We start from the raw sequence: 72089 nt of genomic DNA on the forward strand, positions 1-72089 counted from the left end.
GAGAAATAGTGGTTGGCTACGTGGACTCGATTATGCAGGGAGCATTGATACCAGGAAGTCACTGACAGGTTTCATTTTCACAATATTTGGTACTGCAGTCAGCTGGAAGTCCAATCTCCAATATGTTGTGGCTCTTTCAACTACAGAGGCTGAATATATTGCTGTGACAGAAGCAATTAAGGAGGCTATGTGGCTACAGGGAATGGTTGAAGACCTTGGCATATAATAGAAGGTTGTAACAGTGTTTTGTGATAACCAAAGCACAATTCACTTGACCAGAAACCAGGTCTTTCATGAAAGGTCTAAGCATATTGTTGAAAACATTTTGATATTTCGATATAACAAATTAAGTTAAATGAATTTTAAGATTTTCCAAATGATTTTCTAAGTATATTTGATAGAATTATTCGAATATCAAAACATTACTCTAAATCTTTCAAAGATCATTTTTAATCCTTACTCAAAGTGTAAAATTAAGTTTTAATCTTAAAACAATTTCAAAATAATTTTACAAAGTATTTTCGAACCATTTCAAAACCAAAAATTCCAGATTGCTCAGAGGGAACCGATTCCCTCCCTAAGGGGGTACCGATTCCCCCTGAATGGTTTGGCTCCGAGAATTTCAGTATGCTCAGAGGGAATCGATTCCCTCCCAAGGGGTACCGATTCCCCCTTGTATAACGGTCGAAATATTTGAATTTTACACTTAGGGAACCGATTCCCCATAGGGGGTACCGATTCCCCCACGCTCCAAACTGTTTTATTAATTGTTTTCACACTAAAACAACTATATTATTTTCTCTAATTATCCCCAACGTTCAGAAGTGATTCAATGTGTATTTAAGCAAGCTTAGAAGTCATTGATCAACAACAAGAAACATCAAGCAATTAGAATCAAGAGAGAATCAAAGAGAAAGCATCAAACCTCAAGTTTGAGCATTTCAAGCTTATTTTTCATTCAATATTCATTTTGCTTTCAAGAACACTTATTGTGCTCAATTGTATTTATTCTTGAGTGTTCTTTCTTCATTCTAAAATTGTGCAAACATATTTTCCTTGTGAGGTTTTTCTTGTAAGTTTGCAAATTTGTATTTCTCTTTGAGAAAAGAGTGTTCTCAAGAATTGGGGTATATTCTTGAGGGAGTTGTAAGGTTATCTCTTTGGCCTCAAAAGAAAGAACAAATTAGTGAATTTGTTGGAAAATCCTTAGTGTGAATAGCTAAGGTAGTGGATGTAGACTTTGGTTGATAAAGTCGAACCACTCTAAATCGCTGTGCAATTTCTTTCAATTTTCTGCAAAAGCTTCCACCAAAATCTTTATTGCCAATTCACCCCCCTCTTGGCCGATTCAGTCAATCGATTAACTCAACAATTGGCATAAGAGCCTAACTCATTTGAAGGTTTAATCGCCTCTTGAGTCAATTCGGGAAGAGTTATATCGATAATCAAAGTCATCAATGGCCTCCGCTTCAAACTTCGACTCCGGTCTCGACTCGATGCCCGTCAACAAGCCTGCTTTCTTCAATGGAGCTAACTATGCCTATTTGAAGAATAGAATGATGTACTTCATTCAAGCAAGTGACATGGGAGCATGGAATGCTGTAGAAGAAGGATACATCAAACCTCTCACTCATCCAAGGTTGTGGAGTGAAGGAGAGACAAGAATGTTCCAGCTCAACTCCAAAGCCATCCATATCATTTTTTGTGCTCTTGGACCAGATGAATACGGAAGAGTTTCATCGTGTACAACCGTCAAAGAAATATGAGACAAACTTCAAGTCACTCATGAAGGTACCGAAGAGGTAAAGAAATCTAAAATTAGTATTCTAACGCATAGCTATGAAAATTTCAGGATGAAACCAAATGAAGATATCAAAGCTATGACGGATAGATTTTCAATGATTGTCAATGGTCTCAAATCATATGGAGAGATCATTTCAAATGAAAAGCTTGTGAGGAAGTTAGTCTACTCCCTCCCAAAATCGTGGCAATCAAAGAAGACGGCAATCATCGAGTCTAAGGACTTAACGTCCTTAACTCTTTAAGAGCTAATTGGGTCACTCTTCACTCATGAAATGATGCTCGAAGATGAGGTGGACCTCGACAAGATTGACGAGACACCAAAAGAGAAGGAGAAGAAGAAAAACATTGGAGTTGCTCTCAAATCCACAAAAGATGAGAGTGATTCGAATAACGATGACGAGGAAATGGCATTGTTTGCCAAACGGTTCAGAAAAATGATGAGACCTTATCAAGGAAGAAAATTCAAACGAAATGAAGGCCTAAAAAATGAACCGAAAGAGAAGGACCCAATCATTTGCTACGAATGCAAAAAACCAGGGCATGTCAAATATAATTGCCCACAATTGAAGAAAAAGGGTCAATCAAAGAATAAGCACAAGGCTCATGTGGCTACATGGAGCGATGAAGAAAGTTCTGATGAAGAGGAACAAGAAGTAGCTAACTTGTGCTTGACGGCATTTGGGGAAGATTCTAAGGTAACCTCTAACTCATCTGATTTTGATGATTTATCCTATGATGAGTTATTAGAGGAATATAATGGGTTGGCTTCGGATTATGAGAAATTATTTTTAAAATATAAAAATGATGTTTCAAAATTGAAAAATGAAAATAAACTCATATCCAAAACCAACAACGATCTTGAAAGTAAAATCAAAGATTTGCAAATAAAACTAGAAGAGTTTGAAAAGAAAAATTTAGATTTGCAAAATTTACTTTCAAAGATCAATGATGATCATCAAAAGAAAATTGATGATCTTAGAACTTCTTTTGATAAAGTTGGAACAAAACATTTTGAAAAAGGTAGAAATTCAAAATCCAACTTTGTTAGAAAAAGTTTAGAAACTACAATCATAGAGGTCCCCAAAGAACCTAATGGAAAAATCATTAGAAGTATGTGGGTTCCTAAGAACTCATTACTACTAAAGATAAAAATATCCTACACAAAATGGATACCTAAGGGGACTAGGATTTTGGAAACTAATGAATATGGACCCAGAAGAATTTGGGTACCAAAATCAAAAATTAATCTATGTTTGTAGGGAAAGGAGCATTGCTACAAGGCACGGGAAACAAATTCAAATTCATGGTACCTTGATAGTGGATGCTCAAGACACATGACCAGAGACAAAAGCCGGTTCATTGAGCTTAACGCCAAAAATGGAGGAGAAGTGACTTTTTTAGACAATTCAAAAGGTCACATTGAAGGTATTGGTACAATAGTAATACCTCTTCCATACAAATTAAAAATGTTTTATGTGAATGGATTAAAGCATAATCTATTGAGTATTAGTCAATTATGCGATAAAGGATTCAATGTCTTATTTGAAATTAATGGTTGTAAAGTCATTGACATTGTATCTAATCGGATTATGCTTGTTGGTCATAGAATAGGAAACATATACATGGTGCATTTAGATTCTTTTGATATGACTAATTTATGCCTAGTTGCTAAGGATGAACATGATAGTTGGTTATGGCATAGGAGACTAGGACATGCTAGTATGAGGTTTTGCAACGGTTTAATTCAAGGAGACCTAGTAAGAGGGTTGCCTAAGCTTAAATTTGATAATAATAAAATGTGATGCTTGTGCTAAGGAAAACAAAAGCGAGTTTCTTTTAAATCCATTAATGATGTATCAACTAGTAGAGTTTTACAATTGATCCATTTAGATCTTTTTGGGCCAACTAGAACTACTAGCTTGGGTGGAAAACATATGCATTTGTCTTGGTAGATGACTATTCTAGATATACTTGGGTTCTATTTTTAAATACTAAAGATGAAGCATTAGAAAAATTCATCACGTTTTCAAAAGTAATCCAAATGAAAAAGGTTACTCTATAACTAGTGTTAGGAGTGATCATGGAACTGAATTTGAAAATCTTGGATTTACTGAATTTTGTAACTCTAATGGTATTAGCCATAATTTTTCAGCACCTAGAACCCCTCGACAAAATGGAGTTGTTGAGAGGAAAAAATCGAACTTTAGAAGAAATGGCTAGAACCATGCTTTGTGAAAATAATTTGCCAAAATATTTTGGGCGGAAGCCACAAATACCTTGTTATGTTGTAAATCGAGTAATGATTAGGCCAATTTTAAAGAAAACTCCATATGAAATTTTCAAAAATAAAAAGCCTAACATTAGTTATTTTCATCCTTTTGGATGTAAATGTTTTGTTTAAACAACGTAAAGAAAACCTTGGCAAATTTGATGCTAAAAGTGATGAGGAATTTTTCTGGGTTATTCTTTAAATTCTAAAGCCTATCGTGTATTTAATAAAGAACTTTAGTTGTAGAAGAGTCTATACATGTTGTTTTCGATGATAATCCCCTTCCGAGGAAGGATTCTTGTGTGAATGATGATGTAGGTGTTAAATACAAATGACGTTAGACATGACGTTGGAGAACCTCATCAAAGGAAGAAACGAAAAATGAGGAAACTGATCCTCTTGCGAATCCAACCATTGAAGAAAGGGAAGTATCTTATCCAGAGAGTACAACTATGTCAAGGATGGTGAAATTATCGTGATCCATCCAAAGGGTAACAACTCGATCTTCTCTTAGAAATATTTGTAATTATGTTGCATTTATCTCATGCATAGAGCCTAAGAATATAAAAAGCATTAATGATTGGATTATGGCTATGCAAGAAGAGTTAAATCAATTTGAGAGAAGTAAAGTATGGACATTAATTGAAAGCCTAGTAATAAATCTGTAGGTACTAGATGGGTATTTAGGAATAAGCTTGATGAGAGTGGTAATATAGTGAGAAACAAGGCTAGACTTGTTGCTCAAGGGTATACTCAAGAAGGGCATAGACTGATGAAACATACGCTCCGTAGCTAGGATGGAAGCAATTAGAATGTTATTAGCATTTGCATGTTTCAATGAATTTAATTATATCAAATGGATGTTAAAAGTGCATTTTTAAATGGTTTATAAAAGAAGAGTGTATGTGGAACAACTTCCAGTTTTGAAAATTCAATTTTCCGGATCATGTTTTAAAATTGACAAAAGCTCTTTATGGTTTAAAGCAAGCTCCTAAGCTTGGTATGAAAGATTGTCAAATTTTTTAATTGAAAAAGGTTTTTCAAAAGGGAAGGTTGACACTAGATTGTTTTTGAAGCATAAAGGTAAAGATTTATTAGTAGTTCAAATTTGTTATGATATATTTGGTTCTACTAATGATGTTCTTTGCCAAGAATTTTCTAAGCTAATGCAAAGTGAGTTTGAGATGAGCATGATGGGGAGCTCTCTTTTTCTTGGGACTCCAATCAAGCAAAGAAAAGATGGCCTCTTCATCAATCAAGCTAAGTACGTCAAAGATATGCTCAAGAAGTTTGGACTGGAAAATGGGAAACCTCATGACACTCCAATGAGCTCTTCAACAAAGCTTGACTTAGATGAAGGAGGTAAATGTGTAGATGTCAAATTATATAGGTCAATGATTGGATCTCTACTTTATCTAACTGCAAGTAGACCGAATATTGTTAGTGTTGCTTATGTGCTAGATTTCAATCATGTCCTAAGGAATCACATTTACTAGCTGTTAAGAGAATCTTTAGATACCTTAAAGACACTCCTAGTCTATGACTTTGGTATTCTAGAGACTCTAGCTTTAGCTTGCATGCTTTTTCTGATGCGGATTATGGAGGATGCAAATTAGATAGGAAAAGCACCTCCGGTTCTTGCCAATTCCTTGGAAATATGCTAATTTCTTGGTTTTCAAAGAAACAAAATTGTGTTGCATTATCTACACTGAAGCCGAATACATTTCAGCTGGTAGTTGTTGTGCACAAGTTTTATGGATGAAACAACAACTTTTTGATTATGGAATTGAAGTAGGTACCATTCCTATCAAGTGTGACAATACTAGTGCTATTTGTCTCACTAAAAATCCCATCCAACACTCTAGAACTAAGCACATTGAAATACATCACTTCATTAGAGACCATGTCACTAAGGAAGATGTAGTTCAGAATTCGTTGATACTTGCACCAATTAGCGATATCTTTACAAAACCTTTAGACAAGGAACGATTTTGGACACATAGGAGAGAATTAGGTTTGACCAATCTATCTTCACTGAGTGTTTAAAATAATTTTAGCACTTTTAATAATAAATGAAAATGCTTATAATAGCAATTTTTGATTGCATTCATTTCTATTATTAGGGGAGTTTATGATTCGTGATGAAAAATTAATTTTATGTTCAAATATCGTTTAAAGATAATTGAATTGTTTGAACATGATAATTTTCAATATATGAGTTGCCAATACCACTAGAGGAAATTAATTTAGCATTTGGTGTGTTTAAAATCGAATTTTAGCATTTTGGTACAGAGGGAATCGATCCCCCCTTGAGGGAACCGATTCCCCCTTTGAAGGGAACCGATTCCCCCCACAGGGGAATCGATACCCCTGGGGTTCTGGTTAAACACGGGCAGAACCCTTATTTTGTTCAAACCCTTCTTCCTTCCGCCGTTTCTCTCCTTCTAAGCACTCAATCTCCATTTTTGCCTCAAATCAACGTTTTAATCGAATTCACTTCAATATCATCCTAAACCTGTTGGAATAATCAAAACGTGCAAACTTCATCTAATCTCACTCAAATCCGAAATCATTCAAGGTATTTTTCCAAACTTTTTTTTTTTTCAATTTATGAACATAGAACTAGTTTTAATTAGTTCTAGGTTGAATTTTTGATCGGCATTGATTATTTAGTGATTAGAAACTAGATATTACAACTATTCATCAAAAACACAAGATTTTTCCAAATTTTAAATTTTCGAAATAAAAAAATAATTAATTTTCAAATTATTGTGTTTTGATTAAATTATGTTGTTATGAAAACTATACAATATTGTTTTCTCAAAACCATATTTTCAAAAGTTTTTCAAAAACTTTGCCCATTAGGATTGATTTAGAGAACCTTGAAATATTGAGGACTCAATTGAGTTTTGGGATTGATTGAATTGCATACATGTGTTTTCTAAATTACAGGTTATCAATTCTATTCCGATTTCCTAAACCATGTCCAATCCTAAACGTGCTAGGTTTTCATCTAGTCATTCACACCATCAACCAAATCCACCTCCAAATCCTCCTCCTATTCCAATTTCTAATCCTAATCCCATTGATCCTAACTTGACTATCCAAAATTCGTGTTTCAATCATCTTGGTCCTATAAATCATCGTTTTTGGTATTATCAATATTTTGACTCTTACAAAATCTGGGAAGAACATATTCCTTCTCGTCAAGCTATGTTAGCTATCAATTTTAAATATCTTCCTCTTTTACAATAGTGGAAATTTGATAAACTCTTTGACCTTGAACCCATCGTTTACCATCAACTTGTTCGTATTTTCTATTCTAATGACGTTTGTGTTAAAAACCAAACTGAAACCGAAACCATAGGAATTCGTTCCTACCTTCTAGGATAATTCTTATATATTGACTCGGCTTACATAGCTAATACATTCGGATTAGATAATGATGGTATTTCAAATGAAAAACAGGTTTTAGGATCTCGTTATAAAAGAAGGGATAGTGCAAGTGTCTTAGAACTTCATGAACGTTTTCTTCATCTAATGATTTCTTGGTGGTTTCGACCATCCGGAGGTTGTTATTCTACTCTTAGAGCCTTAGATCTTTGGTGGTTACATTGTTTCGAAAACAATATTAAAATTAACCTACCTCAGATTATTTTTGTTGAAATTGTTGAAACCGTAAATCTTGTTCTAACAAGAACTCTGTTCATCTCTTGTTTACGGTTGCATTTGAGTAATCTGTTTTCCAAAGCTGGGCTTAGAGTCGGTCTAGATGCGTTTTTTCCCCTTAAGAAACAAATTAACCTTCTTTCCTTAACGAGAGTGGGATGGATTAAGGATAAGGAAATCGGTGAATGGGTTCGATCTTCTGCAAATACTCCATGAGCTAGTTCCTCACAAGCTCCACCCGAAGCTGACGAAGATCTCGAGCTTGAGTAATTAATGCGAGACATCGATGAAGCCGAAGATGAGCCTGAGCAGCCCGAGGAGCAGCCCGAAGAGCAAGCACAACAAACGCATCAAATGCCTCCATATTTCAAATCCTTTATGGAGACATTCGATTTCCGATACGCTACCATGGATTCACATTTTTCTTCTATATAGTCCCACTTATCCACAATGGGAGCTCAACAATTAGAAATTCTTCGGGAGATGCGTGCAAACAATGAAGCAACCAACACGCGTATTAATGACCTCACTCACGAAATGGCCGCTATGCGAGCTCGTTTTCCTCCTCCTGATCCGGATATGTGATTCTATGTTTTACTTTGAACTCCAAACTTATTATTTTAACATTTTGAATATTTTAGAATGTTTGAATTTGTGGATTGATTGACTTTGAATTTGTTTTTATGAATGGTTAGAAATTATCTATTTGGATTGCATCATTTACTTCATGATTAGATAAATGACCAATTTTGCCATTTCACATTATTAATGAATATTGATTATGAAACTAATAGCTAACGTTTCTCTTGCTTGTGATCTTAGCAGCTTATATTATATATAATCAATTGGCTAAATGATTTCAAAACCTTGTTTAAATTCTTTAAAATGTCTTTTTGATTTAACAAAAAGGGAGAAGTGTTAGTGTTAAGTAAGAGGGAGTAATTTCAAAACTTGATTTCAAAATCTTAAAATTACTAAAAATGTTTTGTTATATCAAAGGGGGAGATTGTTGAAAACATTTTGATATTTCAATATAACAAATTAAGTTAAATGAATTTTAAGATTTTTCAAATGATTTTCTAAGTATATTTGATAGAATTATTCGAATATCAAAACATTACTCTAAATCTTTCAAAGATCATTTTTAATCCTTACTCAAAGTGTAAAATTAAGTTTAATCTAAAACAATTTCAAAATAATTTTACAAAGTATTTTCGAACCATTTCAAAACCAAAAATTCCAGATTACTCAGAGAGAACCGATTCCCTCCCTAAGGGGGTACCGATTCCCCCTGAATGGTTTGGCTCCGAGAATTCCAGTATGCTCGGAGTGAACCGATTCCCCCCCAGGGGGTACCGATTCCCCCCTTGTATAACGTCGAAATATTTGAATTTTACACTTAGGGAACCGATTCCCCATAGGGGGTACGATTCCCCGCACGCTCTAAACTGTTTTATAATGTTTTCACACTAAAACGGCTATATTTTTCTCTAATTATCCCCAACGTTCAGAAGTGATTGATTCCCCCCTTGTATAACGTCGAAATATTTGAATTTTACACTTAGGGAACCGATTCCCCATAGGGGGTACCGATTCCCCGCACGCTCTAAACTGTTTTATTAATTGTTTTCACACTAAAACGGCTATATTATTTTCTCTAATTATCCCCAACGTTCAGAAGTGATTCAAGGTGTATTTAAGCAAGCTTAGAAGCCATTGATCAACAACATGAAACATCAAGCAATTAGAATCAAGAGAGAATCAAAGAGAAAGCATCAAACCTCAAGTTTGAGCATTTCAAGCCTATTTTTCATTCAATATTCATTTTTCTTTCAAGAACACTTATTGTGCTCAATTGTATTGATTCTTGAGTGTTCTTTCTTTGTTCTAGAATTGTGCAAACATATTTGCCTTGTGAGGTTTTTCTTGTAAGTTTGCAAATTCGTATTTCTCTTTGAGAAAAGAGTGTTCTCAAGAATTGGGGTATATTCTTGAGGGAGTTGTAAGGTTATCTCTTTGGCCTCAAAAGAAAGAACAAATTAGTGAATTTGTTGGAAAATCCTTAGTGTGGATAGCTAAGGTAGTGGACGTAGACTTTGGTTGATAAAGTTGAACCACTCTAAATCGCTGTGCAATTTCTTTCAATTTTTTGCAAAGCTTCCACCAAAATTTTTATTGCCAATTCACCCCCTCTTGGCCGATTCAGTCAATCAATTAACTCAACACATATAGACGTGAAACTCCATTTTGTGAGGGATGTTGTTACCAAGGGTTCAATAATAGTCAAGAATATACCCACTGAAGAAAATCCAGCTGACATGCTCACAAAGGCACTACCAGCAACCAAGTTCAGACACTGTCTGGACTTAGTGAACTCAACTGAGAAGTAAAAGACCTTAGGGGCTGATAATATGAAGGAATTTTTTTGGATTTTTTATAATTGAGAGTCAAGGTGGAGAATTGTTGTAATGACTCTCAATTTACTAGACTAAGGCAATGGTATAGAGGTGGTTGTGTCTGTTAGGAACAAAACTAACTCAGTTGTAACTGTCTTGACTTTGACAATTGATGATGAGAACCAATCAACTTGGAAGGGTCTTTGGTTATAAATAAGATGAAAGTGAGTTGAGAGGGTTCAAGAGGAGTGATAAGATTGTACAGAGAGATTTAGAGAGAGTTCTTGCTTCTGGTTTTCTAAATCTTATAAACCTTGTTTTGATTGCTTTAGTGAAGTTTGATTCCTTCCTGTGGATGTAGGTCTCACTGATCGAACCACGTAAATATTTGGTGTTCTTGATTACTGCTTTGATTTTTGATCTTGATCAGTGTGTAGAATCTGGTTGTGTGAGTTATTCTGTGCATATTGGCATTTTTTATAACAAAAAGTATACTTGATTTTTATAATTTATTTAATCTTTAAGTAAAAAAATAAAAATGTAAGAATATATTAAAATTTAAAATGTTAAAACGTTAAAAAATATTTTTTTTAAAAATAAACGTTTTATTAAAAATTAAAAAAAATAAGTTTAAAAGTTTAAAAATATAAAATATAAAATATAAAATATTATAAAAAATAAAATTTAAAAATATTTATAAAGTATTGAAAAATTAAACTCTTTTAGTATCTCATCAATCTAAGTCAAATGTTTTCAAAAAAAATTATAGAATTTTTATTTTAATACTTTTTAATATTTTGAAATTTTAATAATTTTTTAATATGTTAGTCAAAGATTAAATAAGCCTTAATTCAGCCAAAAAGATTAATTAATACCCTTTGTCACGCCATCATTCACACATGAATTGTCATGTTAATATTTTGGGCCACCATGATAATGCAATAACGGTTAACGGCCATTTTTGTCGATCAAAGGACAATATTGATGCAAATTGAAAAATTAAAGGAATAATTTTATAACTTTTTTTTACTTCAAGATTAAATAATTCTTCAAACTTTACCAACAAAAATAATTAATCTTCTTTAGCACGCCATCATTTACGCATGGATTAATATATCAATATTATGAGCCGCATATTAACACTATAATGGTTAGCGATCATTTTTATCGATCAAATGACAATATTAATATAAAAAATAAATACAATATTATTGATTTGGGACGATTATGAAAATAAGTTATCTCTTACGCGTGAATATAAGATTATTGGAAACATTATCACTTGAAAATAAACTCATATAAATTGATTACTATCTCGTAGAGAATAGTTTTTCTAGAAATGATTTTACATTATTCTATGAAACCGAAAAATACAAATTATTCTTGAAAATTAATATAAAAGATTTCAGATTCGTATACTAAAATAAAGAAAACTCAAATGTTATCATTATACTTAGAGGAAAGAAACTGATAAAAAATAGGAAAGGGAAAATGGGAAGTATAAATAGCAGCATTTAAAGAGCGATAATTTAATTTAAGGTTAAAAAATAATAACTTTGAATGTAATTAAAAAAGTGATAAAAATTATAATATTTTATATTTAACGTAATTTAAAATGTTTTTTTAATATCTTCAATTGAACCGTAAATATTATAATTTTTATAATATTTTTAGTTTATAATCGATAATATTACAAGAAAAAAGCATTAGAGAGCTGATAATTACTAGTGTGTATTGTTGAGAAGCGACCCTTATTATTTATAGGTAAAAAGTAAAGGGTAACTAAGTAAAATGGAATGTGACAGTTTTCCAAAATTATAAAATGGACAACAATGGACAGTAAGGGTGAGTTTAAGGTGCACCACCTTAATTTTGTTCTAATTTACGACCAATAGAAAATATTATTAAGTGAGGTAAGTTTTGAGTTGGTATAGTTAAAAATATTATCAAGTTTGTATTTTTTTTACTTTTTCAATTAATAATTGAGAATTCTTTTGTTATCGGTTTGCCAACCTAATCAATTATTCATGCCAACTTAAAATTGATAAAATTTTCGATTGTAACCTACAACTTGAAATGTTACTAAATATATAAAATTTAACATTTCAGGTTGGTGATGGTAACATTCCAGGTTTCAACCTACATTCATACATTAGCTAATTTTCTTTTAAGTTGAATACTAAAGCGAATGCTCAATTCCAAACATGAGAATTGTAAGGCACTTAAATCGCTTCGGATTTTTCTCTCTGTTTTCTGAGCTTACTTTTCAAATCAAAACGATTTTCAAAACCAAAAGTTGATGTTGGTCTGGATGTTGTTATGGTTAACGTTGGAAGAAGGATTGGCTTATTGAAGCACATTCGACTTTCCGAGAACACACTTAAAAAATTGTTTGCTAAGAGGAAACTGAGATCGGAATCAGTTATTGTTGAAACAACATAATCCGAGTCGGCAATGAGGAATTGTTCTTGTAGTAACTGATGTGAATCTTGGAGTAAAGATTTGTTTCGATGATCCAAGGAATTTGAGATAAAGCTGAAGTCTTAGGCTGCTTTTACCATAAGTTTTCTTTATCCCAATTTATTTATTTTATTTTTTTATTTAATCTTTATCTTTTATTTATTTAAATAATTTAAAACCCCTTTAATATTTATTACGATTAATATTTATTATTTTATTATGATTCCTTTTTTAAATTATAATTATTTATTTTATTATATCTTTCCATCTTCATCTGGATGTCTATTTTCTTTTAAATCAAGAAAGAGTTTTACTAAATCAAAACACCACAGTCTCTGTGGATCGACCCTGCTTCTCTATACTACCTTTTCCTTTCTATTTATTAAGAAGCCGAAATTATTTTGATAACAAAACGACGGTTATCAGACTGTTATCCTTTAGAGAAATTAAAATTGTTTATTTTCCTTAAATTTCGACTTTCGAGAAGTCTCCAAAAGAAATATCGCCTTTAACTTTCTCATAAAGTTCCACAAAGGCCTCTTTGTATCCACACATGTGATTGCATGTTCCATTGTCATGGTACCAAGTGCTTCATCATTGTTCATTTCATTCTTAAATTCTAGCAATAAGGTTGACTCTTCAACATCATGTTGATCTTCAATGAGATTGACCCCATTTCATTCTTAAATTCTAGCAATAAGGTTGACTCTTCAACATCATGTTGATCTTCAATGAGATTGACCCTCTCTTAATTTCTAATTTCGTTCTGGCATTCCCAAACAAAATGACCAAATTTCTGATAATTATATCATTCAACATTAGACTTATCATACCTTCTTTCATTCAATCTTTGATAATTAAATCTTCTTATTACCCTTAATTTTCCCCGGTTTCAATGAGATTGACCCTCTTAACTTCTTCCACATCCTCGTTGGCCATAACCTCGACCTCATCCACGTCCTCGACCATTTTGGTTATTTCTTATTGTTTGTTTTTCAAATACATCTTGGCTTTGAGGGATTGTTCAATGGGTTCATCTTGTTTCATATTGAATATGTCTTCTTGAGCTTGCAACTCACCCGTAACTTATTTATTAGTAATAGAGTCTAAATCTTCTAACTCAATGTCACAAACCATATAATCAAACTTTAGAGTCAAAGAACAAAGGATCTTTTCAATCACACAAACATCATCTAAATTTTCTTCGTATCTCTTCAGTTGGTTGACAATAGCCACCACCCTTGAGTAATAATCTGAAATTGACTCGAATTCCTTTATCCACAAGGTTTCAAACTTATCTCACAATACTTAGATTCAAACCTTCTTCACTTTGTCAACTCCTTTGAGAGAATTTTGCAAAATCTTTCTTTCTTCATTTGCGGTGTTGGCATTTACCACTTTTAAAAACATCGAATCATCCAGACATTGGTGAATGAGGGTGAGAGCTTGTTGATCCTTCTTCCATGTCTTTTTCAAAGCTTCTTTTTCTTGTTGTGATAATGATGCCTTGTCTTAAGGAGATTCATAGCCATTGTGCGTAATCTCCCAAGCATCTTATGTCTCGAGTAAGCTTTCATACGGAGACACCAAGTTTCATAATTGTCTTTCTCTGAATACCACTTTGTTATAAATATGGTAGTTTAATAACACAATCTTGTATAGAGGAAAAAGAAAATATTAATGCACTTAGAATACAATTGCCCTGCTTCATCACTAGCAATCCTTTATATATAGATTGTAAGTGACTATTAGAATAGTCAAAACTATTGGTGACACATTTTTCATCATACATGGTCATTTCTATTCATCATGAACATATTCATTCATGATGAATGGTCACATACATTCATTATAATGGATTGATGAAAATATACATTTATTTAAATTATAATATTCAACAAGGAGATGACAGATGAGTGACTATTCGACGACGATAACAGTTGTAGATAATAGAAGTTTGAAATTGAAGATTTTTAGATTTTAAGAAATTTGGAGTTTTATTTTATATATATATATATATATAATTTTAAGTTTTTTAAAATTAAATTTTCGAAAATTTATAAAATTGCTTCATGTGTCAACAATGATGAACGGATTTTTTAATGGTTGTTAATGGTCAGTCACGAGCAGAGCGAGTACCTATCGACTTGACACCCTAAAATTTTCTAAAAAAAATCTATATAAATTTAATTTATATAATATAAAGAAAAAATGACACCCTTTAAAAAGTGGGTCTCACATTTTTAAAAATATTAATCAAAAAATTAAAGATTAGAAAAATAGGTCCTACACACAAAAGTTAACCGTCATTTTCTCAACAACAAAAAAATTACTTTTAAAAATTGAAGTCTACCCCTCCTCTACCTCACTTTGACCCAACCTTTTCATTTTATATAACATGTAATAATAAAAAAAAATTAAAACTCCATTCTCAAGTTTTCAGTCCCATGAAACTCACCCCTTTCTTCCACATTTTCTCTCTCTCTAAGAACCCTAACCCACAATCTTCATCCTTTGATAGCATAATAATATATTTAGATTTGTAATATTTTAACAATTTTCAAGGAGAAAGACGAATCAAATCATATTCTAGCATCAAAGTAAAACTAATTAAATTTATTTTTTGTTTTCTTTGAGCTTTCAATGTTTCAATAGTTTTAAAATTATTAATTGATATTGATAATGATTTTATGTTTTTAATGTTTGGAATTATTAAAGATATTAGGTTGATTTTAAATTTTGAGATAATTGTTGTTATTGTCTATGATAGGTTAATAAGTTCATTGTTTTCATTTGAAGAGTTGCATTAACACTATGTAATTTTTATTTATTACGACAATGCATATCCACTATTTTTAATGTTTGTTTCATTCTATACTTTTATGAATAATGTAAATTGAAATTTTGTTTATTACAACTTGCAAGAAAGTATATGGGTAATGTAAATTTATTTTATAATTGTTTAACATGAATGGAGAAATATTTTAAAAGGAAATTAACTTCTGATGTAAAAGAATAACAACAAGAAAAAATAGTGAATGCCCAAAGTGAGATACAAACCAATTCGGAAAAATGTGAAGAAAATCATGTTGTGTTTAATCTAGAAAATCTTCCAACGGATTCAATGTTGAAGATTAAGATTGCAGATTATCATCCAAATGATAGGGACAATCTAAGAATAGCATATTTGCAAAAAAGGACCTTTTCAACTTCGCAGTCACAACTTCTCAAAAAGAATCGTTGCAGGAGTGAAACGAAGATTTCCAACTTCTTGGTTCAAGACTATGGAAATTAGCTAGAGTATAGTATTGAAAAAGATGTATTTTGCTTATGTTGTTATCTTTTTACTAACCTAAACAAGCGAGATGGTTGTGCATTTGAAATTGGTGGATTCAACAATTGGAACAAAAAAATATAGATTGGATTTTCATGTTGGAGGCGTAAATAGTTCTCATAATATAGCCATGAGAAATTGTGACGACTTAATGAATCAAAGACAACACATTGATACGACTTTGTTAAGGCAATCAAATGAAGCTCGTAGTTGAATCAAAGACAACACATTGATACGACTTTGTTAAGGCAATCAAATGAAGCTCGTAGTTGTTATCGAATGAGATTTAATGATTATGTTGATTGTGCTCGATTTCCTTTAAGACAAGGTCTAGCATTATGAAGACATGATGAGTCTAGCAATTCAATCAATCAAGTTAACTTTCTTGAACTTCTTAAGTTTATTGGTGATCATAATGAAGTGATAAACAAAGTTATTCTAAAAATGCTCCACAAAGCCATTGCTTAACTTCTCTAGATATTCAAAAAGATATTGCACATGCCGCTGCAATTGAAACAACAAATGCCATAGTTGAAAATCTTCAAGATGAGTTATTTTATTTATTGGTAGATGATTCACGTGATGTATCAAATAAATAAAAAATTGGGATTATTCTATAATATGTGAATGAAATGGGATGTGTTTTAGAAAGATTTTTGGGAATTGTCCATGTCGGAGATACTACTACTTTATCGCTTAAAGTAGAAATTGATGCATTACTGGCTAAATTTGGATTAAGCGCATCAAGAATTCGAGGGCAAGGATATGATGGTGCTAGTAACATGAAAGGGGAGTTAAATGGTTTGAAAAGTATGATTTTAAGAGAAAATCAATCAGTTTTTTACTTTCATTACTTCTCACAATTAGCATTGGTTGCAGTAGCGAAACATCAAATTCAGATAGCATCTCTTTTCAGCTCGATAGCTTCCTTAATAAATGTTGTTGTGCGCTCTTACAAACGACATGATATGCTTCACGAATTACAGTTTTTTGAATTTCAAAAAGTTTTGCTCAATTCTGAAATTTGTTCTCGATGAGGATTAAATCAAGAAAGAACTTTTGTTCAACTAGGATGTACTTATTGGGGATCACATTATGGTATGCTTCTAAGTATAATCAGCATGTTCAATTCAATAGTTGATATTCTTGAAATTATTATAGATGATGGATTACGATCAGAACAAAAAACAGAAGATAATACTTTGTTAGATTTGATACAATCATTTGAATTTATTTTTCCTTGCATTTAACGAGACAGGTGTTGGAAATCATAAATGAATTGTCAAAAGCACTTGAAAGAAAATATCAAGATATTATTAATTTCATGTCATTTGTAAGGATTCCAAAAGAACAATTATACAAGGTTCGAGAAGATGGATGGGCTTCATTGCTTTTTGAGGTATCATCATTTTGTCAAAAACATGAGATTGATGTCTCTAATATGGATGATGAATTTATTATCAAAGGGAGATCGCAGAGAAAAGCTCACAAAGTAACAAATATATACCACTATCGCATGGAGTAATTTTATACCGTTATAGACATGCAACTTGAAGAGCTTAACAATCATTTTAGTGAAGCAAATACAGAGTCGTTGGTATGTTTATCTTGCATATACCCAAATGATGGTTTTGCATCTTTTAACAAAAAGAAGTTGATTCATATTGGTTAAATTTATTCCTCTAATTTTTCTACCATTGAAGTTCTTACTCTTGATAACCAATTGGAGCCATACATCATTGACATGTGTTCAAACAAAGAGTTCTCAAATCTAAAAGACATTCAAGACTTTGCTATGAAAATGGTTGATACAAAAAAATATTGTTTATCCTTTGGTATATTTTTTGGTGAAGTTTGCATTGATTTTGCTTGTTGCTACGACAAGTGTGGAAAGAACATTTTTTGCAATGAAGATTGTAAAAATCGCTTGTGAAATCGAATTGGAGATCAATGGATGAATGATTGTTTGGTTACATATGTTAAGAAAGATTTCTAATAGTATCGACAAGGGAAAAATAATTTAACGATTTCAAAACATGAGAAGCATCGTGGAAAATTGTAAGAAAAAGGTATGATCAATTGTTGAATTTTATTTGATTTTTTTTCTTTTAGGGGAATGTCTAAGGGACGATAGCTTAATTTAAGACTAAGGAAATGTGCAACCGAAAATGTAAAAAAAAAAAAAAAAAAAAAAAAAAAACTTAACATTTTGGTTAACCGCAACCTAAAATGTTATTTTTTAATATTTTTGGTTGGCAACCGGAAATGTTACATTCTTCATAATATTTTCGATTCAACTGTAAATGTTAAAAATTAACATTTCAGGTTGGGCTCAAGAAAAAATGTCAAGATTTTTTGAACATTTTCGGTTGGCAACCGGAAATGTTATCTTCTTCGTAACATTTTCGGCTCAACCGAAAATGTTAAAAAATTAACATTTTAGGTTGGGCTCAACAAAAAATTAAGATTTTTTTTAACATTGTCGGTTGCGCCTTTCCTTAGACTTAAATTAGGTCGTCGTACGACATAACTACCATTTCTTTTAATTACTGTTTTAATAGCTTTGTAATAGTCTTATGTTAGTTTAGTTATATTTTACATTAAATTTATTGAGTCTTAGTGTTATGCATTAACTTATATAATTTTATTTAGATACCGTAACTTAAAATTATGATACCGCAATTTAAAATTCCTAATTCCGCCCCTGATGATCATACATCTTAAATAATAACAGATGATGATCATACATCTTAAAGAAAAACAGAGAAAACATTAAGCACGTTAATAAAAAAAACTTTAAACAATTAAAGTGAATAAAAAATATAATTTCTACACTTACTTTTTAAGTAATCATTATATTTACCATAAATTCATTTGACTTTAACACGGCTATATAATTGACTCACTTTTTTGACTCGTATATAAACTTCTTTAATATTGATTATCGAATATTAGTAAATGGGTTAATATGTTAGATACATACTGTTAATTGAATATAAGCTTTTCTAGTAAATGATTAATTGGAAATTATATTTTTTAACCCCTCCAAAATTTAGTGTTTATATCTCACCCCACCAAAATTATTGGCTTTCTCTGTGCTAATTGTATAGAAAATTACATATTGTTACTTATTGTATTAAATATAAATATTTACACATTAATAGAGTAAATCTTATTTTATGTTTACGGAGTATTAGTTCGATTATTATTGTTGTTGTAACATATAAGACATTATGAGTTTAAGTATATTTAAGTACGATTAGATTCAATGTAAGGGTTGGAGGGGTTACACACACTGTAGGTATTACAATTTGTACCTTTAAAATAGTTAATATTTTTTTCAAGTTTATATTTGATACACTATTAATATATAAATTTATATGTTGTTAATTAATCAAAAGATTTCACCTAATAAAAAATATAAATAATTATATTTAATTTTTAATGATTATACCATATTTTATCACATCCATATTGTAAGTGAAAGAAAATATTTTATATGAAAAATATATTTTTAAAACATTATTGAACGTAAAATGATAAATAATTTATATTTAAAACTATTATTGTTGTGTTTAATCCTTAAAAATGATTTTTAATTTATTTTATTGTCATGTACATATGCATAATTTTATTTTAAGAGAAGATGTCGACACCCGTTTTTATCCCGGCGAATTATTATTATTATTATTATTATTAATTATAATTTTTTATTTCTTTCAGGCTTTACAAACCCAACCGACCCAATATACCCAGACCCAAATGACCGCCGTCGTCGTCTCTTTTATCGTCGCTCCGACCACATGACAACCACCGTTTCAACTACCAATGTTATCATCTCTCTGTCGAGATTCACTAAATCAACAGCAAGGACAGAGAAACAAAGATAAATAACAAAACAACAAAAAAAAGGAAATGATTTCTCACCTGACAACCCTCACCCATGATTCGGCCGAACCAGTGAGATGGCCTCTGCAAAAATCTCCCCTAGCATGCAAACATGAGATAAAGAGGAGAGAAAAATCAGATCTGAAGGGGAGGCAGCAACTAAAAAAACAAAGTGGGCTTTTAGATTCAAAAAGAAGAAGAAGAAGAAGAAGAAGACAGGGTATACGGGTTTTAGGGAAGAAAATAAAAGAAGGAAAAAAAGGTTTTTTGATTTCATAAAAAAGGACGACAAAATAGAGAGAAAAAAAGAATTCGTTTTTTGTAAAAAAAGAAGAAGAAGAAAATCAAAAAGGAGTTCGAGTTCGAAAAAAAAGAGTGCAAGGGAGAGAGTTTACCTTGGTCTTCATTTCACCGGCAATGTAGGGCTCTGTCAAGCAACAAAGGTAGTTTTTTTTTATACTTTTGGGTTTGGTTTGGGGAGATTTAGGATGGGGGTTTGGATAAACAAGGTAAAAGGGGCCATCGGCCCCTCGTCGGGGTCGTTTAGGAGGGTGGCCGGAGAAGTGTTTCTCTCTATCTCTCTTTTGAGAATTTTGAAAGGAGAGTGTGTTTGAGAAGAAAGGGATGCGGCCAAGTAAATGAAATGGGGCTACGGTTAGCTGAAAATTGTAATGGGATATTTATATGATTCCCAAAACGGCGTCGTTTTAGGAAACTAAGGCAACCAGTCTTAGGCTCTGTGGGTTATTTTTGTAAGGGGTACTTCTTACTTTAATAAATTTCAATAGTCATCAATAGAGACCTTTATTTATTTTAATTTGGGTTTTAAGTTTCATGCGTGTGATATTTCAGTCTCCATGTTAATTTTATGGATTAGTTTTATATTTAGTCCCTGTTATTTTATGTTCTTTGTCTTTTGGCCCTTTATGCTTAGTTATTCATGTTTATGCTTGGTGATTCTATTTTGAACAATTAAGCATATATATATATATATATATATATATATATATATATTACTTAATATGTAGGGGTGTTCAAAATTCGGTTTTAACCGATCGAACCGAATTAGTTCGGTTAATTCGGTCGGCCACCGAATTAATTCGGTCGGGGAACGGTTAAGGATTTTTTTGGAATTCGGTTAACGGTTAATTCGGTTCGAAATCGGTTAATTAACCGAATTAACCTTTAAATATAATTATATTAAGAGGCACAATCTATTTAAAACCCATTTAAAACCCAAATCAATATTAATTAATTAAAATAATATCAAAACTAAATGCAAAATATTTGAATCAAATTAATTAGATATTATTTAAATTAATTGTAAATTGTTATTTTTAATTAAAAAAATATTAAATTCTAAAATTCTAAAAAAATTCGGTTAATTCAAAAATTAACTAAATTAACTGAAATTTATTCGGTTCGGTTAATATTTTCGAAAAAAAATTCGGTTCGGTTAACGGTTAAAGAGAAAAAAGTTCGGTTAATTCGAAAATGGTATTTCGGTCGGTTCGGCCACCGAATTAACCGAATGAACACCCCTATTAATATGTCAATATGTCACATGTTTTAAGCACTTTTTTTATATGTATATTACATGTAATGTTTGTGTGCTTCATTCCATGCATATACGTATATTTTAGGTATGTATTTTTTAGATTTTAATTTATGTTTGAATCTTAATTTTAGTCATTTGTTCATTTATTTTCAAGTTTATTCAAAGTTATTTACAAGATAATTTTTTAAAACTTTTATTTCCTCATTTTGCAAATTTGACCGCATTATGAATTTTTTTTTATTAATTTCCTTTAAAGTATACGCGATTGATGCATTTTGTTTTGGTATGAAATCAATTCATTCATGTAATTTTCTTCCTGTGTTTTCTTTCACTTTTATATATGTATACTTAATTAATTACTTATTGTTTATTATGTTAGATATTACCTTTAAGTTTGATGTTCTTTACTCTTCTTATATATTAAATTATAATTTTACTGGTCTAACTTAACTTTGAATTTAGGTTACTCGAGTTAGTTTAATTTGTAAATTTAATATCTCTTTAGAATTATTAGAATTAGTCCATGAACTTTTAAATTAGAGAATATTCATTTGGCCTTCACCTAAATTCTCTAGGGTTCATTTCATAATTCGGAGGTCTCTTACGGAAGCTGCTCTCAACCTAGTGTTGAGGGTAACCTACTATCTTACCTCCCCCTTACCCATATATATGGGAAAAAGGGACAGCCATTTTTTGTTATATATTTATGTTCGGTTCTACGCATTTTTTTATGTTTATTTGGTTTTTTTAGTTTATTTATTTATGCATTTTAATTTTATTTGGTTTTGCACTTTAGTTTTATGTACTGACGTTCAATTTACTTTCTCGTATTTAAATTTTTGTTAGATTGATTATTGCTATCTATAAATACTTGTTTTCTTATTTTATTTAATTTTTGGGGGTTTCTTGTTATTTATTTCTTTAGGTTTTTTATATTTAGTATGTTACTTTGATTTTGGGGGTTTACTTATTTATATTTCACTAAGGTATAAAGAATTAATTTTTACATATTTTTTATCTATGCATATGTTTACTATTAATTATTATATTAATGTATATACGATTGTGTATATAAATTTAGGGTTTAATTTGAATTAATTTGTAGAAGACCCTCATAAATATTTCTTGACTCGAATCAAAATAATTTAATTGTCGACACTCATTTTTTCATCTCGTCTTTTAATATTTTATTATTATTATTATTATTAATTATTATTGTATTTTACATTTGCAAGCCCAATTTACAAACTCAGATTACAACAAATCCCGGAGCCTAGAAAATCAACTCGAATACCCGAAGACCTGAACCAGTCCCGAATTTGAACTCTAAATTAACACCAAGCCGCCAACAGTCCTTCCAGTTTCCAGTCGATGCCACGACCGAGCCGAGACCTCAGCCGAATCCAGCTGCCGTCGCCAACCTATTATGAGCTGCCACCATTGAAATCATCTGCACAAATCATCCACAGTGGCCAAATCAACACCAAAGTAAAGAAAGCAATTTAATCCCGAAAATTTCGGGATTTCACTTTACCTGCTCCAATCAAAATCTCACCAAATCAGAGAAAAATCACTCACCTATTCTCACCTAAAGCTATCAACATGCAACAAAAGGACAGAAAACTAGCTGAAGAAAGAAGAAATAAATAAGGGGGTCTCGTCCATGAAAGGAAGGGGGAATAACAAAGGAGAGATTGAGATTTTTGAGGGAAACAAATTGTAAACTGGGGGGCTTCACCTTCGAAACAGAAAAAATGTAAGCAGAGGAGTTTCCTCTGATTCTTGTCGATAAGAACAAGTAATGCAAAAGGGGTTTTCTTTATTTCTTTCAAAGTTTATATAGTAAATCTGTATTTTCTTCGTGTGCTTGTTTATATCATTTTGAAACTCAAAATAAAAGTGAGAGGTTGGGTTTACCTTCGGGTATGTGTGTCGTTACCACCAGAGAGTGGTGTTTTTGTTGAAGTATGGAATAAATAGTCGGGTTAATGTTCCTAAAAAACAGAAAATAAAGTCAGTGGGCATCTTGAAATCCATTTGTTTAGGAGATTAAGGAAAAAAAAAAAAAAGATTTTAGTATATTACCTTACTCACTGGAGATACTGCCATTGATTTCGTCGGCATAGAGAATGGAGGTTGTCGAGAGAGTGAAGCCGAAAGACCAAGGAATCTTTTTTGTGAGGCTTTTACAGTCCTGTTTGTGTGTCTTGGACCTTAGATCGGAGGTTAGTATGGCAAGGCGAGGGCTGTGGTGAGTTTGGGTGTCGGTTTGGGTCACTATACTGCTATGTTTGAAGGTCGGGATTAAAGGTTGAAGGCCTCGAGTCTTCTCGACCATGAAGAAGGCTGGGGAGAGGAAGAGAGATGGGTTAAAACGGCGCAGAGGAGAGTAAATGAGGAATAGGGTTTGTTTAATTACCAAAACGATAATGTTTCAATATATGTTAACTTGCGTTTTGTGAAGGGAGGAGTAAACTATGCAACTAATTCTTGAGTTTCGAGGTGTTCTGTACGGATCATCTCATTTCCTTTTTTTACTCATCTAGTCATCAAATCGAATGTTTGCATGTTAATTTAGTCTCTTTTTGTGCACATTTAATTTTAGTCTTGAATGTTATTATATTAATTGTTGTTATTTTAGACATTAGACCTTTAAGTTTTTGCATGTTACATTTTAGACTTCAATTCGGGTTTTTTTATGCTTTTAATTTAGTCTATGTATTTTATGCACTTTTAATTTTATTATAAATAGTAAATTTCTGTTCAATATGATTTAGCCATTAGTTTAATATGTATAGCAATTTTTTTTAGTTGGTATGTTATTTTTCATTTTTTGTATTTAAGTCATTTGTATATTGCATATTAATATTATATATATAATATATATATATATGTTATAATGTGTAGTCATAAAATATTATATATTTGGTTTGGTATTAAAATATTATTGCATGATAATTTTTCATATATTATTTATTAATTAGATAATCATAATATTTGTTTAATATTCTCATGAGCATTACTTGACTCAAACTGAAATAAATTGACTAAGGGTAATATTCGATCATTTTAAAATTATCAAAAGAAACTTTCTAATACGTGAATATTTAATCCATTTTAATATATAACATTAAGTATTAATGCTAGAACTTATATTTTAGATTTGAGCTCCTAGGTTCTTAATTTTTCATAATTTGAAACTTTAAGTTAGAAAATGCCTTAATTTACTTTTAGTTTAATTAGGACAAATAAAATTTTGTTTGATTGCATTGTTTTTACAAATCTAAGGCACTGTTCACTTATTAAGGAATTAATAATATATCTCTCGCGATCGTGCTCAGGGGGTGACTACTGGTAATTCTCTGAATAAGTCAACATCCTTTTCAAAACCGCATCATGTTTTTTAAAAATAAGGCAATATTCGGTTATTAGGCACAATAGCTAATCTCCCGCATTTACGCTCGGGGGCGAATGCTATCGGTCTCAATAAACGAATACCCTTTCAACTTTTCATCCTTAATGATTTTTAAATTAAATAAAGATCGAACTCTAAATTTCTGATTTTAAATATAGGGTAATCAACTAGGTATCAATTTTTGGGCGCTTGTGGGGGTGCTAATCCTTCCCCACGCTTAATCGACTCACGAACCGGATTTCTGGATTTTTGTAGACCTCAAAACTCGATATTTTATTAAAACAAAATTTTATTAAAATCATCAGGTTTTTACAGTGTTCCAATCTCACCTTAAATGATTGGTGGCGACTCATTCACCTTATAAAATGATTTTTCAAATAGAAAACCCCAAGTCGGTATCGATCTATTCCCCCTCCGGGCGAAAGACGGTTACGACATTGACTAAGGGTGATATTCATTCATTTTAAGATTGTCGTGAAGTTTTGTTTTTTTAAACAAATTGAGAGTCGAGTCACGAGTTGGTTACCCTATATTTATTATTTGGAAATTATGAGTTCGATCTTGTTTAATTTATGGTTCATTATGTTATTTCAAAAAAAATTCTCTGATTAATGCTTATACTTCTGTGAAATATTTAGAATTGTTGCATATCATAGCTCTAAACCCGAGCTTAATCCCGGTTTACCTAAGTAGAGAGAAACGTCACACCTCACGAGGAGCATTGGGCTTCCTTGTGTGGGTCTGACAAAGTATCTCTGGAAAACACCCTAAGTTGCCTATCCGCATATCAGTTCCGAGGTACGCTTTTAGTGGTGTGATCCCCTGAGCTGAACCCGATTCGCAAGTCTGTAATGGGCCAGAATTAGGGCAACCTTAGCAGGTTGTAAAAATAGCTTGGGAACATTCGCTAGAACCTAGCCTCATATAGAGAATTTAATAAGCTTACCTCGCTAGAGCCATGTGGTTAACCTAAGAGAACTAGAAAGTATGTGGTTAGGACCATTAATTTCCTTTGTATGCTTTATTTTTTTTAGTCTCAACTTTAATTCATATTTAAGATTTTTTTGATTAGTTATTTCAACTAACTTGATTATTGTTGTCTTGTTTCTACTAACATTGATTTTATTTTGTATGCTCTTATTTCATTTTTGCGTGTATCATTTTCATATCACATCATTTCATAAACGGTATTGATTCTCAGATTACCTAGTTATTATAAAAAGAGCTTAAAGCAGCAATGTCTTCCGATGGGACTGAGAATGCAATCAGTGTTCAGACTTGGTCTGAGTACGGGCAGACGCAATTCAGAGACAGCCTTGTAACTACCGAAGAATCAGTTTTGCCAGAGAAGGTAATTATCCGAGCCCTGTAGCATGCTCAGAGATTGATAGAGCAAAGAGATAAGGCTAATTAGGAATTGGCGCAGAGGCGAGCACAAATTGAGCAGCTCGAAGCACATCTGTTTAGTTTGGATGTCAGAACCCTTACAAACAACAATGGGTTTCATCTTCAAAAAGAAAATAAGATGTTAAAAAGAGGATAATAGAGCTAGAGGGAGCAGGGTTGATCCACTCATCCGCACAATAGATAGCCAGACTGGAAAATGAGGCCTTAAAAGCTATCTTCCTGAACTAGAAGTTACAGTACATAAATGGCATCAACAAATTCAACAGTTAGAGGAGAGTTGACCATGGACTAATCCAGAACTTGGAATCGCGCTATGACAGGCTCAAGATACTATTCAAAGATAACATGAAACAATGGAGAGAGCCGTGAATCAGGTTAATGGTGTTGCTCATCAAGTCTACGAATTATCTGAAGAAGCGACAACCTTAAGAATTTTCTTGATCCAGAGAAAAAACGACGCATCATGGGATTGATGATAGAGCTCGAGAGATTAGCGAATAGGGCAAGATTCTACGTTTAAGTTTTCATGTTGATTTACTCTCTTTGCCTAAGTGCTTAGACATTGTGTGTTGTTGAGTACTTTTTGTATAAACTAAGTTATTTTGGAATCAATAACGGGTTGCATTTGCATCTCGCATTTTTGAACACCCATTTTGCATTTGCATTTGGCATCCACATTTGCATTCATATTACTCTAATTTAAGCATTTTTACATGCAACAATCATGAAAATGTGAGAGTAACTCGTGAAAGATACTGTGACAGAAGCTCTGAAAGTAAATTAAAGTTACCCGGGGCGTGTTTCTGAAAAGATAGAAAATAATGAATGAGATATTGGCACGAGTTGGTAGGATCGAGAGAATTTTGGAGCAACTCGTAAGGACGCAACAGGAGATGATCGATCAAACAAGAAGGTTCCAAAATGAATCAAGAGAACAGATGGCCAAATTAATGAAGATGATGAATGTCGTGATCTATGGAGAGAAGCCACTAGAAGATACAGTCGTAAACGCTTTGAATGGGATTGTGAATGCCAGTGGTGGAATCGAAATGACAGTAACATGTAATCAAGAACCCGTTAAGGAGCAAGATATCTCAAGCCAACTCTAAAAATCAGATGTGGTCGAAAAAGGACCAACAATGAATGAAGAAGATAAGCTTTTCTCAAAGAGGAGTGGCATAGAAGATGACCGAGTGCTGGTCAAGAAAGCTAAGAATGATCAATCTCTCGTGTTATCATAGGGAGTAGATAAGAAGAAAAAGAAAGTATAAGGTTTTCAGTTCCCTCCCTTCTACTTTTCGTGTAAAGAATTGCGTTAAAAATGTTCACATCCGGGTTGATTACGCCGTGATATGCCCCGGCCACAGTGGCCTCCGAATGAAAAGTGGACCTATAAAGAGGTTCCCTGGATAAAACAGACTGGAGCCCCAGATTGTTCAGTTAAGGTTCCTAGCAACCTTAAGGAAAAGTTCCAGGATCCTTTAGAGCAAGAAATTCAAAGGTGCAAGGTAGAAGATAAAGGGGTTAAGGTTTAATGCTCAGAAATCGTCGTTCCAATAGAGATTAGTGCAGCCAAATCTGATGAAGAACACATGGTGCAAGAAGATGGGAAAGAAAATCAAAGCAAAAGGGCTCCAATGAATGTAATTCGTGACTGACCCACAGGTTTAAGAATGATTTGGGTAGATACAACCCTAGAAACTCCTCAAACACCTATATCAGATTTCTTGATGATAAGTGGGGCTCTGGAAAGATTAGAGAGTCTGATGAATACTCCACCAATCACAGCTGTAATAAATGCTCAGAATCAGGCAAAAACTATCGTCACCAAGGAGAATCGCTTTGGATTTGGACTCAATTTCTAACCAGGGAAGAAAAAGCTGAAGGCGCAAGAAGAAGAGAGAAATGCCAACCTAAAAGGAGAGGGTAGTCTTTCAGAGAATACGAAGAATATTTTCTAGTTTAGGAATGTTAATGCTGAACCACAGTTGTTGGATGTAACCGAGGAAGAAGATCCAATTGAGGATCCAAAATAGGATGCTTGAAGATGACGAGAATGAAATTTATGATTGGTATATGGCCTTGTTTTCCATCAAACAATTGGACTACGAAGGATCTTCTTGTAGTTTTTGGGTGAAGTTTAAAGTAATATTCGGAATTAACCCTTATGCTTTTTTTCGCGAGCATTGAGGAATTTTTTGTGAGGGATGCTATGTTAATTGTACTTTTCGGCAATTAAATATGTTTTCATTTATTTTTCAAAGGGCAATTATTTTATACATTCTCATTATTTACATTCTTTATCATTTTTGACACTTCTATTATTATTAGTATTCTTTTGTCCATCCCATACAAACATTTATCACTTTTTTTAAATGTATATATTCGTTCCAAATTTTCTTGGCAGGTGTCTCAATCGTTAATAACATGAATGTTTCTGGATTCTAATCATGAGATAAAATTCGAGCAGCTTGTGTTTAGAAGAAGCATATGAGTGCAAAAATAAGGCAGAATATGAGGTTTCTAAGAATTATTTAGGCTGAAGGAAAAACAAAGTAATCAGGTCTTATATAGTGGACAAGAAGTTGAGATTCCGAATCTGAGAACAAAAGAGAAAAGAGACAGTTAAAGATTTGCAATACTTCGTCAAGATCATCTTTTCCTAGTTTTATCAAGCATAACATGATTGGATATAGAGGTGGTAGTACACAAGTTCCTGATAGTTTGTTAATCCTCTATTTAACAACCTTCGAAAGTCCATTAAGATGAGTGGTGGGGGGAACATAACAATTCCAGAAAATGGGAGACTCGTCCAGTACTAGGGGCAAGAAGCTCACCAATTACGAGACCTGATAATCGTTGATCCAGAAGTCATAAGTTGATCAAAGATACAAATAATACATGTTTCCTTTTTACTTGGTGAATATCCAAATATGTTCCCCTAAAGTGATTGATGGAGTCACCAACTCTGACAGACAAACCAGTGACTGAAAATATTGTTTGACCTAATATGTAAGTCAAAAAGCAGCTAAAGGAAGTGTTGTAGCTGATTTCTTTGCAAGTAGGGCTTCTGAAAAGTATGAACCACTGAACTTTGATTTTCCAGACGAAGATTTAATGGTTGTTTCAACAGATGAGTCAGTTTCCTCTACTAATGAATAGTGGAAGATGAATTTCGATGGTGCCTCGAATGCCTTGGGGCACGGGATTAGGGCAATTTTCGTATCACTTGGTGGACAACACTATCCTTTCACAGCCGATTGAATTTTGATTGCACAAATAACATGACCAACTATGAAGCATGTATTTTGGGTCCTAGAGCTCATAAAAGAATTCGAGAGGGTGACGTTCCATTGCCTCCCTAGAAAAGAGAATCAAATGGCGGATGCTCTGGCCACCTTGGCAGCAGCCATCAAAGTCAATGAATATTCAAACATGATGCCTATTACGATGCAATCTTACAGGTATCCAGCCCATTGCTATAGCATAGAAGAGGAAAATGATGGAAATTCCTGGTATTATGACATCCTGCAATACATTAAATATCAAAGCTACCCTGAGTATGCTACTGAGAATGAAAAAAAAACTATTCAAAGAATGGTGGCAGGATATGTACTTGATGGTGATATCTTGTACAAGAAGAGTCATGATCAGGTCTTGTTGCAATATGTGGATGCCAAAGAAGCTAGAATGATCATTGAAGAAGTGCATGAATAAGTACGTGGTACCCATGCTAATGGACATGCAATGACTAAACAAATAATGAGATTTAGATATTATTGGTCAACCCTGGAAACCGATTGTAGCAATTTCGTCAGAAAATGTCACAAATGCTAGATTTATGGAGATAAGCTCCACACCCCTCCTCATCCGTTGCACGTAATGACTGCTCAATGGCCATTCTCTATGTGGGGCATGGATGTCATTAGGCAAATTTCACCCAAAGCTTCTAATGGCCATCGTTTCATATTTGTGGCAATAGACTACTTCACTAAGTTGGTAGAAGCGGCCTTCTATGCAAATGTCACTCAGTCAACAGTTTGTAAGTTCTTGAAGAAAGAAATTATTTGTTGGTATGGGCTACCAGAAAGAATCATCACCGATAATGCCTTGAATTTAAATAATAAGATGATGGAGTCAGTATGTAAACAATTCCAGATTAAACATCATAATTCCACCACTTATCGCCCAAAGATGAATGGAGCGGTAGAGACAACCAATAAGAACATTAAGAGGCTCATACAGAAAATAACTGAGGCTTATAGAGGCTAGCATGAGAAGCCACCATTCGCTCTATTTTCCTATCGAACTTCAGTGAGGACGTCCACTAGGGCAAGTCTGTTTTCTTTAGCTTATGGGATGGAGGTTGTGTTACCCATCGAGGTTGAGATTCCGTCACTACGGGTGTTGTCAGAGGTTAAACTGATGAACTAGAATGGGTGCAAACTAGGTATGACCAGTTGAATCTGGTTGAAGAGAAAAGACTGAACGCTATATTCCATGGGAAAATGTACCAAAACATATGATGAGGACACATAACAAAAAGGATCGCCCACGAGAGTTTCAGAAGGGAGATCTGGTGCTAAGAAAGATTTTGCCAATTCAAAAAGACTTTCGAGGAAAATGGATGCCAAATTGGAAAGGACCTTAAGGCTTTTTTGGAGGAGCTTTGATACTCACTGAGATGGATGGACCATAATTACCTAACCCCGTGAATGCTGACACAGTCAAGAAGTACTTCATCCAAAAAGGAAAAAACAAATAAAAAATAAAAACAATTAAAGAAAAAAAGAAAAAAGAATATTGAAAAGGGGCTCAATACGAGAATCCACCAAGATCGTTGTAAAGCTAAAAGAATGAATTGTGGTGAAAGGTTGAAAGGGTAACTCGAATACATTTTAATAGGCACCAGGCAAGTAAAACACCCACAAGAGTCTGATGTTTTGAAATGAGCTATTTTGGCAACATTTGCATTCTTCTAGACAGAAGCTTACCTCAAATTGTATCAAGTTAATTAGTTCAGGAACATTCATGTTGGTGATGCTTGAGGCATTTGAACTTATTTCTTATTTTTATTATGATTGCTATGATTTTGTAAAATTCCAATTTCATCATTTCAAACCCCAACTGTGTGCATTTATAAGTGTCTTATAAGTAGGTTAACATAGTTCAAAAGAAAACAAAAGATTTCTTGCTATTACTTTAAATTGATCTTTTTAAAGTGCATGAAATCTTAAGTAGCCCAAATTCTTGACACTCGTGTTCATTTGTTAAAGAGTGCATGCCAAGGATGATCTGCAATGATCTGTAAACTAAATTCATAACTATTTGATCTCTATCAAAAAAGTCTCTCTGAGGTATTTGGATCGGGGTAAAAAAACAAATTGATTTCTTGAGTGATGGAGATCTTATAAGTTGTTTCTTGGAGAAAAAGAATAGGTGATGCCAGAGTAATGAAGCATTCCTCAATCTGGAAAGTAGATAGTTTGGGAGATCAGAAGGACTGAGGAATGAAGCTTGTAACAGCCATTTGTAACATAGTCAGCAATCTATCAAGAAAATAATCACCCTATGGGAAAGGGGCATTTATCCTAGTGCATAGCAAAAATGCAAGAGTGCGACCAATCAAGAATAAGATGATCACTTTATTTGAAAAAAAGGCACACATTTCCTATCTCATAACAAAATGCAAGGCATTATGTTATAATGGTTGATCATTTCTTAAGCGTCCATGGCAACATGAAGAAAAGCCCTTAAGCTATTTGACAACACTCATGTTTAGTGACACCAAGTTGAGACCATTCAAGATTAAGATATGTTGGGCACAAAGGGAGCCATGAGTACCCACTCTGGGCATGACCAGAAACCCAAATTATGTTGGGATGACAAGATTCAGACCAAGAAGACATTGAGAATGAGCCTTACAATTTGAGGTGATGGGGCATTTTGAAGGCCTGTACCAGTGTAAGATAATGTTGGGGCACTAGTGAAGGCTTGTTTCAATTAGAAGTATTATCCTATGGAAAGATCATTGAACTGAACAAATAGTTCCAATGGGATAGAAATATATGAAGAGTAAAAATGGTGAAACAGTGACAGTGGAGTTTACTGTATATGATCATTTTGTCCATCATCAGTTGCATTATTCTTGTGATTTCATATGCATTAATGATGGCGAGCCAAAACATCCCACTTTAATTTCCATTAAGTTTTGGTATCCTTGTAATATCATACAAAAACTCTGAACACTATGCAAAGAGCTTCTCTGGTTGAAAGATATGGGCAAAAGCAACAGGAAATGATGAATGTGTTGACAAATGTTTCACGAACCAGTAAATATGATGTTGAACCAATGTTGCATTACCTAAGGTGGATGTTGTTTTCTACAACCCCAAGGTTAAAAAGGGGAAACAATGAAGATTTCTTTCCACAAAAGAGGTAATAGACTTTTAATAGCAAGAGACTAGTGGAACCAACTGAGGTTGAATGATAGGATGTTATTAGACCTCTCGACATGATATGATGTAAACAAGTTTTATTTGATATCTGATTAAATACGGTGACATGAAAATTTTGGATAGATCCTCCTTGTGACATGAGTCCAATCAGAATAGACGATGCTATCCCATTGATCTTTGTGGAGTTTGGCATATTCATATACATAGTCTCCAAAATGGGGCAACAAAGTCCCATTTCTGACCATGGAAAGAAGTTGAGAGATAAAACACTTCCTCTGAAATGAAGATAGAAAGTAAAGACTACAAGATGATCGAAAAGATCTTCAGAAGAATGCAAGCTTGAAATGATGAGTTGTTACGCCAATGTCTACGTAAACCCTAGAGAAGAATAATCAAGAGGAAGAAGACATGGTTCCTCACCTTCGAATCAAAGGAAAACTGAATCACTATTTACACATGCATGAGAACATATTGCATTCACATTTCACATATAAACATTTGGTTTTTACAGATTTTCCAAGGAAAAAAGATTCATGATATCCAAATCCTAAAAATCGAAGCTAGAATTTAAACCTCAAACACAAGAAATTGCATTTAAAAATGCAAACTTGAAGAAAGGGTGGGTCCAATCCACAGAGGAAACATTACTTTGAACTGGGGCATGTTCCCCAACCATTAAGTTGTTTTATAAGTAAAAAATGAAATGAGAAAGATTTCTCATTCCAATCTGAAAAATTGAAATTTTTGAAAAGTAAGAAATGTTTCTTCCTAGTAAAATATTTCCAAAAGATAATAAGTTCTTCGGGCCATCCATAAGACCTTCGGGCAGGATGTTTTCACATGTCTATCAAAAAATGAGAAATGTTTCTCATTTAAATCTGAAAATTGAAATTTTTTAAAAGTAAGAAAGGTTTCTTACCTAGTAAAATATTTTCAAAATTTATAAATCCTTCGGGTCATCAATAAGTCTTCTGAGCATGATGCTTAAATCCTCCGGGTCATCAGTAAGTCTTTCGAGCATAATACTTAAATCCTTCGGGTCATCAGTAAGTCTTCCGAGCATGATGCTTAAATCCTTTGGGTCATCTGTAAGCCTTTTGAGCATGATAATTAAGTCCTCCGGGCAATCTAAAGCCTTCATCGAAGAGTAGTGGAGAAAATCAATCTTAAGCCTTCATAAAAGAGTAGTGAAGCAAATTCAGATTTGATATTCCCTCAGAGGAAGCGGAACAGATCCCTCTTTTTCAAGATTTGATATTCCCTGAGTGTCAGCGGAACAAATCTACCCCGATTCAATGGATCAACTCTCCCAGATCTGATATTCCCTCAGAGGAAGCGGAACAAATCTCTTTCTTTCAAGATTTGATATTCCCTGAGTGACAGCGGAACAAATCTACCCTGATTCAATGGATCAACTCTCCCATATATGATATTCCCTCAGAGGAAGCGGAACATATCTCTCTCTTTCAAGATTTGATATTCCATGAGTGACAACGGAACAAATCTGCCCTAATTTAATGGATCAACTCTCACAGATCTGATACTCCCTCAGAAGAAGCGGAACAAATCTCTTTCTTTCAAGATTTGATATTCCCTAAGTGACAGCGGAACAAATCTGCCCCGATTTAATGGATCAACTCTCCCAGATCTGATATTCCCTCATAGGAAGCGGAATAGATCTCTCTCTTTCAAGATTTGATATTCCCTGAGTGACAGCGGAATAAATCTGCCCCGATTCAATGAATCAACTCTCCCAGATCTGATATTCCCTCAGAGGAAGCGGAACAGATCCTTTTTTTTCAAGATTTGATATTCCCTGAGTGACAGCGGAATAAGTCTACCCTGATTCAATGAATCAACATCTCCAGATCTGATATTCCCTGAGTGACAGCTGTACAGATCCCTCATCATATTTCAAACCATAAAGTTGACCAGACGAAAAAACGCATTGTCTTTTCATCTTTGCCCTATTCTTATTGACACAAGAATGCACAAAGAGGGACATCTATCGACACTCATTTTTTCATCTCGTCTTTTAATATTTTATTATTATTATTAATTATTATTTTATTTTACATTTACAGGCCCAATTTACAAACTCATATTACAACAAATCCTAGAGCCTAGAAAATTAACTCGAATACTCGAAGACCTGAACCAAACCCGAATTTGAACTCTAAATTAACACCAAGCCACCAACAGTTCTTCCAGTTTCCAGTCGATGCCATGACCGAGCCGAGACCTCAGCCGAAGCCAGCTGCCGTCGCCAACCTATTATGAGCTGCCACCATTGAAATCATCTGCACAAATCATCCACAGTGGCCAAATCAACACCAAAGTAAAGAAAGCAATTTCATCCCGAAAATTTTGGGATTTCACTTTACCTGTTCCAATCAAAATCTCACCAAATCAGAGAAAAATCACTCACCTATTCTCACCTAAAGCTATCAACATGCAACAAAAGAAAAGAAAACTAGGTGAAGAAAAAAGAAATAAATAAGGGGGTCTCATCCATGAAAGGAAGAGGGGAATAACAAATGAGAGATTGAGATTTTTGAGAGAAACAAATTGTAAACTGGGGGGTTTCACCTTCGAAACAGAAAAAATGTAAGCAGAGGAGTTTCCTCTGATTCTTATCGATAAGAACAAGTAATGCAATTTCTTTCAAAGTTTATATAGTAAATCTGTATTTTCTTTGTGTGCTTGTTTATATCATTTTGAAACTCAAAATAAAAGTGAGAGAGGTTGGGTTTACCTTCGGGTATGTGTGTCGTTACCACTGGAGAGTGGTGTTTTTGTTGAAGTATGGAATAAATAGTCGGTTTTAGGTTCCTAAAAAAATAGAAAATCAAGTCAGTGGGCATCTTGAAATCCATTTGTTTAGGAGATTAAGGAAAATAAAAAAAAAGGATTTTAGTATATTACCTTACTCATTGAAGATGCTGCCATTGATTTCGTCGGCATAGAGAATGGAGGTTGTCGAGAGAGTGAAGCCGAAAGACCAAGGAATCTTTTTTGTGAGGCTTTTACAGTCCTGTTTGTGTGTCTTGGACCTTAGATCGGAGGTTAGTATGGCAAGGCGAGGGTTGTGGTGAGTTTGGGTGTCAGTTTGGGTCACTATACTGCTATGTATGATGGTCGGGATTAAAGGTTGAAGGCCTCGAGTCTTTTCGGCCATGAAGAAGGTTGGGGAGAGGAAGAGAGATGGGTTAAAATGGCGTAGAGGAGAGTAAATGAGGAATAGGGTTTGTTTAATTACCAAAACATTATATTTATATTTAATTACCAAAACGGTAATGTTTCAATATATGTTAACTTGCGTTTTGTGAAGGGAGGAGTAAACTATGCAACTAATTCTTTGAGTTTCGAGGTGTTCTGTACGGGTCATCTCATTTCCTTTTTTACTCATTCTAGTCATCAAATCGAATGTTTGCATGTTAATTTAGTCTCTTTATTTTGTGCACATTTAATTTTAGTCTTGAATGTTATTATATTTAATTGTTGTTATTTTAGACATTAGACCTTTAAGTTTTTGCATGTTACATTTTAGACTTCAATTCGGGTTTTTTTATGCTTTTAATTTAGTCTATGTATTTTATGCACTTTTAATTTTAATCCAAAAAATTGATTTATTTATTTTTTGTTAATCAAACATTAGATCTCTAATTTTTTGCATATTACTTTTTTAGTCCTGCATATATTGGATTTATTTCGGTTTTAATCCTTTGTAATAATTTTAGGTACTCAATATGATAATATTTGCCTTTACTCTTTAATTGTTATTTTGTTTACATTATAAATAGTAAATTTCGGTTCAATATGATTTAGCCATTAGTTTAATATGTATAGCTATTTTTTTAGTTTGGTATGTTTTTGTTTTCATTTTTTGTATTTAAGTAATTTGTATATTGCATATTAATATATATATATATGTTATAATGTGTAGTCATAAAATATGTATATATTTGTTTTTGGTATTAAAATATTATTGCATGATAATTTTTCATATATTATTTATTAATTAGATAATCATAATATTTGTTTGATATTCTCATGAGCATTACTTGACTCAAATTGAAATAAATTGACTAAGGGTTGTTGAAAACATTTTGATATTTCGATATAACAAATTAAGTTAAATGAATTTTAAGATTTTCCAAAATGATTCTCTAAAGTATGTTCGATAAATTTATTCGAATATAAAAACATTACTCCAAATATTTTAAAAATCATTTTTAATCCTTACTTAAGTGTAAAATTAAGTTTTAATCTTAAAACAATTTCAAAATAATCTTTCAAAGTATTTCGAACCATTTCAAACCCAAAATTTCCAGATTGCTAAGAGGGAACCGATTCCCTCCCATAGGGGGTACCGATTCCCCCCTGAATGGTTTGACTCCGAGATTTCCAGAATGCTCAGAGGGAACCGATTCCCCCCATAGGGGGTACCGATTCCCCCTGTTCAACGGTCGAAATATTTGAATTTTACACTTAGGGAACCGATTCCCTATAAGGAGGAACCGATTCCCCCCACGCTCCAAGCTGTTTTATTAATTGTTTTCACACTAAAACGGCTATATTATCTTCATTAATTATCCCTAACGTTCAGAAGTGATTCAATGTGTATTTAAACAAGTTCTGAAGCCCTTGATCAGTAAGAAATCATAGAGAAACAAGAGAGAAAGCATCAAACACAAAGTTTGTGCAATTCAAGCCAATTTTCATTCAATATTCATTTTGCTTTCAAAGAACACTTATTGTGCTCATTTGTAATTTTCTTTGAGTGTTCTTTTCTTGTTCTAGAATTGTGCAAACATCTTACCTTGTGAGGTTTTCTTGTAAGTTTGCAAATTTGTAATCTTCTCTTTGGAAAAAGAGTGTTCTCAAGAGTTGGGGTATACTCTTGAGGGAATTGTAAGGTTATCTCTTTGGCCTCAAAAGAAAGAACAAATTAGTGAATTTGTTGGAAAATCCTTAGTGTGGATAGCTAAGATAGTGGACGTAGACTTTATTTGAGAAAGTCGAACCACTGTAAATCGCTGTGCAATTACTTTTAATTTTCTGCAAAAGCTTCCACAAAAACTTTAATTGCCAATTCACCCCCTCTTGGCCGATTCCGTCAATCGATTAACTCAACAATTGGTATCAGAGCCTAACTCATTTGAAGGTTTTATCGCCTCTTGAGTCGATTCGGGAAGAGTTATATCGATTATTAAAGTCATCAATGGCCTCCGCTTCAAACTTCGACTCCGGTCTCGATTCGATGCCCGTCAACAAGCCTCCTTTCTTCAATGGAGCTAACTATGCCTATTGGAAGAATAGAATGATGTACTTCATTCAAGCAAGTGACATGGGAGCATGGAATGCTGTAGAAGAAGGATACATCAAACCTCTCACTCATCCAAGGTTGTGGAGTGAAGGAGAGACAAGAATGTTCCAGCTCAACTCCAAAGCCATCCATATTATTTTTTGTGCTCTTGGACCAGATGAATACGGAAGAGTTTCATCATGTACAACCGCCAAAGAAATATGGGACAAACTTCAAGTCACACATGAAGGTACATATGAGGTAAAGAAATAAAAAATTAGTATTCTAACGCATAGCTATGAAAATTTCAGGATGAAACCAAATGAAGACATCAAAGCTATGACGGATAGATTTTCAACGATTGTCAATGGTCTCAAATCATATGGAGAGATCATCTCAAATGAAAAGCTTGTGAGGAAGTTAGTCTACTCCCTCCCAAAATCATGGCAATCAAAGAAGACGGCAATCATCGAGTCTAAGGACCTATCGTCCTTAACTCTTGAAGAACTTATCGGTTCACTCCTCAATCATGAGATGATGCTCGAAGATGAGGTGGACCTTGATAAAGTTGAAGAGACACCAAAGGAAAAGGAGAAGAAGAAAAATATTGGAGTTGCTCTCAAATCCACAAAAGATGAGAGTGATTCTAATAATGATGATGATGACGAGGAAATGGCATTGTTTGCCAAACGGTTCAGAAAAATGATGAGACCTTACCAAGGAAGGAAAATTCAAACGAAACGAAGGCCTCAAAAATGAACCAAAAGAGAAGGACCCAATCATTTGCTATGAATGCAAAAATCCGGGGCATGTCAAATATGATTGCCCACAATTGAAGAAAAAGGGTCAATCAAAGAATAAGCACAAGGCTCATGTGGCTACATGGAGCGATGAAGAAGGTTCCGATGAAGAGGAACAAGAAGTAGCAAACTTGTGCTTGATGGCATTCGGGGAAGATTCTAAGGTAACCTCTAACTCATCCGATTTTGATGAGTTATTTGAGGAGTACAATGGGTTGGCTTCGGATTATGAGAAATTGTTTTTAAAATATAAAAATGATGTTTCAAAATTGAAAAATGAAAACAAACTCATATCCAAAACCAACAACGATCTTGAAAGTAAAATCAAAGACTTGCAATCAAACTAGAAGAGTTTGAAAAGAAAAATTTAGATTTGCAAAATTTACTTTCAAAGATCAATGATGATCATCAAAAGAAAATTGATGATCTTAAAACTTCTTTTGATAAAGTTGGAACAAAATATTTTGAAAAAGGTGGAAATTCAAAATCCAACTTTGTTAGAAAAAGTTTTAGAAACTACAATCATAGAGGTCCCCAAAGAACCTCTAATGGAAAAATCATTAGAAGTATGTGGGTTCCTAAGAACTCATTACTACTAAATAAAAATATCCTACACAAATGATACCTAAGGGGACTAGGATTTTGGAAACTAATGAATATGGACCCAAAAGAATTTGGGTACCAAAAATCAAAAATTAATCTATGTTTGTAGGGAAAGGAGCATTGCTACAAGGCACAGGAAACAAATTCAAACTCATGGTACCTTGATAGTGGATGCTCAAGACATATGACCGGAGACAAAAGCCGGTTCATTGAGCTTAACGCCAAAAATGGAGGAGAAGTGACTTTTGGAGATAATTCAAAAGGTCACATTGAAGGTATTGGTACAATAGGTAATACCTCTTCCATACAAATTAAGAATGTTTTATATGTGAATGGATTAAAGCATAATCTTTTGAGTATTAGTCAATTATGCGATAAAGGATTCAATGTCTTATTTGAAATTAATGGTTGTAAAGTTATTGACATTGCATCTAATCGGATTATGCTTATTGGTCATAGAATAGGAAACATTACATGGTGTATTTAGATTCTATTGATATGACTAATTTATGCTAGTTGCTAAGGATGAGCATGATAGTTGGTTATGGCATAGGAGACTAGGTCATGCTAGTATGAGTGTTTTGCAACGGTTAATTCAAGGAGACTTAGTAAGAGGGTTGCCTAAGCTTAAATTTGATAATGATAAAATCTGTGATGCTTGTGCTAAAGGAAAACAAAACGAGTTTCTTTTAAATCTATTATGATGTATCAACTAGTAGAGTATTACAATTGATCCATTTAGATCTTTTGGGCCAACTAGAACTACTAGCTTGGGAGGAAAACAATATGCTTTTGTCTTGGTAGATGACTATTCTAGATACACTTGGGTTCTATTCTTAAGTACTAAAGATGAAGCATTAGAAAATTTCATCACATTTTCAAAAATAATCCAAAATGAAAAAGGTTACTCTATCACTAGTGTTAGAAGTGATCATGGAACTGAATTTGAAAATCTTGGATTCATTGAGTTTTGTAATTCTAATGGTATTAGCCATAATTTTTCAGCACCTAGAACCCCTCAACAAAATGGAGTTGTTGAGAGGAAAAATCGAACTTTAGAAGAAATGGCTAGAACCATGCTTTGTGAAAATAATTTGCCAAAATATTTTTGGGCGGAAGCCACAAATATCGCTTGTTATGTTGTAAATCAAGTAATGATTAGGCCAATTTTAAAGAAAACTCCATATGAAATTCTCAAAAATAAAAAGCCTAACATTAGCTATTTTCATCCTTTTGGATGTAAATGTTTTGTTTTGAACAACGGTAAAGAAAATCTTGGCAAATTTGATGCTAAAAGTGATGAATGAATTTTTCTGGGTTATTCCTTAAATTCTAAAGCTTATCGTGTATTTAATAAAAGAACTTTAGTTGTAGAAGAGTCTATACATGTTGTTTTCGATGATAATCCCCTTCCGAGGAAGGATTCTTCTGTTAATGATGATGTAGGTATTGTACAAGCAAATGACGTTAGACATGACGTTGGAGAATCATCATCAAAGGAAGAAACAAAAGATGAGGAAACTCATGATCCCCTCGAGAATCCAACCATTGAAGAAAGGGAAGTATCTTTCCAAGAGAGTACAACTATGTCAAGGATGGTGAAATTATAGGTGATCCATCAAAAGGGGTAACTACTCGATCTTCTCTTAGAAATATCGTAATTATGTTGCATTTATTTCATGCATAGAGCCTAAGAACATCAAAGAAGCATTAAAAGATGAACATTGGATTATGGCTATGCAAGAAGAATTAAATCAATTTGAGAGAAGTAAAGTATGGACATTAGTTGAAAGGCCTAGTAATAAATCTAATGTAGGTACTAGATGGGTTTTAGAATAAACTTGATGAAAGTGGTATTATAGTGAGGAACAAGGCTAGACTTGTTGCTCAAGGCTATACTCAAGAAGAAGGCATAGACTATGATGAAACATACGCTCCCGTAGCTAGGATGGAAGCAATTAGAATGTTATTAGCATTTGCATGTTTCAATGAATTTAAATTATATCAAATGGATGTTAAAAGTGCATTTTTAAATGGTTTTATAAAAGAAGAAGTGTACGTGGAACAACCTCCAGGTTTTGAAGATTCAAATTTTCCGGATCATGTTTTAAAATTGACAAAAGCTATTTATGGTTTAAAACAAGCTCCTAGAGCTTGGTATGAAAGATTGTCAAATTTTTTAATTGAAAAGGTTTTTTTAAAGGAAAGGTTGACACTACATTGTTTTTAAAGAGAAAAGGTAAAGATTTTTAGTAGTTCAAATTTATGTTGATGATATAATATTTGGTTCTACTAATGATGTTCTTTGCCAAGAATTTTCTAAGCTAATGCAAAGTGAGTTTGAGATGAGCATGATGGGGGAGCTCTCATTTTTCTTGGGACTCCAAATCAAGCAAACAAAAGATGGCATCTTCATTAATCAAGCTAAGTATGTCAAAGATATGCTCAAGAAGTTTGGACTGGAAAATGGGAAACCTCATAACACTCCAATGAGCTCTTCAACAAAGCTTGACTTAGATGAAGGAGGTAAATGTGTGGATGTTAAATTATATAGATCCATGATTGGCTCATTGCTTTATCTAACCGCAAGTAGATCGGATATTATGTTTAGTGTTTGCTTGTGTGCTAGGTTTCAATCATGTCCTAAAGAATCACATTTACTAGCTGTTAAGAGAATCTTTAGATACCTTAAGGACACTCCTAGTTTAGGACTTTGGTATCCTAGAGACTATAGCTTTAGCTTGCATGCCTTTTCTGATGCGGATTATGGAGGATGCAAATTAGATAGGAAAAGCACCTCCGGTACTTGCCAATTCCTTGGAAATATGCTAATTTCTTGGTTTTCAAAGAAACAAAATTGTGTTGCATTATCTACCACTAAAGCGGAATACATTTCAGCCGGTAGTTGTGCACAAGTTTTATGGATGAAACAACAACTTTTTGATTATGGAATTGAAGTAGGTACCATTCCTATCAAGTGTGACAATACTAGTGCTATTTGTCTCACTAAAAATCCCATCCAACACTCTAGAACTAAGCACATTGAAATAAGACATCACTTCATTAGAGACCATGTCACTAAGGAAGATATAGTTTTAGAATATGTTGATACTTTGCATCAATTAGCGGATATCTTTACAAAACCCTTAGACAAGGAAAGGTTTTGGACACTTAGAAGAGAATTAGGTTTAACTAACCTATCTTTACTTAGTGTTTAAAATAATTTAGCACTTTTAATAAATACTGAAAAATGCTTATAATAATAATTTTTGATTGCATTCTTGCTATTAGTTAGGGGGAGTTTATGATTCTTAATGAAAATTAATTTTATGTTCAAATAATGTTTAAAGATTAATTTAATTGTTTGAACATAATTATTTTCAATATATGAGTTGCCTATACCACTAGAGAAGATTAATTTAGCATTTTATGTGCTTAAAAGTCGGATTTTAGCATTTTTGTGCAGAGGGAATCGATCCCCCCATGAGGGAACCGATTCCCCCTTTGAAGGGGAACCGATTCCCCCCACAGGGGAATCGATACCCCCTGGGTTCTGTTAAATCGGGCAGAACACCCCAAAAACCCCAAAACCCTCATTTTTCTTATTCTTCCGCCGTTTCTCACCCTCTAAGCACTCAAATCTCCATTCTTGCCTCAAATCATTGATTTTAATCAGAAATCACTTCAAATATCATCTCCTAAACTTGCAATCATCATTAAAATCGTGCAAACAACATCTAAATCCCCTCAATCTTCATCTTTCAAGGTAAATTTTTCTAAACTCTCTATTTCATTGATTTTGAACATAGGATTAGTTTTAATTAGTTCTAGGTTGAAATAGTGATCGGGCATTGATTATTTAGTGATTAGAAACTAGATGTTACAACTAATTTCATCAAAAACACAAGAATTTTCCAAAAAATTTTAATTTTTCGAAATAAAAAAAATGTTAATTTTCAAATTATTGTGTTTTGATTACATTATGTTGTTGTTATAAAAACTATACATATATTGTTTCTCAAAACCATATTTTTCAAAAGTTTTTCAAAAACTTTGCCCATTAGGATTGATTTAGAGAACCTTTGCCCTTGATCAGTAAGAAATCATAGAGAAACAAGAGAGAAAGCATCAAACACAAAGTTTGTGCAATTCAAGCCAATTTTCATTTAATATTCATTTTGCTTTCAAAGAACACTTATTGTGCTCATTTGTAATTTTCTTTGAGTGTTCTTTTCTTGTTCTAGAATTGTGCAAACATCTTACCTTGTGAGGTTTTCTTGTAAGTTTGCAAATTTGTAATCTTCTCTTTGGAAAAGGAGTGTTCTCAAGAGTTGGGGTATACTCTTGAGGGAATTGTAAGGTTATCTCTTTGGCCTCAAAAGAAAGAACAAATTAGTGAATTTGTTGGAAAATCCTTAGTGTGGATAGCTAAGGTAGTGGACGTAGACTTTATTTGAGAAAGTCGAACCACTGTAAATCGCTGTGCAATTACTTTCAATTTTCTGCAAAAGCTTCCACAAAAACTTTAATTGCCAATTCACCCCCCTCTTGGCCGATTCCGTCAATCGATTAACTCAACAAGGGTAATATTCAATCATTTTAAAATTATCAAAAGAAACTTTCTAATACGTGAATATTTAATCCATTTTAATATATAACATTAAGTATTAATACTAGAACTTATATTTTAGATTTGAGCTCCTAGGTTCCTTAATTTTCATAATTTGAAACTTTAAGTTAGAAAACGCCTTAATTTACTTTTAGTTTAATTAGGACAAATAAAATTTTGCTTGATTGCATTGTTTTTACAAATCTAAGGCACTGTTCACTTATTAAGGAATTAATAATATATCTCTCGCGATCGTGCTCAGGGGGTGACTACTGGTAATTCTCTGAATAAGTCAACATCCTTTTCAAAACCACATCATGTTTTCTAAAAATAAGGCAATATTTGGTTATTAAGCACAATAGCTGATCTCCCGCATTTACGCTCGGGGGCGAATGCTATCGGTCTCAATAAACGAATACCCTTTTCAACTTTTCATCCTTAATGATTTTTAAATTAAATAAAGATCGAACTACAAATTTCTGATTTTAAATATAGGGTAATCAACTAGGTACCAATTTTTGGGCGCTTGTGGGGGTGCTAATCCTTCCCCACGCGTAATCATCGGGTTTTTACGGTTTTCCAATCTCACCTTAAATGATTGGTGGCGACTCCTTCACCTTTCAAAACGATTTTCAAATAGAAAATCCCGAGTCGGTATCGGTCTTTCCCCCCTCCGGGCGAAAGACGGTTACGACATTGACTAAGGGTGATATTCATTCATTTTAAGATTGTAGTGAAGTGATTGTCTTCAGGTATAAAAAAGTTACTTTCGATAATTTTAAAATGAAAATGTATCCCATTAATTGACAAGAAAAAAATTGAAACTGAGAAAAATATCAAGTTCTTTTAATTAAATTCATCGAGAAAAGACTGTTAGATTGAATCTAAGGTGTCGTCTCGATGTATTTAAATAATTGAACATCCTTGTTCTCAGTAAATGTTGGTAAAATAATTAATTAATCATATTTGTTTGATGTATGTATCTAACTTTTGTTTTTTTTTTTGTATATGTTTTATTATGATTTCAAAATTAAATAGCATTCGAGTTAATATTGGATTTTAAAATTATTAAACTCTAGGAATGGAATTATAATATTTATTTAATTTGATTAGAGTGGGGATTGACTGCTTTAAGGTATGAGATGCCGATTCTGCTCGATAGGAAATAATTAAATATTATTGTGTTTCATCATAAAATTCAAAGAATATTCTTTGTATGGGATCTTAAATTAAATTAAACTCGAATTCATAAATTTCATTGCAAGAAAACTAATTAATTGAATATGTACTGATTTAGGACGTTGTGAGATGTTAATCATTCCTAGCGCGTAATTGACTCCCTAATTCAAATTTTTGGTAATGCAGACTGTAAATTTGTTTTTTAATTAAAATTAATATTTTTATTAAAATGAAAAATACATTTTGGGTGCCCAATCAAAGATTGGTGGAGACTCATTGAATCACGTTTTATAAGTAAAAGGTCACCAAATTATATGATAATTTTAAGAAGAAACATACAAGACAAAAAAATAGATTTTAAATAGAAAATACAAATAATAAAATAAAATATATAATAATTTTAAATTTTCAGTCAATTCCTTGATTTGTGGATGAGACATGACACTTAAATGTCGGAAAAAATCATCCAAGTCAAAGCTACGAATAAGAGAGTATTTTGACATTTTTCTCTGAAAGTAAAATAAAATAAAATAAAATAAGATGAGTCAATATTAGAGGTGAGAAAAATTCGACTTGACTTGAAAAAATCTATTTTTTTTACTCGATTAGGAAAAAATCTATTTTTTACTCGATTAGAAAAAAATTCGATTTGAATTGACTTCTAGTTGCAATCTCATAAACTTGACTCGAAAAAAATTCAAGTTCAAATTGAGTTATAAAATACAACTCAAATAGTAACACAAATAACTCGAATTTTTTAGTTGTTAGTGGATGAATTTTCAAGTTTGAGTCAAGTCTCTTGAATCTGTATGATATATGTCTATCACATATGGAAAAAATATGAAGAAATATATATATGTATTGTAACCAAATAATATCATAATATTATAAATATTTAAAATTAAATTTAAATAGAAACACAAAAATTTGACTTGACTCGACTTAACTCGGATTTTATATACTCGACTCAACTTAAAAAAATCAAGTCAAATTCGAAATATAAAATAAGACTCGTCAACTCGAATAACTCAAATTCTTTTAACTCGACTTGATCTAATGCTAACCACCCCTCTTTAAAGAATAAGAACTTTAATGTTTTTTTAGATTCATAGAACATATTAATGTTAACGATCATTATTTTTGTCTCAATAATTTCCTTTTGATGACATTCAATTGAAAATAAAAAATAATGGATGTTATTCATAATACAAGATCTTAATTTTGATGTTCATATAACTATAATAATAATTAGATGATAATTAATCTAATAATATCATAATTTTAAGCATGAACCTCATTAATTTTAGTGGTAAATGAATTATTGTTATTTTGTAAGGTTCGGAATTCGAGCACCAGATATTAATAAAAAGATTATATATCATAATTTTAAATTTACTGTTAATATTATTTTATCTATATCCTAATAAATTTTAATTCTTGATTCTAGTGTTATAAGAATTTATCAATTACATATACATCTAAGTATTATTAAAGTAAATTTATCTGAAAGATTTTATCATAATTCTTATCATTTATCTCAACTTATTAATTATTAAAATGTATCTGAAACACTAAATAATAATATATTAAAATAAATTATTCTAATCGGTTCATAAGTTTCTTTAAATTCATGATATATATATATATATATATATGAGTTAGGATTCACTTACATATTATAATATATATTATAAATGGGGTATGATTAACTTATACGATGTAGAAACTAAAAGTTGTACACTATTTAAGATTTCCGGATAAATATAAATTAATGATTGAAATTATATATCGACAAAAGTCTATTCATTTTTAATTTTTAATCTCAATAATTAATTTAAATTTATCAAATACTTAAATTAATATAAAATAAACACGATATAATTAGATCAAACATCAATTACAGAATTAGTGATTATAGATATGACTGTATAAGAAGGTTTTGCGCTAGTTTTCTCTTTTTTTCTTTGGTTATCATTATTCTTTTTTTCCTTTATATTTGTGGTCGACAGTGATATCATTTTGGGGTTGATCGTCAGTATTTAATTTTTTATTTTATTTTATTATAGCATATATTTATTTTTATTATTTTTAAATTTTAATAACTATGTCTTTATCACACAACTTTCTTTCTCTTTATGGCACGTTTTCGGTTGTTTGATCGTTATTTTCGTTTATATTTTTTTAAGGTTTAATTTGACATTGTTATGACTGATCAAGATGACACTTATTTGTTATCATGTTGATATTCCCTGCTTTGGACCCTCAGATTGAATTAGATACGTGATTTGCATTCGTGGATAGTTTTTTCACAGCGTTCGACTCTAATTTGCGGTTTGTCAGTGATCTCTTAATAGCTTGATCTCATTTTGTGGTTCATTTTCTAATGTAGTCAAATCCATTTATATTTACCTTTTGTTCTAGTTTATTTGATTAGGGTTTTAACATTTTCCTTATATGATTCTTATGTGTTTTTTTTAATAGAAGTTGCTGGTCTTATTAAAAAGTAAATATCCAAAATTATAATGAGAGTTTATAACTAACATCGTAAACTAAATACATAATTTAGATATTTTCCTATAACATTGAACTAGCCACTTTGGATCATAAAGGACATACATGAAAAAAGTTAAAAAACTAGTCAAAAGACTCGAACAAAAAATATATACAAGCAAAATCATGCCACAAAGACATAATTATTCTTATTAAAAAACTAAAAAAAAAAGAAACAAAGAGTGAAGAGAACTGATGGTCGGCAACCAACATAAAAATGTGTCTCCACCGGTAAAACAAAATCAAAGAAAAAAAAATTGATATGATATATAAAAAATGATATAAACTCTAAAAAAAGGAGGGAAATAAGGGGAAAGAGCAGCTAGGGTGGTCATTTTGTGATTTTAAGTGACTAGATTTCTTATGTTAATGATTATAGAAAAATATTCTTATTATATGTTTAGTTTGTGATTATAATTATAAATCTTTGTTGTAATTTGAATTTTTTTTTATTTTTAATAAAATTGGTTGCTTTTGTTCATAAAAATATAAATGTATAAACATGAGTCAATCATAGAGCCATACTATCAATTAGGCCTTGGGCTTTTGAAATTGGCATTCAAGGACCTTCTTAATTACGTAGCCCAATGTAAATAGAAACATATACTTTTCGTCTGAAAAATTCGCCAATCGCAACCGCAACCGCAAAGAAAGATCGTTTTACCCCCGAAGGCGTAATTCTCTAACGATCATCGACATCCTTCCTATCTCGAAACACTTTTCGCCACCGCCATGGAACCGCCGCCTCCGCCTACGCCGCGATCCACACAAGACGAATCCCCTCACATTCACTCTCACCCCTCCACCTCCATCCCTATCACGGGAACTTACTGCAAGTGCAGCGGAACAACGACCTACGCGCCACCGACCCAATCCCCAACTTCCTGGCCCGACCTTTCTTCTCCCTCTACATATCGACCCATTCGAGCCCCTGCCCTAAACCTCCCTCTGAACAACACCCAAGCCATAATGCTAGCTCCCGTCCCTCAATCCCAACAAGTCCTCACCATCACTCCACCCTTCCATTTCCAAATCCCATCGAAAAAAATCACTTCCCCCGACGACATATGCAAGTTCCACGACTCCCCTACTTCTAAAAACTTTCTGGGTTTCATTGTCGCCTTGTCGGAATCGTTCCATGGCCGTAAAATCTCCGATCCATGCCATGAGTCCCCCACTGTGTCCAAAATCATTTCCATAATCGAAAACATAACTCTCTGGGTCGATCAAATCCCACCCGTTCAGCAATCCTCTCGTTACGGTAACATCTCTTACCGGACCTGGCACGAACGTTTAACGGAAAACGCTGAATCTCTCATGCTACAGTTCCTCCCAGACGATCTAAAACCCTCCACCGTCGAAATTGTCCCTTACTTCATGGACAGCTTTGGGAACTCGAGCCGAATTGATTACGGAACGGGACATGAAACAAACTTTGCAGCCTGGTTATATTGCTTAGCCAGAATGGGGTAATTAAGGAAGAAGATTACCAATCAGTAATGGCTAGGGTTTTTGTCAAATATTTAGACTTAATGAGGAAGCTTCAGCTTGTTTATTGCTTGGAACCGGCGGGGTCACACGGGGTTTGGGGTTTAGATGATTACCATTTCTTGCCGTTCATATTTGGGAGTTCGCAGTTCATCGATCATAAGTATATGAAGCCGAAATCGATTCATAATGAGGATATTTTGGAGAACTTTTCAAGTGAGTATATGTATCTCTCGTGTATTGGGTTTATAAAGAAGGTGAAAAAAGGTCCATTTGCAGAGCATTCGCCGCTGTTGGATGATATAAGTGCAGTGCCTAATTGGACGAAGGTGAATAGTGGGATGCTTAAGATGTATAAAGCTGAGGTGCTCGAAAAGGTTCCTATTATGCAACATTTCCTCTTTGGATGGCTCATTAAGTGGTAAGTTATTTCTGGGGTTTAGTTTTTTATTAATAAAATAGTTTTTATTTCGTGTTTTATTATATAACATTTCCGTTTTGAATGTCAAGTTCGTTTTGTTTAGTTTGATTTGATTCCATGTATAATTTGTCCTCTGTTGCACCACAATGGTATTGGTCCATTTGAATTGCAGCGAACAAACCATTTGAAACAAACTGATGATATAGATCTTTGCAAATTTTCTAGTTTATTGTTTCTTTGGGGCCTCTGAATGCCAGCTTTTCCTTTTATAGTAGTATTTTTATGTATAATGGGTGCATGATTAATCCGACTGACAGTTTTGATATTGCTTATAGCATCATGGTTAGCGTTGCTCAGTTTCCAACTACCCCGTGATGTTAAGTTAAGCTAGCTTGCTAGGGTCTAGAAATGATGCTCCTTCATTTACAAATACTTCGCAATGATTGATGACTGCCTTAGTGACGGTGGTGCCATTACATGGAAATGACACCTGAGAATTGCAATACAAGTTCCCCTGTGACTAATATGCCTTTATTATAAACCTAAGTTACTGTAATGAGGTCCATGCCAGATATTTAGCTAGTATCAGCATATCATAGAGATTTGTTTCTGTCCTCTGATGATTGTTTAGCCTCCTCAGAATGCATACTTTTGTGGCTTCGGTAGATGGCAAGGCTGCTATCTGCATGTTTTACATAATTCATGCCTTGCTATAGATCTATGCTATGTTGAATATTCCCTCCACATGGCTAAGCTATTATTAACTACATCATAGAAATGATCACAAGTTAATACCATTACTAACACATATCAAACTATTTTCCTGTGTATTGGTCTTTCCTCTTTGGTTGTCCTTGGGTGTGATTGAATGGATAGAGTAACTGGCAAGGCTCTTTTTGATAATTGATTACTAGTTCTTATGCCTTAATTATTCTGTTTATCATTGGTTGTATTGAGTAATCATATTTTACTGTATGTTTTACATCTGCCTTATCTAGGAATGAACATTAGTTTTTAATCCTTTTATTTTTTTGTCTGTATATAGATCACATATTAGGCCATATTCACTGAATTAGGTAAAATGTCATGAATCTCATGATAGGCTGTGCTGTATAGAGATCATCTAAGCTTGGGCTCTAAAGTCCAATAAACGTCCTGTATTCAGGAACACGATCGACTGCTACCTGTAGTGTGAACTGCTGAATTAGCACCCTAACATGCCTAGTAGAGCCTTTTTTGAGAGGCCAGAAGATTGTGCCATCTATCAGGATCATGGTGCAACTAATCCTCAGCTTCACTCCAATAGATTGTCGTTTATCGGCTTAAAATCTTGTTAGGATAATATGAAAAATAAGGTTGGCACCACATGAGATGGCTGATTAAGATTTGGTTCTGGACAATCTATGTGTTCCAATTGAGGTGCTTTCCTTTTTGAAGCCACCATTGAAGGTGAAAAATTCATCTTAAAATGTCCTCAAGGTGATACATGAAACAACCATATTAGCCTTATGCAAGAAATAATGGAAGATTGGTTCTGCCAATCTTTGTTCTGTTCAATAGTGATTCATTAGTTTAAAACTATTCAAGATGGAATTCATATTGCCTGGGTACTTTTTGGATGCTCCCTGTATTACATGGAACCATATGTGCATGAACTTCAATTAAATGAATTGTATTCATGACGAGGCTTATCTGTTGAACTCTGGTAAACTGATTTAACTAAGCTTTGGGTTGCCTTCGTGTATGATTGTGGTGTTAGCACTTTTTATACCCGTTCCCAGTAAACCTTTGAAAAAAATTTCATTCAGCATGTGTACGACATACATTACATACTGGCATGTTTAGTTTATGCTTTGTTTTATCTTAAGATATTAGATTTGTTTTATGACTTGGTATCATGTTGCTGTAACATTATGGTTTGAATTAACAAGTTTACTCTGTTAAGTTAGGATTTCTTGAACTTTTAACTAATTTCGTTCATGTATTTTCACAGGGAATAATCTTGGTATCATCTATATGGATGCATGCTGTGGAACCAATATATTAATACTTTTTATGGATTTCATTGACAGTTGTAGCTTTAGAAAACTATCCTTTCATCATCTATAGTAACCATGAATTAATTGAGATGTTTCTGCCCATTTCACAAGCTATACAGGTGGAGTGTTGTGTAATCAACACTCACATTTTTCTTTTGATGAAGGTCCACAGGTTCTGTTATAATGCTTCATACCTGGAACTTATGTTTTGCAATATTCGTGTATGGTATTAGTGCTGAAGTTGTTGAGAATTGGAAGATATTTTGATACCATACTACTTTTTCATTTCTGTAGAACCATCGCTCGTTCCAAAATCTTATGTTTGATGCAACCTCTTACCCTTCCCTTTCACCCCCTCAAAGTTTACTTGATAGGAATTGATTCGAGAGGTGTCGGAAAACAAGTAATTTAGTAAGATACTTTATATTTATTCATTGGAGAGTTTTCATTACCCAACACCGTAATTAAGCAAGAAAAGAAAAATCTCTTATATTTTATTTTTTGTTCGAAATTTAGAAGAGAAAGTGAGTTTAATTTGGTTGAAAATTCTCAGAATTTGGAGAAGTTTATTTTGGAGAAAAGTGTTCATAAAGGGTCGTAGAGTAAAATTCCAAGTACTTGTGTAGCAATCAAGAAGTGTATAGACTATTTGGAGTTGTTATTCAAGGTTTAGGTGGAGGGTAAGAAGGTATCTTCAATTCTCATATTCATGACATTCAACCATGATAGTTGGCTAGATTATGAAGCTTACTTACTTACATGATTCATATGGAATTTTATGTTATTGTTTTGTTCATTATTTGTAATTAGCACCACTGAGCTCGTTAGCCTAGCGCACATTTTTGTTTGTGTGTAGATTTTGCTTGTAAATAGAGTTCTTGTCTAGTATCATGTGGAATAGTTCAAGGCACAGTGCACTCTTCTGAACTTGGTGTGCATAGACATAGGGAGCCATATGAACCCTTTTTTATTTGTAAATGATGATAATTTTGTTTTAATATGATGTATATAGAGCTTGCTTGTTAAATTTTCCTATGTTGGGGTGTGTAAGCTTTGATATGTATTTACGTCTTATTGTTGGTGTGCATAATGATAAATAGCTACGTATGAAAATCATAAAATTAACTTGAAGAGTTAATAAAATTAGTGGAAGACTGTTAAACTTGCATACTAGGTAGATGTGAAAGGGTGTCTTGATGCTAAATGGTTAAGCTTTAAAGGTTTCATAAAGATAGGTGTGTTGTATTGTATGTTTGATAAAAATATATATCATGATATGTTTATATGAAAAATGGTAAGTGTTATATGTATGTTTGTATAGGTGTAAGTGATGCAATGAAATTACCTAGTATGTTAATTTTCTATTTTATGATTATTTTGACATGAAATTATATATATATCACACAAATATGTCTTAAATTTGTTTTAATATGGTACAGTTTGTCATGATTTGATATTATTGATGCATGAAAAGTTAGTAAAAGTGTTAAATTTTGCATTCTAGTATGGTGGTATTGATATATTATCAGGGATTTCAATACCTTGAATTATATTCCGATTATTTGAAACATCAAATCTGGTATCAATACTCATGTCACAGAATTAATACTTCCTTTATTGCTTTAAATTTTTCCTAAAAGATGAATGTAAATTGGGTATATGCGTGATCAATGGTATCAATACTCTTGAGCATGTATCTATATCTTAGATTGAAAATTATAAAATTTGAAACCTTCATTGCTTCATTGCTTTAAATTTTTCCTAAAAGATGAATGTAAATTTGGTATATGCGTGATCAATGGTATCAATACTAGAGCATGTATCTATATCTTAGTTTGAAAATTATAAAATTTGAAACCTTCATTGCTTTATTGCTTTAAATTTTTCCTAAAAGATGAATGTAAAATTGGTATATGCGTGATCTATGGTATCAATACTCTTGAGCATGTATCTATATCTTAGTTTGAAAATTATAAAATTTGAAAGAAAGGTTTGAAAATATTGCTTGTTATCTATAATTGATATGCATTTGAACTGCTTGCAATATGATCCCAAAATTTGTTCTCTTTGATTTGTTTATGATGAATTCAATTTTATCCAATTCCGGTCATGTTCCACTCTAACAACCAAATGTAGCGTATCACGCCCAATCAATATTTCGGATAGGGGAGTATTATATTTATTGGCATTAAAGCTTATGTTTAATAAATTCTAAGACTAAATTAAACCTGAATAGGTGTATATGATATGTACATGCCACCAGAAATTATAAAATGTGATTAAAATTGTGTTGTGACCCTAATGTTATAACTTATAATATGTTCGACGAAATGAATTTCAGATGTGCAATTGAAGTAAAATCAAGTCATAATAGAGAAATGATTGATGATGTAAACCTGAACCCATAAGATGCTTGGGATCCACTAGATTTCTAACCTTTTATTGGTGACCCTTTACGAGAACACGCAGACATCATATGATCTCTTACCATTGTTTTAGATAGATATGAATCAACATATACTAGAGTTAATACTTACGACTCGTTTGTCTGAAAGTTAAGGAGGCACAATATATGACATTTTAGGGGTTTGGCCACTAATGAACTCATGGTAGTGATTGTTAATTGGATGATATTTTTAGAGTATTTGAAGATATGGATTATCTCTGCCATGTATCGTTTCCCTAAAGGATATGTTTATACCCAGTGGTTGATTACTCAAGACTTGAAGACTAAACCAATTTTAAATTGTGAGTCCTTTTAGATTGAGCTATGCAAGAATTACATCGATGACCTCTACATTTAGGAAAGGAGGTTAGACTTTATGTAACTCAAATAAGAAGGCATGACAGTTGAGAAGTATCTTAGAGAATTCAATCGATTTGGTGATTATGCTACCAAAATAATTCCAAATGATCATACAAATCTATTAAGTTTGAAAGTGGGATTAATCAAGACATGCTGGTATGTAATCTTATAGACCCGACTCAGATGTTACAATCAAATTTAGATACACATTTGTCGAAATGATTTTTGAAAAGGGTCTCGTTTCGAATAATTTGGTGATCAGTTCATAATAAAACGTGATTCGAGGAGTCGTCACCAACCTTTGATTAGGGTGTGGTTGGGCACCCAAAAAGTATTTATCATTTTAATAAAAATATATTAAAACAACAAATTTGTGGTCTATGTTATCAAAATTTGAGTTTGAGAGTCAGTTACGCGTAGAGAAGAATGAAAACCCCCACATCGCCCTAAATCAGTACATAATCGATTAATTAGTTGTATTTGAAATGAAATTTAAGAATTCGAGTCTAATTTAATTTAATATCTCATACTCATAATATTCTTTGAATTTTAGGACAAAACATAAAATATTTAATCATCTCATGACATAAAGTAGTCGATTCTTACTCCAATTGAAATAAAGAAATATTACAATTCCATTCTAAAGTTCATTATTAATTCAAAATAAAAACAAAAAATTTAAGAGAGAAAACAATAATATCTAATTATTTTCAATCGAGAATAAATATGTCTTAAAATTCAACCGTTATTTATTACTCCAACCGAAATGAAGAGATATCACTATTCGTCTTAAAATTCAATATTGATTCGAGAGGAAGCGATAATATCTAATTATTTCCAATCGAGAATAAGTGACATCTCATGGCTTAAAGCAATCATTTATTATTCCAATCGAAATGAAGAGATATCACCATTTCGTCTTAAAAATCAATATTGATTCGATAGAAACTGATAATATATAATTATTTCAATCGAAAATAAACGACCTCTCATGCCTTAAAGCGGTCATTTATTACTCCAATCAGAATGAGAATATATTACTATTTTCAATATTAATTCGAGTGTTACTATTTTGAAATCCTATTGAAAAAACGTGTAAAAATCAAAACAAATTAAAAGCATACATCAAGCAAGTACAATTAATTATTTATTTTACCAACATTTAATGAGAATAAGGATGTTCAATTATTTAAATACATCAAGACAATACCTTAGATTTGATCTAACAATCTTTTCTTGGTGAACTTAATTAGAAGAACATGGTCTTTTTTTCTCAATCCTCAAATTTTAACATCAGATTCAATTTAATTTGTGTCGCTTAATGTGATACTTTCATTTTAAAACTATCAAAAGTAACTTTCTTATGCGTTAAGACAGTCACTTTATGACAATATTAAAATGAACAAATATTACCCTTAGTCAAATTATTTTGATTCGAGTCAAGAAATGCTTATGTGGGTATCATACAAAACTAATTAATGACTAAAATGAAATAACATGCAAAAATTAAAATAAAACAACATGCAAATATGACTAAAATATAAACAAACAAATCATCATGTCAAAAATTAAAACAAAATAAAGTGCAAAAGTGACTAAAATGAACATTTTTAATATTAAGTGCTAAAATTACAAGAGGTAAAAATAAATAAAACATGGGGACCAAATTAAAATGAAATAAAATTGCATGACCAAATTAAATTAAATAAAAACATATTATCGTTCGAAATATAAACATGTTGAGACTACAAGGACCATTTCATGATTATATCTTTTTCTAGCCTTAAACATGCTTTTAAAGAAAAATGGGTAAATTACCTAATCAGTCCAGAAACATTTCAAAAAAAAATTAAACAGTCAGTACATATGACAAAATAGTAAAAACACGCCAAACATAGAGGAATAAGAAGCAAATAACCCTAAAATATAAAACATGCGTAAAAATAGGTAAATAGCATATTCGATCCTTACAGGTGACTAACATGCAAAAACACGCTAAACTATGGGGACTAAAAAGTAAATAACCCTAAAAATATATATATGCAGAAAAAATGAGTAAATAGCAAGTTCGGTCCCTACAGGTGACCATTTTGTAAAAACACGAGAGTTAGGGGGACTTAAGTGCAATTTGACCGTAAACTTTCTCTATATATACCACTTTTCTTTTCTTTTCTATTTCATTTTAAACCCAATTTAAAAAAAAAATCTATTTTCTTTCTTCTTACTTCGGTCGGCCCACTGTCGCCCGCCTTACCCTGCCGTTCGGTCGCCACACGACGATCGAAACCCCTAAATCGACCCCAAAAACCCTAACGCTCAGATCTACCTTCCTAGGCCTAGATATAAGGGCTAAACCACCTAAAACAACTCCCAAAAGTCCCCAAAAAGGCCCCTCGACCTTTCAGTTTCTATATATCCGACGACCTCCGACGAAGACCCCTACAGGGTAACCATGGATCTACCCTTTCTCTTCTCCTATGTTTCATGCAAGCCTAGTTTCTTTTTATTTTTATTTTTCTTCTTTTTCGAAACTAAAAATAAAATAAAAATACCTTGAATCGTTTTATTTTTTTTATTGCTTGTATTGCTTTTTTTTAGAAAACCGAGAGGGGAGAACCCTTTTTACAATAGTCTAGTTCGGGTTTTATAACCCTTGTGTTGCAACCTTTTTCATCATTAAAAATGAAATGATTACAATTGTTTGCGTGTGGATTTGAGTGACTTGCTAACTTGGGCGAAATGACATGGCAGGGAACTGGTGCATGTTTGGTTGAAGCAGCGGTGGTTGGGGACTGGTGCAACAAGGCTGTAACAGATGATTGGTGGAAGCAGTGGTGGCTGGGGACTGGTGCAGCAAGGAATTGGCAAGTGGTTGGGGATTGGTGCCGCAAGGCATTGGCAAATGACTGGTGGAAGTAGCAGTGGCTGGGGAATTCATCTGATAGCGGCGGTGGTAGGTGGCTAAGGGTAAACACCCTAGTTGGTGATTAATCTCAGCCGTTAGATCTGGATTAATCTCGGCCATTGGATCTCTCCCAGATCCAACGACTGGGATGATACGGCTCCAGGAACATAAGAAGGGAGCTCTAAGGTTTTGTTTGGGCTTGATCTTGTTGGGCTCTAGGTTTGGATGACCCTTTAAATTGGGCCCAATTTTGGGCTAGTTGTATAGGCCTACACAAAAAATAATAATAATAATAATAATAATAATAATAATAATAATAATAATAATTATTATTATTATTATGTCGGGACAAAAACGAGTGTCGACAACATTAATCCCTATAGTTACCCATATTTTAGTTTAATAACTTAAGAGTTTTCATAATCCTTATTCATTATCTTTTAAAGAAACATATTACTAGAAACATATTTACTTTTATTTCATAACAAATCACCAGTTTAAGCGGTTAAGAGATATATAACCCCCAAACACTTTTAAATTTAGATATTAGTTTAATCACTAAAAAAGTAATAGACATAATATAGAAATACCGATAAATGAATTTAATTGTCTAATGTCCCATACAACATTTACAAAATAAATAAATAAATATAAAAAGTTTTCTTACCTATAAAATAAGTAGACACCGAGAACAAATCCTCCAAAAGTCGAGCTTGATCCTTAATGTCCAATATCATCTAAAAATGGAAACAATAGAGGGACTGGACTCTAAAGCCTAGTTTAGTCTAAAGGTGCAACAAACAAGCAATTTAGTAAGACAAATATCATGTATAGTCAAGTCTAATAGAACATATAACCATACATGGTATATGTCGTAACCGTCCTTCGGGTGGGATCGGAATTGGGCTTCGACTTAAATAAAACATGCAAGAGCTGCCACCAATCATTTATATTTTAAAAAATAATTAGGTTGACCGGACACCTCAATTTATCATCTTACCTGATCTGCATTTTACCATAAATATGTCGGGTTTGAGAGTCAGTTACAATCAAGGAAGGATTAGCACCCTTGTACTGCCCTTTCGGTACTAATTTAATTTCTCGGTTGTCTTAATTGCAAAAATTACAAGTGAAATTAAAATTTAAAGATTCAATTTTTCACTTACTCCTTGATGAATTCAAAATTGCCCTAAAAAATCAAATTAATATTAGGCAATAAAATAAAATAAATAAAACAAAATTGAAAAGAATTAAAGTTAGAGTTAAAATAAAACTAGATTTTAAAAAGCAATAACATAAAAAGTTGATAAAATTTAAATAAATAAAATTCAAGAAAATTTAAGTAAAAGGATTGTATCAGAAGGAATAAAGAAAATAGAGGATTAAATTGACGTTAATTAGATGTTGCAATGAGACAAATAAAAGTTAGGGGGCTAATTTGAAAAAATATAAAAATATAAACAAGAATTAAATTGAATAAATTAAAAATTCGAGGGCAAAATTGCATATGGTGACCAAAATGAATTATGATTCAAAATAAGGAGGACTGCGGAAAGGATTTAAAAATCCCTTAATTACATCTCAGTCCTCCTTATAAATACCCCCTTTTAAACCCAAAAACTCATTTGTAAATTATTTTAAACAAACACCCTCTCTTCAAACGCTCTCAATGCTCCCACCCGGCTGAACAGTCGGCCACTCACCGACGTAGCCCCGTCACCATTAATCGCCATTCCAGCCACCACCACCGGTGGCCGGAAAAATCAAACTCAACGAAAATACTCTACCCGACCCTGTGAATATGAAACCAAAGTCCAATCACCCTAAAAAGACCCCAATCAACGTAGATCTAAATTTTTGGGTTCGGATTTTCACCTTTTCGGCGAGCCTTTTCAACTTCTGGCGGCCGATTCCTTCCCGAGCTGAGACTAACGCTTTTTTTATGTCCTTTTTTGCTTACGTGAATGCTTTTCTTTGTTTCGATATTTCGTTGTCTATTTTTGGTTTTTTTCGTATACTTTGTTGATTTGTTGCTCACGTGGTATGTTTGCTTTGTTGCTTGGTTCACTTTGGTTGTTTTAAAAGTTTGGTAGCTCCTGTCGTTGTTGTTTTTTTTTTCGTGTCCCTTTGGTGTGCCTCACCGTAGGTATTTATATGACTCATTCAAGGGGTCAGTTGCTGATTTTGATGGGGTTGTTTCCCTCGTTTCCGATTTATTCGGGCTTACTGTCATTCATGTGGCCGAGAATCCCGGGATGGTGTAGTCCTGATTTTCTCGGCCGACCAGTTCTCTTTAACTGGGACCTTGGTTGTGGTTGTTGCATGGCCCTTTGATCTTGGCCGTTGGATTGGTTCAAATCCAACGGTCCAGATCTGGATGCGTAACCATGCACCCCTTTAGGGTTTTAAAACCTTTGATTTGCTTCAATCCGGGTCATTCATTCATGCTTTGATCATTCAGATCCTGTCCGTGTGACGCTGTAGCAAAACATAAAACTCTAATCGGGTTAGGGCTGGGTCAGGCCCCTTACCCGATTGGGTTTCTGCTGGACCTGGTTTTAGACTCTTTTGGGCCTAAAATAAAAATAAAGAATAAAGAATAAACAAAATAAATAAAAAATAAATATAATGTAACTATAATAATAAAAATTATATAATACAAAATGTGTTTTCAAAAAGTATCTATTTCAAAAATTGTTTTTCTAAAAATTATATATTATATATTTTCAAAAGTATTTTTTATAACTATATTATATACGCTTTCAAAAATGTTTTCAAAATTATATATATGTTTTCATAAATGTTTTTTTAAAAACTATATATTATATATGTTTTCAAAAGATGTTTTCAAAACTATATATTACATATGCTTTCAAAAAATGTTTTCAAAAATATAAATTATATACGTTTTCAAAACTATATATTATATATGTTTTCAAAAAATGTTTTCAAAACTATATATTATATACGTTTAAAAATGTTTTCAAAACTATATATTATATACGTTTTTAAAAAATGTTTTTAAAACTACATATTATATACATTTTCGAAAAATATTTTCCAAAACTATATATTAAATATTTAAAAAAATGTTTTCAAAACTATATATTATATACGTTATATATATAATAAATAAAACCCCAGACGAAAATGAGTGATTACAAATGCCCCTCTTTGCCCATTACCGTGCAATAAAAATAGGGCAAAGACAAAAAGACACAAATTTTCATTCGGTGCATATGGGCTTGGAAACAAGCATCCTCCTATGAGGGTTGTCGACTTCTGAGTTTGAAATTCAACTCAATGTTTTCGTTGAATCTTTATTAACTACCTCTGCTGTGGAGATGAGATTTGAAAAATAAAAAAGAGGACGACTCCCTGTTGTTGAGTCGTACTGTGGGTGACTCATTTTTTATAAAGTTGAGTCAATCTTCAGATGTCTTCGAACATGATATCCTTCGTTTTGAAGTTGAAATCGTAGTTCAAAATTTGATCGGAAAGTGGCTTTTTGTTGGCAAATCGTAGTCAACCTTGGTTTTCTTCTTGACTTAAAGACCTCGGTTTAAAATTCAATCAAAAAGTAGTTCCTCGTTGCTACCATGTGGTTGATACACCCTCGAGCTGAATGGAATCAAACTCGAAAGTTTTCATTGACAGATAACCCTTCTCGCATTGAGTTATGCTGTAAATTAGGCTGGGAGATAGTTCCTCATTTCTAAATCGTAGTTAACCTAGGTATTATTCTAGGCTTAAAGTCCTCGGTTTAAAATTCAACCGGAAAGTAGTTCCTTGCTGCTACCATGTAGTTGATACGCCCTCGAGTTGAATGGAATCTAACTCGAACGTTTTCTTTAACAGATAACTTTTCTCGACTTAAGCTATGTTGTAAATTCGGCTGGGAAATAGTTACTTGTTGCTAAATCGTAGTCAACCTAGGTATTCTTCTAGGCTTAAAAACCTTGGTTTAGAATTTAATCAGAAAGTAGTTCTTGTGCTACCATACAGTTGATACGCCCTCGAACTGAATGGATCAAACTCGAAAGTTTTCGTTGATAGATAACCCTTCTTGCCTTGAGCTATACTATAAATGGTTTCTATAAATGATGGATGGCTCCCTATCTCGGGTCTAAGCCAGTAATAATTCTTTAGATGAATCTCTTCATGGGAAAGTCAAGTAAGATGACTCCCCTTCACGGTTTAAGTCGACCTTGATTCTTTGGATGACTCCCCTTTGCTGAAAAGCCAAATGGTATATTCTGTCAGCCAGATATCATCCGTCGTGGAGTTGAAATTTGGCTTGAAAACTTTAACTGGAAACTAGCCACTCACCGTTGGTTAAGCTAAACTGAATTTGTTCTGAATCGGCTCTCGAACCCATTTGAATTGGCTTTCAAACTCAATTTGAAGTTGATTCTAAGATATGTCGATCTTTCTATTGGTCAAGTTGGTTGAGGTGTAGCTCTTCACACTGAGTTAGGCAACCACCATTGATTTTTTGAAGACGCTTTTGAATCGAGTATCTTTCTTCGTGAAGTTGAAACTTGACTCTAAATCTACAAAAATTATGTATGAGAAAAATGATAATTGTAATGCTCTTAAGTATGTCTAAGATTTATGCAAAATGAATTAGTTTTTGTTTTATTTCTTGGATGGAGTCTCATTCTTTGTCTTCTGGTCTTGTCTTTGGAATCGAAAATACCCCAGTATTGACGGTTTCTTGGAAAATATCTGCCATTTGCTCAGTTGTTAGCTCAATCCAGTGATATTGCCCTCTTGAATGTATGGATCAATTTTAATCCAGAGATTCTTAAGCGTTCTTTTAGCCTTTTTTTACTCGAGGGAGTAAGATTCTTTTGCATTTCAATTGATTATCAACTACTAGAATTGGTTGAATCATCATCGTAGTTGACACATCAATATTCAGTAAAAAGCTTCCTTAGTGGTTTGGAAGTTCAACTGGCAACTTCTACAGCCAATGCTACCTCCTCCAGTGTTTGTAAAATTATTCAGATTGTCATGGAAAAAGACTGGCGAACAAGAAGGCATGATGTCTTGAAATTATTCAAGCACCCTCAGTGATTCTTGTGGTTCTCAGCTTCTTGTACTCGTATAGTACTTTGAATATCTTGCATGGGAATCTAGGCAACAAATCTTATCTTTACTCTAAACATCATTGAGTTATAAACATCTCGCTCTCATCCTTTCACGCTCATTATCATAAGGGCTTGCATTCTTGTTGTTTCTCTTTGATATGGCATCCTCAAGTACAATAATAAACTCATGCTTCAGGAGGGACCTGATTATGAACGAATTCTCGTTATCATGGGCTAAACTTTTTTCGGACAACTCATTGTTGTAGGTCTCTTGCATTTTACTGGATGACCATTTTTGTAGTAAAGAGAGACACTTTGTTGGATAAATCAACCATCTGTATTGCTCATATTCACTTTGAAATGATTGGTTAGAATGGTTATTTTTTGTCTCTTTGTTCTAGTATCACATATGGCCATGGATTGTAACACTATCTTCTTATTCGTAAAGTCAAGCTCTGTTTTAATAGAAACCACATCATAAAACACGGGTGTTGGAAACATAAGAGATTGGAAACATAAGAGATTCAAAACCTAGAGATGCTCCACATCGTTTCAGGTCTTTCAACCGATTTTCTGAGAAACTATGTCTTGTCTGAGATATATCCTTTTTTTTATAAAAAGGTTTGTTATAAAAATGATGTCAGAGCAATTGAAGCAAAGTATCAGTTCACTGAATATCAAATAAACTAATCACACAAGTTGTTTTCAAAAGTTATAACCCTTTTGACATGTGTCAAGATCCATGGGTGATATGTGAAGGCAATGCGATTTGGTTTTGATTTTCATGATTTTCAAATAGGATGTAAAAAATAGAGCAACTGATGCATTCCACTGGAAGGACCTTTAGAGAGCATTTCTATTTCAGTTATCAGGAATCTTCCATTGTTCAAGTTTCACTGACTCTTTAAGAAGAGATAACGCCAAAATATCGATCTAAAAACAAAAACCCTGAGTGCTTTTATGTAGTCAACTATAACAGATGTTTCCTAACTCCCTTAGTCCACCTTCTATCAAAAATTTCAAATCCTGTTTATTTAAGGCCTTATCAACTTACTTTAAATTATAACTTGTTACACTTGATGTCCTTGCTTTAGATTTTGTTGGGAGATTCATCTTGACACATAGAGACTAGTGTTATGATCTAAATGTACTCATATTCATAAAGTTAGGGAACTTAACATTACCCATTACTTTAGAGGAATACCCTTAATTAGAGGATTCAAGTGTCAGAAAGTATTCGACTTGACAAATTCAAACGAAACTCACTTCATAAAGCTCGAACATTACCACCATAGTTGCTTTAGACATTACCTCCGAAGATTAATAGCCTACTACTTTCAGTGGAGTGCCCCCAACATTGTTAAAATTACATTAATTCTTCGATTTTGAGATTTCCTAAGTTTGTCAGGAAGAATCTGTTATAGTATGAGTGTAAGTGGAAATCTGGAAATTTCATCTTTAGAGCTCAATTTTAAGCAATTGATCTAAGCCAAAATTTTCAATTCCACCATACCATTTGTGAAAATTGTATATCATCACGAAATGTCCTTAACAGACATGCAAACTAACCGGTCTTGCAATGTCATGCATCAAAGATGCCTCATCCTGTCTAATTCCCTACTTTTACGTGTGAGAAAACATTTTTTCCTTTTCTGGTAAAAGATATGGATCTTTTTTATTATTAAAGGAATTTGATATCGACATATTCAAAAAGCTATAACCTCATTTCTGAAAATGTGCATTTCATTATACTTGATATTCACTGAATTTCAAACAATTCTCTATTACTTAAAAGAATGTCATTTAAGAAAAAGATTCAAGCATATAAAAGATCAATTCAAACAAGAATTATTTTCTAGGCAACACAACTCTTTGGTAATAGTGATGATTTCCTATTGTCTTGTCCTAAGATACCTCGTTCCTTGATTGTGACATTCACTTTTCAGATGCATCTCCAATTGTACAAACATTCTCTTTGGGAGCGTCATTGCTTTCATCGTAAAATTCCAGTTCTCTTCTATCCATCATTAGCTGGATCAAGGCTATGTACATCATGTCCATTCTTATTGTGATAACAACAATGATTACCACCTTTGCGATTTGACATGCTAGGATATGGTGCAAAAAACCTGTATTTATCATTTGCCTCCATACCTAAGCGAGAGGTGACTTCATTTCGGAAACTTTGGTTTTGGCATTATTATCATTCTACTTGATGATTGCATTTTCCTTATTCTCTTAGTGATTAGAAAGAGGGTTATGTACAAAGTTGGGTGATTCTGAATTATTGAAATGAATCCAGTTCCTGTTGCGCATTCTGTGGAAAATCCTCTTAAAGGCGAGGCATTTTTCAATAGCATCCCGAACACCTCCATGATATTCATAGTGTGCATTTTTGCCATACCACCTGGGGTATGGGGGCTTTAGAGGTTTCTCTGGATTTGGTGAAACCACTTGTTTGTCAAAAAGCTATTGATAAAACTCCTTATATGTCATAGGAATAGGATCGATATGCCCATATCATCTTTCTCTTCTTGGTTTCCTCGAATCTTGTCTAGAAGTACCTGACGATACAACTACAATTGGTTTTGATTTAGAGATAGTAACGCTTTTGTTGGTGTTGAAGCATTGATGTTGTTGATCTCTCATTCTCTCTAATTCATGGGAGGTTTTCTACTTGACCTACCTCTTTTTATCTTTTCTTGCTTAATGGTCGTTTCCACAATCTTTGCTTTGACTTCCTCATTAAAATCTGGAATATGATAATAATCTGGATTATTTTGAGGGTTGATTACAAAGGCATGTACTTTCGCAGTAGATAAATCCCCTTGAAGTCCTGGTAAGATTCCAAGTGAAATAACCAAGTGTGGAGTAGGTGGTACAACCACTCCCTCAGATGCCCTTGCCCCAGGAGCATTCATTTGATTCAGGCCAGACAACCTTGTAATAATCTGGTCAACCAATAAGTCTTGGTTACTACTGATGGAATCCAAGGTATTTTGTTGATTTTGACTTATTTTTTCTTCTAGTTTCTTCTGTAACCTTAGCATATTTTCTTCAAGTTGAGCAATCTTAGCTTCCATTTCCTTTTTCTTTGAACGGTATTGTAAGGATGAGGTGTGTCCAATGCTTGTGGCGGTACGTCCAGTGTTTGTTTCCTTTTCCGATGAGACATTTTCTATTAGTTAACATGAATGTAATGAAAAGAAAAAGAAAAATAATGCGAAATATGCAAGAATGCATGATGCATGGAGTTTCGAGGCACTGATTCAAAACGTGTACGTTATTATAAATAATCTTTATTGGGACAAAAGTGTTATTTCTCAGAGACAAAAAAATCTCAAAGGTATATTCTGACTAAGTCCTTTAGACCCCAAACAACTTCTAATAGGATGACTAGCCTTCTTACTTCATCTGTCACTTGTGGAATACCTTGTTGAACCTCTCCGGCTTCTCTCACCAAGTGGTGCACGTGACGTGCCACTTTCTATACTATCTCTAAGAAGTCTCGAATAACTGTATCTCTTTCCTTTACTCTTTGCTGAGCTGTTCCCAACAAAAACGCCATTGGATCCCTCCATCAAAAGGAATTATCTGAAGTTCATTTGCTTGTTTCTTGAATTTGTCAACAATGGCCTCCAATTCAGCTATCGTTTTGCCATCCTGTTCCTGTTGTCCTTAAAGGGACCTTTCCAAGTCAGTAACCTTGGTCTTCAACCATTTGTTCTGGTGTTAACTTTCTAACAAACATTTTTGGGAAGTCTTTAACTGTTCATTCAATGTCTCCCTTTCATCTTGCCCCTCGAACTTCTTTTTCAGGCTGCTGGCTTCACCTTTCCAGTATTCGAAAGATCTTTTCAGTCTGGAATTGTTCTGATCTTACTCTGATACCCTTTTCTCAAATATTCTAACTCAAAGCATACTTTATCATATTCCTTTTCTTCATGTCCACTAAATCCTTTTGAGTATCGTATCTAACTTCCATTGGAATATTTTAGCCTCGAGTTCCCTTAGCCTTTGTTTCAGCTCCTCCTTTTTGGCTTCGAATTTTATCTTCGCTATCTCCAATTCTGAGGGAATTAGTTTAAGATGCTCTTCCATGGTCGAGTATCTTCATGATATGGTATGGGAATGGTGTCATTCTTTCTTGACTTCCTCCATTCTAAATAATATGGAGTAAGCATGTCTTTAGTAGCCATGCCATCATGTCTTTAACAGCCATGACATCCATACAGAATATCTTCTTCCATGACTCAGCTACATCTTTGATCTTTTTTTGTAGTTTTCCTCATGGTATGCAAATTTTGATCCAAATATCCCATGTGTAGTTGGGACAAACCGGCGTGCCCCATATTACCGAAGTGCCAAAAGTGGAGAATATCCGACTCCTCCCCATAATCTAGGTAACATTATGATTTCTGAGTCTCCATCTCGATAAAGGATGTCACTATGGGTTAACCAATGGGCTCTCTAGACAATGTCCTTATATTGAAGGTGCGTGAATACATTTACCCATTTTTCTTTTGGGATATCTTCTCGCCATTTTAATGTAAAACTTCCCCCAAATGAGAGTAAGTGGTGCTGAACGACGGTAAGAAATCCTGTTAGTCTTCCAGAAGTGACTACGGATCCAGACATGAAGAAACTGTGTACTCCGTATAAATATTCCTTCCCAGTCTTTCTGCAATGGTTGAGTGAACAAAAAGTTTCAGCCAATATTGATGGTGCCGGGTTCACTCGCTTTGGTAGTTGTTCGAACAGTTCCACCATAGTCGCCTCGATATATCCCAAATATTTTTGGAAGATAATAAAACCGTAGAGACCTAGTACAAAAAGATCTATCACCTTTCATTCATCTGGATGATTCTTCATTAGTTGCTTGATATGGTTCCAAGCAATTCCCTCTCCTTTACCCTTGTGCTAAATCCAGTCAGTTACACACTTTTCATCTACCTCTACAACTTTTTCCAACCTATTCTTGACTTTTGATGTGCTTGGTGTAGACCCGATCTATTCTGATTCATTCTCAATGCATCAAAGTGGTATACTCCTCGATTGTGGGTACCATGTCTTCTTGATTAAATGTGAAACAATTATACCCCTGTACTAAGGCTCGAATTAGAGGCTCATCTATCTTGACATAGAGTATAAGCACAATATCACCATACTGCTGGCAGAATCTCCATTTCTGGTCGTTTTACCAGCTGTCCCAAATGCTCTACAGTTCTTGAACATCATTCTGCTTAAGGTTGATAGAAGCATAACCAACCATATCTGATACATAATTATCTTGCAGGCCGTCTCCCTTTTCTTTCTGAGTCTTTTCTAACCATAGCCGGACCTCTACGTTTTTCACCTCTTTCATTACAACCCCTTTGTCCATTAATACATATTATTTGTGTGTAACGAACATTTTTTATGGATCAATCACCTTTTAAATGATGCAAATGATAAAAAAACAAAAAATGAAAGGGAAACCAATTAGTAAGATAAAAATAATAATAAAAATAATAATGAAAAGATTCCTACCCCACATGATATCTACCCTACATGCTTTTATTCTTACCCGGACATGATTTCTATCCCGCATATTAATTTTTAGCAAGTCCTAACTGCATATTTTTCTAGTTCACATGCTTTGGACAAAAATGAAACAGGAAATTAAAAAACCTAGGTTTTGAAATGAAGTTTTAAGGTGGGTTCTAATTCCTTGTCGCCCGGTTTAGGTTCTAAAACAAAAAGGTACCCAAGTTCTCATTGCCAGTGCCCCCTTGGGCTTACCAAGCCCTCAGTCCTAAGCCCATCACAAGCTTATGTGGACCGAGTTAAACTCGAGAGGACATATTCCCTTATGTCTGTATGAAGAATAAATTCACACGAAGACATAAGGTATATGAGTCCCTAAGGTTACTTGCTAGGCCTACGGAGAATAAATTCCCACGAAGGTGTTTCTTTCACCTCCACTTATAATAGGGTTTGGAGATCGAGTATAGAGCCTGAGATGAACTTTGAAAAGTTGAAATCATTGAAAAATGTTAGTACAACTATTTATTTGAAAATAATCAAAGATAAATAATAAGGATCGAATAAATAAATTAAAATTTAACTTACAATTTTTGCTTAAGAAGATAACCAGAAATTAATTTTAGCTTAACTCACTTACCTGTCCCCAACGAAGTCTCCATACTATCATAACCGTACTTTGGGTGGGCCCGGAATTGGGCTTCGACTTAAATAAAACATGCAAGAGCCACCACCGATCATTTATATATATATTTTTAAAATAATTAGTTTGACCTGACACCTCAATTTATCATCTTACCTGATCTGCGTTTTACCAGAAATATGTTGGGTTCGGAAGTCGGTTAGAGTCAAGGAAGGATTAGCACCCTTGTACTGCCCTTTTGGTACTAATTTAATTTCTCGGTTGTCTTAATTGCGAAAATTACAAGTTAAATTAAAGTTTAAAGATTCAATTCAAATCACTTACCCCTTGACGAATTCAAAGTTATCCTAAAAAATCAAATTAATATAAGGCAATAAAATAGAATAAATATAGCAAAATTAAAAAGAATTAAAGATAGAGTTAAAATAAAACTAGATTTTAAAAAACAATAAGATAAAAAGTTAACAAAATTTAAATAAATAAAAGAAATATAAGAAAATTTAAGTAAAAGGATTGTATAAGAAAGAATAAAGAAAATAGAGGATTAAATTGACGTTAATAAGATGTTACAATGAAAAAAATAAAAGTTAGGGGGCTAATTTGCAAAAATATGAAAATATAAACAAGGAATAAATTGAATACATTAAAAATTCGAGGGAAAAATTACATATGGTGACCAACACAAATTACGCTTCAAAATAAGGAGGAATGCGGAAAAGATTTAAAAATCTGCTAATTACATCTCAGTCTTCCTTATTAATACCCCCTTTTAAGCCCAAAAACTCATTTTTAAACCATTTTAAACAAACACCGCTCCTTTCTTCAAACGCTCTTAATACTCCCACCCGGCCGAACAGTCGACCACTCACTGAAGTAGCCCTACATCCATTAACTGCTTCTTCAACCGCTACCACCGGTGGCCTAAAAAAACTAAACTCAACCAAAACACTCTACCCGACCCCGTGTATATGAAACCAAAGCCCAATCAACCTAAAAGGACCTAATCACATAGATCTAAATTTTTGGGTTCATATTTTCACCTTTTCCGGTGAGCCTTTTCAACTTCTGGTGGTCGATTCCTTCCCGAGCCGAGACTAACGCTGCTTGGTTTTGATATTTCATTGTCTATTTTTGGTTTTTTTGTATACTTTGCTGTTGTGTTGCTCTCATGGAATCTTTGTTGGGTTTTCGTGGTTCTTATTTCTGTTACTTGGTTCACTTGGGCTGTTTTAACAATTTTGTTGCTCCGGTCGTTGTTGTATTTTTCGGTGTCCCCTTGGTGTGCCTCGCCGGAGGTATTTATATGGCTCATTCGGGGGTATGTTACCGATTTTGATGGGTTGCTCCCCTCGTTTTCGATTTATTTGGGCTTACCGTCATTCATGTGGCTGGAAATCCCGGGATGTTCTAGTCCCAGTTTTCTTAGCCGGTCAGCTCTCTTTTGCTGTGACCTTGGTTGTGGTTGTTGCATGGCTCTTTGATCTTGGCCGTTAGATTGGGTCAGATATAACGGTCCAGATTTGGCTGCGCAACCATGCACCCCTTTGGGGTTTTAAAACCCTTGATTTGCTTCAATCCTGGTCGTTTGTTCATGCTTTGATCGTACGACTCCTGTCTGCGCGACGCTGTAGCTAAACATAAAATCGTAAACAAGTTAGGGCTAGGTCAGGCCCCTTACCCAATTGGGCTTCTGCTGGACTCGATTTTGGACTTTTTTGGGCCTAAAGTAAAAATAAAGAATAAAGAATAAACAAAATAACAAAATATAATGCAACTATAGCAAGAAAAACTATATAAAATAAAATGTGTTTTAAAAAATTATATGTTTCAAAAATCATTTTTTTAAAATTATATATTATATGTTTCCAAAAGTATTTGTTTAAAACTATATTATACACGTTTTCAAAAATGTTTTCAAAATTATATATTATATGTTTTTAAAAATGTCTTTTTTAAAAACTATATATTATATACGTTTTCAAAAGATGTTTTCAAAAGTATATATTACATACGTTTTCAAAAAATGTTTTCAAAACTATATATTATATACGTTTTCAAACAATGTTTCGAAAACTATATATTATATATGTTTTCGAAAAATGTTTTCAAAAAAATATATTATAGATGTTTAAAAAAAGTTTTCAAAACTATATATTATATAAATTTTCAAAAAATGTTTTCAAAACTATATATTATATACGTTTTCAAAAAATGTTTTCAAAACTATATATTATATACATTTTTGAAAAATGTTTTCCAAAACTATATATCATATATTTTCAAAAAATATTTTGAAAACTATATATTATATACGTTATATATATAATAGATAAAACTCCAGACGTAAATGAGTGACTACAGTATACAATAAATTATATAAAAATAATGAGTACACTGTAACACCCATTTCCCGTATACCTTCCCGTACACGAGATATAGATGTCACATTACTTTTAAAATAGTTCTTTCTTTGAAAAAAAACCTAAAATTTTTGTTTCTTTTTACAAAACATTCTAATTAAACTAGTACAAAATATACATTAACTTAATTACATAATAAAAAGTACCATTCAAATGTTCTTCAGAGCATTTTTACTAAACATGTTACATGCCAACTAAATACATCAAAAACTAGACATGTGTCATATTGTTACTAAAGTGGCGATCCTTGCTTCGATGTCCAAAAATATCCTTACTCCACTGAAAGTAAAACCTATGCGTGAAATTAACACACACTAAGAAAATTCTTAGTGAGGCATAGCAATCATAAGTAAAAATTCTATATACCATATATTATCACCATTTCAATATCCATTACTTCTTTCAATTCACTAAACATTCGATAGTTAATTATGTAATACTAATACAATCATTTCTCGACCATTACTCTAATGTACATGGATTATGCACCTGCTACCAATACGAAATTTATACACTTAGTATAAATTTCCTAGTTTTGCATATATAGTGATCATACAGAAATCAATCCACTTAGTATTAATCTCTTAAGTTTTACATATATAATTTCCATATGTAAATTCATCCATTTAGTATGAATTTCTTAAGTTTTACACATATAGTGCCCATAAGGAAATTCATCCACTTAGTATGAATTTCTTAAGTTTTACACAAATAGTGCCCATACGAAATTCATCTACTTAGTATGAATTTCTTAAGTTTTACACATATGGTGCCCATACGGAAATTCATCCACTTGGTATGAATTTCTGAAGTTTTACACATATAGTGCCCATACAGAAATTCATCCACTTAGTATGAATTTCTTAAGTTTTACACATATAGTGACCATATGAAAATTCATCCACTTAGTATGAATTTCTTACGTTTTTGTACAATTAGTGCAATTTGGTAATCACCATATATACATCAATAAATCATACAACTATAACTACCATAACATATACGTACATAGTTAAATGCACTCACCTGGATTGCCTTGCTTTGA

At 33.0% G+C, this 72089-nt stretch overlaps 3 long non-coding RNA genes and 1 pseudogene across 3 annotated transcripts; 1 reads left to right on the top strand and 3 right to left on the bottom strand.

Moving 5' to 3' along the window:
* Window positions 1–19657: 19657 nt before the first annotated feature.
* On the bottom strand, window positions 19658–20454 carry LOC120212204. The gene is made up of 3 exons (XR_005524673.1): window positions 20215–20454; window positions 19859–19918; window positions 19658–19773 (listed from the first exon to the last, which is right to left on the bottom strand). It is a non-coding gene; the product is annotated as an uncharacterized LOC120212204 (long non-coding RNA).
* A 2101-nt stretch (window positions 20455–22555) lies between these two features.
* LOC120212201 lies at window positions 22556–23772 on the bottom strand. Its single transcript, XR_005524670.1, has 3 exons — window positions 23463–23772; window positions 23295–23371; window positions 22556–22827 (listed from the first exon to the last, which is right to left on the bottom strand). It is a non-coding gene; the product is annotated as an uncharacterized LOC120212201 (long non-coding RNA).
* A 10977-nt stretch (window positions 23773–34749) lies between these two features.
* On the bottom strand, window positions 34750–35886 carry LOC120212202. The gene is made up of 3 exons (XR_005524671.1): window positions 35583–35886; window positions 35413–35489; window positions 34750–34957 (listed from the first exon to the last, which is right to left on the bottom strand). It is a non-coding gene; the product is annotated as an uncharacterized LOC120212202 (long non-coding RNA).
* Window positions 35887–48351: 12465 nt separating this feature from the next.
* LOC120212207 lies at window positions 48352–49619 on the top strand (annotated as a pseudogene).
* Window positions 49620–72089: the final 22470 nt, after the last annotated feature.

The sequence above is a fragment of the Hibiscus syriacus genome, unplaced genomic scaffold (assembly GCF_006381635.1).
Source record: "Hibiscus syriacus cultivar Baekdansim isolate YM2019G1 unplaced genomic scaffold, ASM638163v2 tig00110006_pilon, whole genome shotgun sequence".
In the NCBI taxonomy this organism is placed as follows: domain Eukaryota; kingdom Viridiplantae; phylum Streptophyta; class Magnoliopsida; order Malvales; family Malvaceae; genus Hibiscus; species Hibiscus syriacus.